At 34.4% G+C, this 72,089-nt stretch overlaps 2 protein-coding genes across 2 annotated transcripts; both read left to right on the plus strand.

Moving 5' to 3' along the window:
- Positions 1 to 26,921: 26,921 nt before the first annotated feature.
- On the plus strand, positions 26,922 to 27,995 carry LOC110673348 (citrate-binding protein-like). The gene is made up of 2 exons (XM_021836452.2): positions 26,922 to 27,305; positions 27,383 to 27,995. Exons 1-2 carry the CDS (start codon positions 27,033 to 27,035, stop codon positions 27,824 to 27,826), a joined length of 717 nt encoding a protein of 238 aa, XP_021692144.1. The 5' UTR covers positions 26,922 to 27,032; the 3' UTR covers positions 27,827 to 27,995.
- Positions 27,996 to 59,255: 31,260 nt separating this feature from the next.
- LOC110673350 (uncharacterized) lies at positions 59,256 to 62,949 on the plus strand. The gene is made up of 8 exons (XM_021836454.2): positions 59,256 to 59,596; positions 59,683 to 59,785; positions 59,876 to 59,983; positions 60,071 to 60,180; positions 60,348 to 60,455; positions 60,540 to 60,585; positions 60,777 to 60,908; positions 62,354 to 62,949. Exons 1-8 carry the CDS (start codon positions 59,388 to 59,390, stop codon positions 62,435 to 62,437), a joined length of 900 nt encoding a protein of 299 aa, XP_021692146.1. The 5' UTR covers positions 59,256 to 59,387; the 3' UTR covers positions 62,438 to 62,949.
- The last annotated feature ends 9,140 nt before the right edge of the window (positions 62,950 to 72,089 follow it).

Here is a 72,089-nt window from a genome sequence, read left to right on the forward strand (position 1 = left end):
CTATAGGTTCATTTGTGATAACCTCATCATGAGGAGTAGGGTCATTAACCTATTCTTGTAGCCTGTTAAAATTGTTCGACAACTGTGGGAACAATAACATGAGTAAAAGATGTGTGTATAGGAATTTCCACACTTACTTCTTGAATTTCAACATTAAATGGTTCCACACTCCCACTAATGTCACCATCTCAATGAACCTAGCATTCCCAGTCTCAACCATTCTAGTACTATGGCTAGGACAACAAAATATATACCCTTTAGACTTTTCTAGATAAACAATGAAAAAACCACTAATTGTCCTTGAATCCACTTTCTTTTCTTATGGATTATATATTCTTACTTCCGTTGGGCATCCCTAAATATGCAGGCGCCGAAAACTAGGTTTCCTTTTCTGTCACACCTTACCCCTCTGTAAGGCATAACATGATCCAGTAGAATACCTAATGAACTATCGAACTTCACCTACTGATAACTCATTAAGTACCCTATAAGAGATTTTAAAACCATTTTCTTACTTTTTGAAAGTAGTGAGCATTTTAGTAGGAATTAAAAACATTTAATTGAAGTTTCAAAACTAGTAAAAATTTTTGTCCTTTTTTTTTGTCCGTAATTTTTGGAAAAATTTCGGCAGAGTGCCATCTGTATTTTGAGAAAACAGTTCTTCAAAAACCTGTAAAAAGCACTTCCAATATTTGTTTTCACAACTCCCAACCACTAAAATAACTTAGTTCATCATAATGCAATTCAAGTCCATAATTCAATCAAAATTTTTCATTTCAAAATATCTCATCAATTCATTCACATTGCATTTAAAATTTAATTTACATATACAGGTCTTAATTTACAAAAAAGAAAATCCAAAATAATATTATTACAATTTACTGTATAACTGGTCAACTTTGCATTAATACTTATGACATTACAATATTTACATCAAAATAACTACAAGGGTATAAATAAATACCCATACCAAAAAGGTCAATGAAGTCCTCTATCTCAATAGCAGCTCACACTGCTGCTTTCTTCTTACCCTTATCTGCGACAGCAAAATAAGCTATCGCTGAGTATAAAAATACTCAGTGGTGTATAATAAAAACTCGAAATGCATTACATAAAATATTCATTGAAAAATCACAATTTAAATATTTCACAAATTATCAAAACTCATTATAGCACAATTTTGGTCAAATAATTTAATAAACACAGTGTTGCCAATTCATATACAACTTAAGCCATGACACAAAATTTTCGACCAATTCCGCGTTGTACACCACAACAAAGCAATCTACAACCCCACTAATCGAAATCAACGAGGGAGGTGGCTAGCTAGCTAATGAGTACTCATCCGATCTACAACCTCAACTGGTAAGCCAGAGAGGGAGAAAAATAAACGATCTCAACCCCATAGATGGAGGAGGAATAATGTGATACTGTCATGCTAAGTGTGAACACAAAATCAATTCAAAATAAAGTACTCAAATAATTTAGAAAAGATCCCAAATAATTTCTAAAGTCATTTTTGCAGTCACAAAATGGCAACACAATTTATAAACAGCACAGCGATTTCATAAAGCATAACAATTCAACTTTTCACTTTGAAAATAATTGCATAAATTTATTGTGCACAAACCTGACGTGAGTCGCCTCTAGGCCTTGACTCAGTCCTTTGTCCCTTCCGGGTCTTTTTTCAGTTGAAACACACAATTGATAGTGTTTCAGTATCTTATCTTACAATGAATCCAATAATTAATTCATATATGCTCAACTCTAGCCCCAATATGCTTAAACTTACATTCTTGAAAATTTTCACATCGGGGTTACTATTCATGGTACTATTCAAGTTAAAATATTGACTTTCTTATGCTTAAAAGGTATGGAAAATCCAATTATACCCACATACCACATTTTGGTTATCAATTTTATTGGTTTTAGTTATTCCTTCAAATTTTAGGTCTCCTAAGTACAAATTTCAAATTTTCAAATTTGATGTCCTGTTTTGTATTGTTCCATTAGTCATGTTGCTGTGAAAATTTAGCTAAGTTTTCTTCATAGAAGTTGTTCCTTATTATCTTAACTTTATTTCCTTTTTGAATTACTCCATTTGGAGTTTTGTAGGCTAAGTTATAGCTATTTGAACATTGCTGGCCGGATTTGATTTTACCCAGAATTCTGGGCATTCACTGGATAATGGCAGTTTTTGTGGGTTGACTGCAGGTGGATTTTCAAACAGGTTATGGTCAAAATTTGGATTTGTTTTCTTCATGAAAGTTGTAGGGTTATGTCTCAGATTTCTATCGGTAAAATTTCAGGTCATTTGGACCTTCCTAGAACAAGTTATGGCCATTTATGTAACTACTGTTCATTTGGTCATTTTTATATAGGTTAGTTTGCCAATTCCGGATTTGGCCTAATTGTTCACTAAGTTATGGTCACTTTCTAGGCATGATTCCTAAATGAAAAATGTGTCATTTTGTGTCTAGTTTCATTCCCAATTAGCCTTACACTAATTGGGTTGGTAAATTTTTAGTTTTGATCCCTGAAAGGGACCTAGGTCAAGCTGCCTATAGATTGACCCTCACCAATCCGAATTGAAACTTGTTTCCAATAATTCATACACACCACAAATGGTCGCAATTGACCATTTCTCAACTCAAATAAGGTCAATAACATCATTTGGCTAATTCTCAAATTTTTCTTCCAAACCCTAAATCAAGAACCCTAATTTTCCAATTAACACCATTCATTCAAATTCACTTCATTAACCATGCTCAACACCTCTTAATACATCACAATTCATTTTTAAACACCATCAAAACCCTAAATACCATGGCTGGCCAAAATTCCATGGTTTACCAAGACATGCATAATTTTTGTAATTCCAAAATTTAAATCCTCATCTTCAAGTTCACTTCCATGCATACATAACTAAATTAACTTAAAAGAAAGTTTACCTCAAATGAAGCTTTTTCTATCTTCTCAAACTCTCCAATTTTCCTTTCTTTTTCACTTTTAATCTTCAAATCAAGACCCAAGGACAAGTTTTAACCAAGGAAACATCAAAATCTATGGCTGAATTTTTAATTTAGAAAGCTTTAAATTAAGCTTTCATGGTGGAAAGATGGAAGAGATGAGAGAAAAAAAAGAGAGAAGAGAATGGGAGCTGGCACGCTTGAAAAAAGAAGAAGAATGGTTTAATTTTTTAATTTTATGTATTTTTAAGTCTTTGAAAATGCTTTTGACTTGGTCAATTTAGGTAGGCAAATTAAAATTGTATTTTGATATCATGATGATGTCATCCAATGAGGTAAGCATGAGGTAATAAACTTTTTCATTTTTTTCTTTTGTATTTATTTTTCCATTAGTTCTTTAATTTAATTCTTGATCCTAAAATTTCCTTTTCTCCAATTTTATTGGACAGTTAGGTCAGGAGTAAGCTCTAGGGGTGAATTGACTAAATCACCCCTCGTTGGTTCAATCCGATTTGCAAGTTATTCGATATTTCTTCCGGATCCCTGACTAAATTATTTGACCTGCTTAATAATTCTTTTCTATGATTTTCTCTTTTCCATTGTGTTCACAATAGTCCTAAGGACCGCAGCGTCACATTTTACGGTTTGAAATTTGAGTTTAGATTGACTTCGTAATCATTCCCGAGAAGGTCACCCATCACTATGACCCCCGACTCATTTAACTTCTTGTGTTCTATTTTTCTTCTTTATACTTAACTATTTGGCAATTACTAATTATTTGTGTTCAGGGTTTAACTAGGTGTCTTAAACATGGTTTTAATTCTCTTAATTGTCTGGACCAACATCAGTCACCGAAACAGTAAAATATACCAGGCTATGCAAATAGGGGTGTTACAATTCTCCTCCCCTTAAAATAAATTTCGTCTCGAAATTTTACCTGGTCTCAATATTTGAACAGCTGTGAGTGCTGTCTCCTCATGTCCTCCTCTTGTTCCCAAGTGGCCTCCTGGCCTAAATGATGGTTCCACAGCACTTTCACTAACGGTATCTGCTTGTTCCGTAGCTGCTTTACCTCATAAGCTAGAATCTCTATGGGTTCTTCTTCATACGTGAGGTCTGGATTCACTTCAATCTCTTCTACTAGTAGTACATGAGATGGGTCAGATCTATACCTTCTCAATGTCGATACATGGAAGACGTTATGTATCTTCTCCAACTCTGGAGGTAGTGCCAAACGATATGCCAAAGGACCCACTCTCTCCAGAACCTCATATGGCCCGATGAAATGAGGACTCAGTTTCCCCTTTCTATCGAATCTCATAATCTTCTTCCAAGGGGAAACCTTGAGGAATACTTTATCACCCACTGCATACTCAATATCCCTTCTCTTCAAATCAATATTGGACTTCTGACGGTCTGATGCAGTCTTAAGTCGATCTCTGATCAATTTGATTTTCTCTTTAGTTTGCTGAACAATTTCTGGCTCAATCATCTTTCTTTCGCCTACGTCATCCCAACACAATGGAGTTCTACATTTTCTGCCATGCAAAGCTTCATATGGAGGCATCCCAATGCTTGATTGTAGCTGTTGTTATAAGCAAACTCAATCAAAGGCAAGTATGTGTCCCAACTGCCTTCAAACTCAATCACTCAAGCCCGTAGCATGTCCTCCAAAATCTGAATTACCCTTTCAGACTAGCCATCTGTCTGTGGATGGAATGCCATGCTAAAGTTCAATCTAGTTCGTAGGGCTCTTTGAAGACTACCCCAGAATCTAGAAGTGAACCTAGGATCTCTGTCTGATACGATGGATACTAGCACTCCATGTAGTCTTACTATCTCATCAATGTACAACTTGGCCAATCTTTCCAGGCTATAGTCCATCCGTACTGGCAGAAAATGAGTAGACTTGGTCAATCTATTAACTATAACCCATACTGCATCATGACTCTTCTGTGTCCTCGGAAGGCCCATCACAAAATCCATCGTTAATATCTCCCATTTCCATTCCGGTACTGGTAATGGATATAACAAACCAGCTGGTACTACTTGTTGACAAGTTAGGCATTTGAAAACAAATTCTGCTATATTTCTTTTCATACCCATCCACCAGTAGTGCTCTTTCATCCCTCTATATATTTTTGTACCACCAAGGTGCATAGTAAAAGGAGATTCATGTGCTTTCTTCATAATGATCTGTCTCAAGTCAACGTCATTAGGAACACACATTCTGCCCTGGTGAAGCAGTAGGCCATCATCTCTCATTGAGAACTCAGGTTTCTTGCCCTGTCTGACTTCTTCTAATAACTTTTGATATCTTTCATCATTCTGAGCTGCCATTCTGAATTGGTCAATTAACACTAGTTGTACATGCCATGCCACTACTGTCTGCTCCTCATCATTAATCTCTAAGCTGGCAAGCAATATTCTCAACTCATGTACCATAGACAAAGGAGTAACCCGTAGACTTGCCATAGTCTTGCGACTTAAGGCTTCAGCCACCACATTAGCTTTCCCTGGTTGATAGTCTATAAGACAATCATAGTCTTTTATCAACTCTAACCATCTCCTCTATCTCAAATTCAACTCCTTCTGAGTACCCAAATCTTCAAACTCTTATGATCTGTGTAAATGTAGCATTTCTCCCCATACAAATAGTGTCTCCAGATCTTAAGAGCGAACACAATAGTTGCTAGCTATAAGTCATGTGTTGGATAATTTCTCTGATGAGGTTTCAGTTGGCATGATGCATATGCAATGACATTCCGATCTTGCATCAGTACATAACCTAACCCATTATGAGAAGCATCACTATATATTGTGTATTCTTTACCCGGAGTAGGTAAAGTTAGGACTGGATCCTCAGTCAAACACCTCTTCAATTCATTAAAACTCTACTGGCATTTATCCGTCCACTGAAATTTCACATCTTTTGTAAGTAGCTTGGTCAGTGGAGATGCCAACATGGAGAATCCTTTCACAAAACGGCGGTAGTATCCAGCTAAACCCAGAAAACTATGAATCTCAGTGATATTTCTGGGTGGTCTCCAATTAAGGACAGCTTCTATCTTACTTGGATCTACCTTGATACCCTCTTCCGATACTATGTGCCCCAAGAAGGATATTTCCTTCTGCCAAAATTCACACTTCGATAATTTGGCGAATAGCTATTTCTCTCTCAAAGTCTACAGTACAATCCGTAGATGTCTATCATGCTCTTCTGCATTCCTCGAATAAACAAATATATCATCTATGAATACCATAACAAACTAGTCGAGATATGGTCTGAAGATAGTATTCATCAGATCCATAAAAGCAGCCGAAGCATTAGTTAACCCGAGTGGCGTGACCAAGAATTCATAATGGCCATAGCGGGTTCTAAAGGCAGTTTTAGGAATGCTTTGCTCTTGCACCTTTAGCTGATAATAACCTAATCTCAGGTCAATTTTGGAGAACACAGCTGCACCCCTCAACTAATAAAAAAAGTCATCAATGCAGGGCAATGGGTATCTATTCTTTATTGTCACCTTATTCAACTGCCAATAATCAATACATAAGTAGAGAGTGCCATCCTTCTTCTTAACAAACAACACTGGCGCTCCCCAAGGTGACACACTAGGGTGGATAAAGCCCTTGTTAAGTAACTCTTGCAACTGCACTTTCAATTCTTTCAATTCTGCTGGTGCCATTCTATATGGCGTTATGGAGATTGGATCCACCTCAGGCATAACATCAATTTCAAACTGTACCTCTCTTTCTGGAGGTAATCCTGGCAATTTATCAGGAAATACATCCGAAAAGTCACATACAATAGGGATGTCCCTCATTACTGGACTCCCCACTTTGGTGTCTATCACATGTGCCAAGTATGCTTCACACCCCTTTCTGATCATCCTTCTGGCTAGTACAGCCGAAATGATGTTTGATGGCAATAACAACCTCTCCCTATGTGTTACCGCATCACTGTACAGAGGGAGACCAAAAGTGACTGTCTTCAGTCTACAGTCAATCATCGCATGATGCCTGGCTAACCAATCCATGCCCAAGATAATATCATAATCTCTGAAGGGCATTTCAATCAGATCAGACAGAAAAGTGTGTCCTTGGATCACCAGAGGATAATCCCTATATATTCTATTTACCCTAACCTCCTGGCCTAATGGACTAATTACTAGCACATCATAGTCCATTTGTACACACTGGATAGCAGTAGAACACAACACACTAGCACTGACATATGAATGTGTGGAGAAAGGATCAAATAATACATATGCTTCTTGGTCAAGGATAGAGAAAATACCAGCTACTACATCTGATGTTTCAGCCTCCTCTCTCTGTCTCATGGTATAGACTCTAGCTGGTGGAACATTTGGTTCTGGCTGGTTAACAGTACTCTGACTTCCAGGAGTGCTACCCCTATCTCTGCCTCTACCTAGAACAGCTGGCTGTGACCCTCTAGGTGTAGAGACTTGGGCTGATCCCTCAGATGTGGTAGGAGGTCCAAATCGGCGTGGACTAGTACAATCCTTAGCAAAATGTCCACTCCCTCCACAGTTGAAACATGCACTGGTGGCCTTGAAACACACCCCACCATGTGTTCTACCACAAGTCTCACACTGTCGAACTGATAAAGCTCCTCGAAATGCCTGCTGGGTCTACTGACCAGACCAAGGTGGTCTTTGGCTAGAGAATCTGCCTCTGCTAGATCTGTGAGAGCTGGATCCCCCAAATTGTTTCCTCTTCCCAGTACCACTCTCAGTAGCCTGGCCTATAGCCTTTTCAGTCTTTTTTTTCTCTTGAGTGCCCTTCTTCACCGCCCCTTCTGATTCTAGCCTTTTCAGTTCCAAGGCTTGTGAAATCAGCTCAGAAAAATTTTGGTGTCTGAATCCCACAACTTGCATTCTTAAGCTAGGTCTCAACCTAGTCTCAAGCCTCTTACACCTATCTATGGGGGTGGAGACTAGCTTCCAGCATAGTGACTTAGCCTTGAAAAGTCCCGCTCATACTCTGCTATTGTTCTGTCCCCTTGCTTCAAGCTCAAGAATTCTTGTAATTTCATATCTACATAAGCATCGGGAACCCATTTCTGCCTGAATTCCCTCAGGAAGTCTGTCCATGTCAGCACAGGTGGCTCAACCAGGCTGTGGGGGATGGTCTTCCACCATTCATATGCATTCGCTTGCAGAAGAGATATTGAATATTCAAATTTTAATTCTTTGGCACACTGCAGTTTTCTGAATACCCTTTCCATCCATTCTAGCCATTGTTCTGCCTCCAGTGGATCCACAGTGCCCTTAAACTCGGTAGCCCCAAATTTCATTAGTTTTTCATATTATCGAGTCAATTTGGTTATTGTACCTGCCAGATCTGAACTTGGGGTGGCACATTTCCCATCATTTGTTGAAAAAATGCAACCATCTGCTGTGCAAACTAAACAAGAAACTGCGGTGCTGGAGTAGGAGCTGGAGTGGCTGATCCACTCATATTCTGAAGTGCTGGGGCTTCTCCTTGGACCTCAGCCTCGACAGATTGCTCCACTGAATGATCTCCCTCTTTCATTCCGTTTTCAAAAATTTTCTACTTCCTGAGATCAAATACAAGGAGGTTGCCCTCCGTTAGAGCATTTTCATGATATAAATATGTCATATGTATCAATTAAAGACACTTGAGCAATTGTACTTATCAAACAAATATTCACAATACGTAGTCAAAATTTATTGTAAAACCTGCTCTGATACCACTAAAACATATCACACCTTACCCCTCTGTAAGGTATAATATGATCCCGTAGAATACCTAATGAACTACCGAACTTCACCTACCGATAACTCATTAAGTACCCTATAAGGGATTCTAAAACCATTTTCTTACTTTTTGGAAGTGGTGAGCATTTTAGTAAGAATTAAAAACATTTAATTGAAGTTTCAAAACTAGTAAAAATTTTTGTCCATTTTTATTTGTCCGCAATTTTTGAAAAAATTTCGACAAAGTGCCGTCTGTATTTTGAGAAAACAGTTCTTTAAAAACCTGTAAAAAGCACTTCCAACATTTGTTTTCATAACTCCCAACCACCAAAATAACTTAGTTCATCATAATGCAATTCAAGTCCACAATTCAATCAAAATTTGTCATTTCAAAATATCTCATCAATTCATTCACATTACATTTAAAATTTAATTTCCATATACAAGTCTTAATTTACAAAAAAGAAAATCCAAAATAATATTATTACAGTTTACTGTACAACTGCTCAACTTTACATTAATACATATGACATTATAATATTTACATCAAAATAACTACAAGAGTATAAATAAATACCTGTACCAAAAAGTTCAATGAAGTCCTCTATCTCAATAGTAACTCACTCTGCTGCTTTCTTCTTGCCCTTATCTGTGACAGCAAAATAAGCTATCGCTGAGTATAAAAATACTCAGTGGTGCACAATAAAAACTCAAAATGCATTACATAAAATATTCATTGAAAAATCACAATTTAAATATTTCACAAATTATCAAAACTCATTATAGCACAATTTTGGTTAAATAATTTAATAAACACAGTATTGTCAATTCATACACAACTTAAACCATAACGCAAAATTTATGATCAATGCCGCGTTATACACCACGACAAAGCAATATATAACCCCACTAATTGAAATCAACGAGGGAGGTGGCTAGCTAGCTAATGAGTACTCATCCGATCTACAACCTCAACTGGTAAGCTAGAGAGGGAGGAAAATAAACGATCTCAACCCCATAGGTGGAGGAGGAATAATGTAATACTGTCATGCTAAGTGTGAACATAAAATCAATTCAAAACAAAGTACTTAAATAATTTAGAAAAGATCCCAAACAATTTCCAGTCATTTTTGCAGTCACAAAATGGCAACATAATTTATAAACAGCACAGCGATTTCATAAAGCATAACAATTCAACTTTTCACTTAGAAAATAATTGCATAAATTTATTATGCACAAATCTGATGTGAGTCGCCTCTACGCCTTGACTTAGTCCTTTATCCCTTCCGGGTCTTTTTCAGTATCAACACATAATTGACAGTGTTTCAGTATCTTACCTTATAATAAATCCAATAATTAATTCATATATGCTCAATTCTAGCCCCAATATGCTTAAACTTACATTCTTGGAAATTTTCATGTCGGGATTACTATTCATGGTACTATTCAAGTCAAAATATTGACTTTCTTATGCTTAAAAGGTATGGGAAATTCAATTATACCCACATACCACATTTTGGTTACCAATTTTATTGGTTTTAGTTGTTTCTTCAAATTTTAGGTCTCCTAAGTACGAATTTCAATTTTCCAGATTTGATGTCCTATTTTGTATTATTCCATTGGTCATGTTGCTGTAGAAATTTGGCCAAGTTTTCTTCATTGAAGTTGTTCCTTATTGTCTTAACTTTATTTCCCTTTTTGAATCACTCCATTTGGAGTTTTGTAGCCTAAGTCATAGCCATTTGAACATGACTGGCCAGATTTGGTTTTACCCAGAATTCTGGGCATTCACTGGATAATGGTAGTTTTTGTAGGTTGATTGTAGGTGGATTTTCAAATAGGTTATGGTCAAAATTTGGGTTTATTTTCTTCATGAAAGTTGTAAGGTTATGTTTCAGCTTTCTATCGGTAAAATTTTAGGTCATTTGGACCTTCCTAGACCAAGTTATGGTCATTTACGTAATTACTGTTCATTTGGTCATTTTTGTACAGGTCAGTTTACCAATTTTGGATTTGGCCTAATTGTTCACTAAGTTATGGTCACTTTGTGGGCATGATTCCCAAATGAAAAATGTGTCATTTTGTGTCTAGTCTCATTCCCAATTAGCCTCACACTAATTGGGTTAGTAAATTTTTAGTTTTGATCCTTGAAAAGGACCTAGGTCAAGCTGCCTGCAGATTGACCCTCACCAATCCGAATTTAAACTTGTTTCCAATAATTCATACACACCACAAATAGTCATAATTGACCATTTCTCAACTCAAATAAGGTCAATAATATTATTTGGCCAATTCTCAAATTTTTCTTCTAAACCCTAAGTCAAGAACCCTAATTTTCTAATTAACACCATTCATTCAAATTCACTTCACTAACCATGCTCAACACCTCTTAACACATCACAATTCATGTTTAATTTAAATAAACACCATCAAAACCCTAAATACCATGGCTGGCCAAAATTCCATGATTTACCAAGACATGCATAATTTTTGTAATTCCTAAATTTAAATCCTCATCTTCAAGTTCACTTCCATGCATACATAACTAAATTAACTTAAAAGAAAGTTTACCTCAAATGAAGCTTTTTCTATCTTTTCAAACTCTCCAATTTTCCTTTCTTTTTCACTTTCAATCTTCAAATCAAGACCCAATGACAAGTTTTAACCAAGAAAACATCAAAATCTATGGCTGAATTTTTGGTTTAGAAAGCTTTAAAATAAGCTTTCATGGTGGAAAGATGGAAGAGATGAGAGAAAAAAGAGAGAGAAGAGAATGAGAGCCAGCACACTTGAAAAAAGAAGAAGAAGAATGGTTTAATTTTTTTAATTTTATGTATTTTTAAGTCTTTGAAAATGCTTTTGACTTAGTCAATTTAGGTAGGCAAATTAAAATTATATTTTGACATAATGATGATGTCATCCAATGAGGTAAGCATGAGGTAATAAACTTTTTCAATTTTCTTTTTCTTTGTATTTATTTTTTCATTAGTTCTTTAATTTAACTCTTGATCTCAAAATTTCTTTTTCTCTGATTTTATTGGACAGTTAGGTCAGGAGTCAGCTCTAGGGGTGAATTGACTAGATCGCCCCTCGCCGGTTGAATCCGGTTTGCAAGTTATTCGATATTTCTTTCGAATCCCTGACCTAATTATTTGACCTGCTTAATAATTCTTTTCTGTGATTTGCTCTTTTTCACTATGTTCACAAAGTCCTAAGGACCGCAGCGTCACATTTTATGATTCAAAATTTGAGTTTAGACTAACCTCGCAGTCATTCCCGAGAAGGTCACCCATCACTGTGACCCTCGGCTCATTTAACTTCTTGTGTTTTATTTTTCTTCTTTATACTTAACTATTTGGCAATTACTAATTATTTGTGTTCAGGGCTTAACTAGGTGTCTTAGACATGGTTCTAATTCTCTTAATTGTCCAGACTGACACCGATCACCGGAGTAGTAAAATATACCAGGCTATGCAAATAGGGGTGTTACATTCTCGTCCACAATTCAAAAGGTGTTTTTGGAACTGCCTTACTAGGAACCTATTTAACAAGTATATGGCAATTTTCAAGGCACACATCCATAAGGATGAGGGTAAAGTTGAATAACTCATCGTACTCCTAACCATTTCCATTAAGATACAGTTTCATCTTTCAGCAACACCATTTTATTGCAGTATACCCGGCATTAAATATTAAGCATAAATGCCATGCTTTTCTAAGAATTTAGCAAATGGACCAAGACATTGTCTCATTTCATTATGCTTTTCATAATATTCACCACCTCTATCAGACCTAATAATTTTCACCTTTCCGTCTAGTTACTTTTCAACCTCATTAATAAACATTTCTAAACCATTTACCAATTGATATTTTTCATGCAACAAATAGACATAACCATAATGTGAAAAATCATTTATAAAGGTAATAAAATATTTTTCACCAACAAAAGATGAAGCATTAAAAGGACCACATATATCAGTGTGTATAATCTCTAGGAGCTGTGTGCTTCTTGTGGTTGATTTCTTAATTGTGAATTTTATTTGTTTTCCTTTAATATAATCCACACAAATGCTAAGATCAGTAAAATCCAATTCTAGTAGAATTTTATTCTTTACTAATCTTTGGATTCTATCCTTGGATATATGGCCTAAGCGTTTATGCCACAAAAAAGATGAATTTTCATTCACCAAACTACGTTTCAAATCAACATTATGATGTAAAAATAACAAGGTCTCAGCAAACAAAGAATCAAGCTTCAACTTATAAAGACCATCACTAAGAACACCAGAACCAATGAGATAATTATGTTTGAATAAATTGTAACATCCATTCCCAAAATGAAAAGTATATCCAAAAGCATCAAGTTTAGACAAAGAAATCAAGTTATGAGAAACGGTAGGTACATAAAGAGTTTCAAACAAATCTAAGTGATGTCCAGTGTCTAAAATCGAATGATAAGTTCCAATGGCTTCCACTGGAGCTTTGTTCCAGTTTCCCATATAGACAAATCTTTCATTTGGTGGGCTTATGGTTTGGGTTAAAAGGAATCCCTGCATCATATTTGAAACATGAGTGGTACAACCAGAGTCAATCCACCAAGTATTATAAGGAACTTCTGTTAAATTTGATTCAAAACATATTGAAGCTCTAGGCTTACCTTTCTTTTTGAACCATGCCTTACATTTCAGGCAATCCCTCTGATAGTGTCCAACTTTATTGCAAAAGTGACACCAGTCTTTGTTATGTTCCTTTTTGTGGATTTGAGCAGATGACTCATTAATCTTTAATGGTCCTTTATTACTCTTATCACTCTTCTTCCATTGTTTCTTTTTTTGCTCCTGACTATCCTATGATATTTACTTAATGAGTTCCTTGTTTCTTAAGCCTTGCCTCTTCTTGAGTGAGCATGCTTTTTAATTTAGTCACATTCATTTTTCTTTTATTGTATTGTAATTGATTTGGAATGGACCATACTCAGGAGGCAAGGAGTTTATGATAAACTGCATAAGGAATCTATCATCCACGGTCATTCCTGTATTTTGTAATCTTGCTGTTATATTAGACATTTCAGTAACATGATCATGCATAGCATGAAAACCATCAAACTTCATGGTGGTTAACGTACCCATTAGTATCCCAGTAAATGATTTGTCAGTATACTTAGATTGAGAGTGCTTCTCAACTAACTTCATAAATTCCTTAGCACTATCAGTTTGAGGAATTATTGCCTTTATGTTACTTGCCACAGTCATCCACATGAACATCAAGCTCAATCTATTCAATCTTTCCTAAGCTTTATAGAAAGATCTTTATTAATTGCGGCTTGAATTAATAAAAGCAGTGGGCTTATCTTCTAAAATTGCCAAATCAAGATCTAAAGCACCTAATGAAACTAAACTTCTTCACTCCATTCAGGATAAGTAAGCCCATTAAACTTAACAATAGATGAAACCTGCGAATGATGAGTAACTAATGCTGCAAGGTATATAAAACTCACATATTAATTCTTCAACCACAAAATTTTGAGTATATAATTCAAATCCAAATATTACTAATTCTAATATTAATTTTGTATTTAAGTTCTTCTTCAGGTGAAACATCAATACATAACAATAAATCATAATTGATGCTTAAAATAAAATTTCACATAATTGGCAGCTATACATAGTCAAGTTACACACGCTTTTTATCTTTGGATAAACTAAAAATGCCTAACCAAGTATAATAATTAACCAATATCATGTTCATGATTATAAAATAACCAATCAACCTTTAGGCGATCCTTAAATATTTCATAATCAATGAACTTGAATTACTCATGATATAACAAATATTCACATCATTATGTCATCTCATTAATATCATCACATACTCATGAGTAATCAAATTTATCTTATTTGATGTCAATAAAACTTTCTAAATTTGGCCACTTTACTGACTAACAAATTTCACATAAATTTGAAGGCATGGAAGCATGGATTTAAGGGCATTAGAGCATTGAATTTTAAAATTATTTCTAAGGTTACATTCAACATACCAAATGATTTATGATGTACCTAGCCAATTTCTAATGCCCTTAGGCATACCAAAACACATTTTAGCATGCATTAGAGGTTCATTTGCCATTAAGAATTGAGGTTTAGAATTTGATCACATTAAATGCTAACTAAAAGAGGGATGGAGTTCAGCCAACCTCCAAGGCACTGAATCAATACTTCTTACTCTCTTGGGTGCTCCTAGGGCTTCAAGTGTTGCCCCTCTAGCTTGTCCACCACAAGCACAACAAGGTTCACCAATGGTAGCCTAAAAACTTCTCTTTGAAGTTTGCCAACCACTTGAAAGATAGGGCTTTGCTTTGGTAAAGATTGTATGGGTGTATAAGAACTAGAAACTTTTTCTAGTAATTTTAATTCAAGAAGAAATCAAGTTTTTCTTCAAGAATTAAAAGAAATCAAAAGAAAGAGAGGGAGTCCATGGCTACTTTCCATGAAGAAAAAGGGAACAAGATGGCTTCTTCTTCTTCCTTTTTCATTTATATACATAAGACAAAATCCTTAATGAAGTGCCACTTGTCAAGCTCCAATTTAATATTACTTTACATTTGTCTCAATTTCATTAAGACAAGTGTCAAAGCTTGATTCAATCATGAAAAAGTTGTCTTCCATTATGGGAAGACAAATGGCACACTCACATAGGTGACACGTCTCATGGTGCCACGTGTCACCATATGCAATTACCATTTTGCCCTTGCTTACAATTTTGAGTTTTCAACCCAAAATTGTAATTTCTCCCTTAAATTAATTTATATCAAATATAAATTAATTAATCTCTATTAATTAATTTCTCCATTTTATTTATATTTAAACTTTTTAAATATAAATATAATTTATATTATGCATCCAACAACCTAGATTTGGTTTCAAGTCATGCTAGGGACTTTGCAATCTTATTGCAAACCAAACCTAATTAATTAATTAATTAATTAAACTCTTTAATTAATCAATTCAATCATAATACACTTGGTGAATTGCTTGTGTAGATGTGTGACTTACTAGGCTCATTATTAATTAGCAATGAGAAGTGATATTACCTCTTAATATCATTAGAACTCTTTCTCACTATAAATGATTTTTCTAAATCATTTTAGGCGTCATAGACTATGGTTGACACCTAGCATAGCATACCATGGCCACCCAATCAATTATAAGGAATGCCTTAAATGAACCTTTAATCATATGTTACCATGCACTAAGATCTCTCCGTTATAAAATCTCAATTCTAGCTGGAGTCATGGTTAATGTCAAACTCTAAATGCTATGAATGTTATGTTCTCTTTTAATTATAATTCTTGATTTTTTAGACTTTCTAGTCAGAAACTTCTTTCTAAATAAGTCTATCTATCTTGGCCAGAAATTTGAATCATCAAGAATAATTAAATGAACATAGAATTTTATCCCTATTTACTTAGGGTAACAGATCCCATCTTCATCAATACCTATTTCCATATATAACTAGTAGGAGCCAACACATGCCCATATACCCATGCACAGTACGAGTATGAAAGTAGTATAAAACTTAAACCACCTATATACAAGATAATTTTGTGTTATCTCAGGTCTAAAGATTATATGCATGGATATGATATATGGCAATGCATTGACAAGAGTAAACTCTACGTGCTTGTCATAAGCATCACTGATTCGGCCTACTTATCATTTATAAGCACCTATCATATTTATTATGTATCATGAGACTCACCACTCTAACTTGTTAATATCTCATTTTAATACTTTGGCAATAAACATGATTACAATCTATCTGGATAAGTCATGTCCTTAGTGAAGCATCATCGATCGTGAACCAATTTATGATACTTTATGCTAGAAATACTGTTACTCATATTTTTAATAACTTAATAATAGAATTTCTAACAAAATATCACACCTTTTCAATTACACATAAATAGATTATGTAAACAGAAATGTGTAATTGCCTTTTATTAATAAAATTATGTATAAAATACATACAAAATGATATGCTCGAGGGCATACTACTAACAATCTCCCTCTAGCACTATAGCCATTCATTACAGTATCTTAGACCCATCTTCTCAAGATATCGGTCTAAATGAGTTTGTGACATAGCCTTCGTGAATGGATCAGCAGGATTTTTGGCTGATGCTATTTTCTGCATGGCTATATCTCCTTGCCTAACTCTCTAACTGATAATGTGATAGCGCCTTTCTATGTATTTGAATTTCTGGTGAAACTGGGGTTTCTTAGTCTGAATGACTGCTTCATTGTTGTCACAGTAGAGAGGAACTACTGACTCAATGGAAGGAAATACTATAAGTTTTGTCACGAACTTCTTTATCCAAACAGCCTCTTTTGCAGCATCTAATGCAGCAATATACTCGACCTCCATAGTGGAGTCAATAGTTTTACTCTATTTGGAACTTTTCCAACTAACTGCACCTCTATTACAAACGAACACAAAGCCAGAGATATACTTTCTATCATCAATATTTGATTAAAAATCAGAATCAGTATAACCATCCAATTGTATGTCGCCACCTCCATAGATCAAGAATAAATCCTTAGTTCTTCTCAAGTACTTAAGAATATTCTTGATAGCTATCCAGTGTTCCAAACCTGAATTGGATTGAAACCTGCTAGTCAAACTAATAGTATATGCGATATTCGACCTAGTACACAATATTGCATACATTAAACTTGCAATAGCCGAAGCATATGGAATCCTAGCCATTTTGTCTCTTTCTTCAGGTGTCTTTGGAGACATCTCCTTAGAAAGATGGATGCCATGTCTTACTGGTAACAATCGTCTCTTGGAATCAAGCATGTTAAACCTTTTTAACACCTTTTCGAAGTATAAACTTTGGGACAAACTAATTATTCTTTTTGCTCTATCTCTATAGATGCGAATTCCAAGAATATATGTTGCTTCCTCTAAGTCTTTTATGGAGAATGTATTTGATAACCATACCTTGACAGTTGTTAACATACCTATGTCATTGCCTATTAATAAAATGTCATCTACATATAAGACAAGAAAAGTGACAGCACTCCCACTAACCTTCTTATAAATACATGGCTCATCCACATTTTTGATAAAATCAAATAATTTAATGGCTTCATCAAAATGGATGTTCCAACTCTTCGAAGCTTGTTTTAACCCATAAATAAATCGTTTTAGCTTGCACACCTTGGAATGATCTTGGGATTCAAATCCCCTAGGTTATTCCATAAAAATGTTTTCATCAATGTTTCTATTGAGAAAAGCTGTTTTGACATCCATATGCCAAATTTCATAATCATAGTATGTAGCTATTGCTAATAAAATCCTAATGGATTTAAGCATGACAACAGGCGAGAAAGTCTCCTCATAGTCGATTCCTTGCCTTTGGCGAAACCCTTTCACAACTAGCCTTGCTTTATAGGTCTCTATCTTTCTATCAGAACTAATTTTCCTCTTGAAAACCCATTTATTACCTATAGATGTAATACCTTCGGGTGGGTCAACAAGATCCCAAACTTGGTTCTTGTACATGGAATCCATTTCAGATTTCATAGCTTCAATCTATTTAGAAGAGTCTATATCTGATATAGCTTCTTCATAGGTTAAAGGATCATCTCCATGATCTATTTCTTCATGAGCAAACAACTCTTGTTCATCTTCATGAAGAAAACCATATCTCTTTGGTGGGTGAGATATTCTGATTGATCTGCGAGGAATTATTGTAGATGTTTCATCAATAGGCATAGGTTGACTAGATGGATCTATATCCATCTGATTTGTTGGTTGGTCAGAATTCTCTAATTCTAACTCTATTTGCCTTCCTTTGCCACTTTTTTGAATAAACTGTTATTTAAGAAATATGGTATCTTTGCTTATCACAACCTTTTGTGATGTGGGCAAATAAAAATAATATCCAAAACTTTCTTTTTGATATCCAACAAATCGACCTTTTTTTGATTTGGTTTTTAATTTATCAGTCTTCAGCTTTTTAATGTAAGCTGGATAACCCCAAATCTTAATATGCTTAAGACTTGGTTTTCTTCTATGCCATATCTCATAAGGTATGAAAGAGACTGACTTTGATGGAATCCTATTCAGAATATGCAAAGCTGATTCTAATGCAAATCCTCAAAAGGAGATTGGCATATCAGTATAGCTCATCATGCTACGTATCATATCTAATAGGGTACGGTTTCTACTTTCAGATACACCATTTAATTGTGGCATTCCTGGAGGAGTTAGCTGGGAAATAATGCCATGCTCTTTCAAGTATTTATCAAATTCAATACTTAAGTATTTACCTCCATGATCTGATCAAAGAATTTTAATACTGAAGTATTTACCTCCATGATCTGATCAAAGAATTTTAATACTTTTTCTCGTTTGATTTTCTACTTCAGATTTAAATTCTTTGAACTTTTCAAAGGATTCATGTTTATATTTCATTAAATACAAATACCCAAACCTTGATTTGTTATCAGTAAAGGTAATAAAGTAATGAAAACCGCCTCTAGCCATTTCCTTAAATGGACCACATACATTGTTATGTATTGGTTCCAAAATATTTTCAGCTCTTAACCCTTGTCTAACAAAAAGTGATCTAGTCATTTTGCCTTGAAAGTAGGATTCACAAGTTGGAGTAGGTTCAGAATCCAATGAAAATAAAATCTCCATTTTCTCTAGCTTTGTAATTCTATGTTCTGCAATGTGACCTAATCTTAAGTGCTAAAGATGTTTTGGACTGGAGTTGATTTTCATTATGGCATTACATTCATTTAAATTGCTTGCATTCAATTTGTATTTATCATTATTATCCAAATAATAAAGTCCATCATACATATAATCCGAGCCAACATATTCATTTCCAAAATAAATATTACAAACATCATTTATGAACTGAAATTCATAACCATTTCTAGTCAAACTAGATACAGAAATGATGTTCTTAAAAGCATTAGGTACAAAAAAATGTTATTTAAATACAAAACATGTCCATACATGTACAAAAATTTAGATTCTATGGCTAAAGCTTCAACAGTTGAGCCATTGCCAATCCGGAGTCTAACATCTCGTGCTTGCAAGCTGCTACTGCTTGCCAGTTCCTGAATATCAAAAGAAATATGAGAACTCGCACCAGTATCTAAAATCCAAACTGTAGATGAACTATGAGTATCGTTAGAATCTAAATAACAAAATATAGACATACCTTCTGAAGGTTTATCTTTCTTGTCCTTTAGAGACGCAAGACACTCTGGGTGGTTCCTTTTCCAGTGCCCATCCTTTTAGTAGTGGAAACACTTTCCTTTGCCTTTGGCAGCTTCAGTCTTGCCTTTCTGTTTGGCTATTTTCCTGGAAGGTCCAGGAACTTGAGGTTTCTTTTTTTATTGCCCTTCTTCTTCTTAAACTTTCTAATAGAAGAAGAAAATGCAACCAAAGCTACCTTTTTTCCTTTATTGCCTGACATATTCTTTTGGGCAATAACCAGCATGTTAAGCAAATCAGCCAAAGTGCATTCTTGCTTAGTCATATGTAAATTTGTCACAAAATTCCCAAATGACTCTGGTAGGGACGGAAGGATCAAATCCGTTTGTGGTTGGAAATCCATGTGAAAATCAAGATGTTCCAACTACTATATAAGCCGAATTATCTTGTGGACATAATCTCCTACATTCTGTCCCTCTGACATCCTCATTCGGAATAACTGTCTAGATATCTCATACCTAGCATTCCTACTATGTTCACCATACAACTCTTGTAGGTAAAGAAGGATCTCATTTGCATTCTGCATATTTTCATGCTACTTCTGTAACTCATTAATCATAGAAGCAAGCATATAACATATGGCTCTCATATCATGCTCCTTCCACTTGTCCAAAGTTTCTAATTCCTCTGGAGTGGCCCCTGGAGGTAAGGGACCAGGAATTTTTGAATCTAGAACATATCCAATATGCTCTAAATTCAAGACAAGTTTCAAATTTCGGAGCCAATCAAAAAGATTAGGTCCTGTCAACCTATTATGATCAAGTATGCCCACAAAAATATTGGATGGTGGTGGTTGTTGTATGCTCATTTTTATCAAAATACGAACTGCAGAAAATAACAAGATTAATTAATAAGTATATCAAGTAATTAACCAAAATGATTATGGTCTTTTAATCAAATTGGTCCTCCCACTAACTTGGTGAATCTTACACTTTCAAAGTAGGAAACAGAAATCCTAGTTGGATGGATTTCTAGTGGGTGATTGAATTCTTATAGTCTTATTGATCACCCTCAGGCACATCAATTATTGGAATCACAATAAACTATAAATGAGCAACTCCTTACCCATCACATCTCATGTGAGGTTGAATTATTTATTTGGCCCCTGATACTCAAAACCTCAGGCACATCCATTATTGGTTTATCTTACATTAGTTAAGTTGATCCCATTGAGCTAGTAAGCATGCAAATAACTTTAATGACCTCAGGCACATCCATTATTGACCACCAAGCATTCACATACTTACAACATCCTATGCTTAACAATTATTCTTAAGAAAGTCTCTTAAACAAATGCATCATTCCCATGTTTTTCATAGCTAATAATGCAAGTGTTTAAAATTTCTTAAAATAATTGCCTCAATGGAGGGTCATGATATAATTACCATAATTATACCATTACCAACTTAATCATTTGTTTGGAAGATTTTATAGTCAGCTTAATTACTATTATGATCTCACTTTGCATATTATCTGATTGTAATGCATATATCACATATTTGCATACATTCATACACATCCCATGCATACATGGATAAACATACAATATGGCATGATCATGGATAGGGGTGAGCAATCGGTTCAAACCGAACCGAACTTAATCGAATAGAATTAAATTATAAAAATCGAACCGTCAATTTTTGAAACCGAACCGAACCGAAATTGGTGAAAAATCGAATCGAACCGAACCGCTTTATTTCGGTTTGGTTCGGTTTTAACCGATCGGTTTGATTTTTGATTATTTTTTAATTTAGACTTGATTTTCAAGTTATTTGGTCTAATTTTAACTTTGGTTTAAACCTAATAACCATTAATTAATGAAATTAAACAATTAATATATATATATAATTAAATATAATTCATAAATTTTCCATAAAAATAAATTAATTCAAAAATTGATTCGGTTCGATTTGACTATATAAATCACTATTCGGTTCGATTTGATTTTACCAATTTTTTTCTCTTCAAAATCGAACCGAACCGAAATAATCGAAATTTTTATAAATTAAAACCGAACCGATTAAATTTTAAAACCGAACCGATTGAACCGAATTGACTCGGTTCGGTTCGATTTTTCAGTTTGAACCGAATTCTGCTCAGCCCTAATCATGGACTTTCTAAGGAATTCAATTCTGAGCCACCATGAATTGAATTAGGGCATTCCTAGGTGTATTTCATCTATATTATTGACAAGAATTCCTGAAGGAGTATATAATCAACATTTTGATCTTGATCTCCTCCCACTGGTCTCACCAATGTTCTTGACCTCCTTGTTCTTCTTACAATCCAATTACATTGTAACCATTGGCATACCAAGATGAATATACAAGAATATGAACTTTAAAGTCCTTGAATAAACGAAATCACATCCTATCTTATCACAACATTTATGATACATGCCACTAAAATAAAATTAATTATTTTATATCCAAAAAAAATAAAAGAAATAAATCTAATCACATTGGCATTTTACTATCCATGATCATCTATCATGCATATTAAAATTTAACAATTAAATAAAATATACATGTTAAAATTAAATTGAATATCACATATTCAATTACGATTGAATTTGAATCTTATTCAAAATAATCTTTAAATTTAGGATCTTTTCCCAAATTTAATTTTATGAAAATAATTTTCAAAATTATTTGTGTGATTGGAAATCCTAATTAAACCATTTAATTAGGTTTAGGCTTAACTTTGGGTTCAAAATTATACAACAATTGCATAAAAAACAAAAAACTAAGCCAAACACGGCCCGTGTAACAATTACACGGCCTGAGGTGCACCAAAAACATGGTCCTTGTAACAATTACATGGCCTGAGGTGTGCACGAACACGAGCTGGGCTATGTAAATGCTACCCGACAGGAGCTGGGGCGCGAGAAAGGACACGGGCCGTGTCGTTCAACGACATGCCCCTGGGTGCGTGTTAACATGGCCGTGTGCTATGAAAACACGCCCTAGGCCGTGTTAAAACCTAGAACACAGTCCAGGCCATGTTTCTTGCTGCAGAATGACATTTCTTATGGTTTTTGATCTGAGCCAACTTCAAATCAACCCAAACTTCATCCAATCACACAATTGAGCTTCAAAATCAATTCTCATGGCAGATATAATAGCTCTGATACCAATTGAAGGCATTGAAGCATGGATTTAAGGGCATTAGAGCGTTGAATTTTAAAATTATTTCTAGGGTTACATTCAACATACCAAATGAGTTATGTACTTAGCCAATTTCTAATGCCCTTAGGCATACCAAAACACATTTTAGCATGCATTAGAGGTTCATTTGCCATCAAGAATTGAGGTTTAGAATTTGATCACATTAAATGCTAATTAAAAGAGGGATGAAGTTTAACCAATCTCTAAGGCACTGAATCAATACTTCTTACTCCCTTTGGGTGCTCATATGGCTCCAATTATTGCCCCTCTAACTTGTCCACCACAAGCACACTAAGTTTCACCAATGGTAGCCTAGAAACTTCTCTTTGAAGTTTGCCAACCACTTGAATGATAGGGCTTTTGCTTTGGTAAAGATTGTATGGGTGTATAAGAACTAGAAACTTTTTCTAGTAATTTTAATTCAAGAAGAAATCAAGTTTTTCTTCAAGAATTAAAAGAAATCAAAAGAACGAGAGGGAGTCCATGGCTACCATCCATGAAGAAAAAGGGAAGAAGATTGCTTCTTCTGCTTCTTCCTTTTTCATTTGTATACATAAGACAAAATTCTTAATGAAGTGCCACTTGTCAAGCTCCAATTTAATATTACTTTACATTTGTCTCAATCTCATTAAGACAAGTGTCAAAGCTTGATTCAATCATGAAAAAGTTATCTTCCATTATGGGAAGACAAATGGCACACTCACATAGGTGCCACGTGTCACCATGTGCAATTACCATTTTGCCGTTGCTTACAATTTTGAGTTTTCAATCCAAAATTGTAATTTCTCTCATAAATTAATTTATATCAAATATAAATTAATTAATTAATTAATCTCCATTAATTAATTTCTCCATTTTATTTATATTTAAACTCTTTAAATATAAATATAATTTATATTATACATCCAACAACCAAGATTTTGTTTCAAGTCATGCTAGGGACTTTGCAATCTTATTGCAAATGAAACCTATTTAATTAATTAATTACACTCTTTAATTAATCAATTAAATAATAATATACTTAGTAAATTGCTTGTGTAGACGTGTGACTTACTAAGCTCATTATTAATTGGCAATAAGAAGTGATATTATCTCTTAATATAATTAGAACTCTTTCTTACCATAAATGATTTCTCTAAATCATTTTAGGCATCTCATACACCATGGTTGACACCTAGCATAGCATGTCATGGCCACCCAATCAGTAATAAGGAATACCTTAAATGAACCTTTAATCATATGTTACCATGCACTAAGATCTCTCCGTTACAAAATCCCAATTTTACATGGAGTCATGATTAATGTCAAACTCCATATGCTATAAATGTTATGTTCTCTTTTAATTCTAATTCTTGATTTGTTAGACTTTCTTGTCAGAAACTCCTTTCTGACTAAGTCTATCTGTCCTGACCAGGAATTGGAATCATCAAAAACAATTAAATAAACATAGGATTTTATCTCTATTTACTTAGGGTAACTGATCCTATCTTGATCAACATCTATCTCCATATATAACTAGTAGGAGCCAACACATGTCCATATACCCTTGCACAGTACGAGTATAAAAGCAGTATCAAACTCAAACCACCTATATACAAGATAACTGTGTTATCTCAGGTCTAAAGATTATATGCACTGATATGATATATGACAATATATTGACAAAAGTAAACTCCACGTACTTGTTATAAGCGTCATTGGTTCGGCCTACTTATCATTTATAAACGCCTATCATGTTTGTTATGTGACATGAAACTCACCACTCTAACTTATTAATATCTCATTTTAATATTTTGGGAACAAACATGATTACAATCTATCTGGATAAGTCATGTCCTTAGTGAAGTTTCCTCGATCGTGAACCAATTTATGATATTTTGTGCTAGAAATACTGTCACTTATATTCTTGCAACAACAATAATTATCAATTTATTAAGCATAAGTTGCCTCCATTATTTTTTTTTATAAACTTGATCTGTAAATATAGCATAATTCAAGAACTAAAAATAAATGAATAAAGAAATAAATATATATAAACCAAATTCCTGTAGGCATTATTAGGCAATTTCTACATTCTGTGCACAAAGAAAAAGACAAAGGAAAAGAGACCCGTTATCAAAGAAAAGACAAATTCATTCTCTTAATTTCTTGAAGTTAAACACGTTTCATGAGCTTTATCTTTCAAAGCCAAATGAATTTGGCCACTTAGAATTTATTTAAACTTTAATTTTTTTACTTTAAGAAAAAACTTGTTCATGCTAGTTTATCATTATGGCTTATCACTAGACGAATTTTTTTTTTTTGTTATTTCCTTTATTATTACTTCATGAAAACTGTACCCAGTTTGCGACTTTCTAAATCTGGGAAACTTGAACTATGATCGGCGATTCTACATCGCATTGAAACAACAATTAATTTTTTTTTAAATGAGAAGATTGATTATTCACAACCAATCTCTGATACCACATGTTAGATTAACGATAAATATGGAAACATCAATACATAATTATTATAGTCCTTCAATTTGATTAAGAACACATAAACTCTAAGGATTTTAACAAATAATCTTCTACGAAATAATAAAATTAGAGTGCATACCTTATTCCATGTTAAATTTCTTTGAATATAAATTTAACTTGATGAAGATCAGAAATTATCTACCTTCTTTAATTTTTCTTTTTTATTTTGGAACAAAATTTCTCTCTGTAACCCTAGAAAACTTTCTGACGTAAGTTTTGATAGTAACTGCTATCCACTTATTGGGAAGAGAGAGAACCGTTCTTATCTGGTTAAATTTTAAACACACCCTATCAAATGTTATGACCAATAGGATTTTAGGATAATTATTATTAAATCTCAAAATACCCCTTCATTAATGATTGTCACGTGAGCCACAAATAAACTTACACGCATTCCCTAATTTTAATATCAATTTTGAATAAAATTTAATCAATATTTTAAAATCTGATTAATTAATTTAAAATTAAAAGAATTAGGTTAAAACACAAAAAGTTTGAATTTTTGAGGTCATTAAGCCTCTATACAAACCTATATTTTCTCTCTTTATTCTTTATCCAAATATATATATATATATATACACACACCCACTTTTTAGTTTTCTCCTTAATCCCTAATGTAACGACTGACTGAATTCATCAATCACTGGCATTCTTGGCATGGGAGAGATCACAAATGGATTTCTTCCTATTTTCCATGATCTAAACATGTGGACATGCAAAGATTGAGGGCAGATAGAAGGAGAATTTCTGCTGGTTAATCCTTTATTTATATGCAAAAAAGAAGGCAGAAAACTGAGGGAACTATTTATTATTATTTTTTTCACAATTTATCTCGGTTATGACTCAAACTCGACACGCCTCACAATTTTAAAAACAACTCCAGCAGCACTAAGTTTCATTGGTGATATTGCAATTCTTTCCATTTTTGTCAAAGGACACAGTATAGCTCTCATATATCCTGACTCACACATTCATTTTATAAGCATCAAAAACCTTCACTTTATCATTATTAATATTTATTTATATGTTGAAGTGGGATGCAACCAACCCCACCAGGACACCATCATCATCTTTCCTTTGTACACCAGTGACAAGGTTTCCACTTCTGTAGTGTTTGCCTACCTTTCATTTTCCACTCTTTAATTCTTTCCTTTTACATACTTGCAAGGACCACAGTGCTATATATCATCAAAAAAAGAGCAAGAGAAACAGTGTGACAAATAAAGGCACATTCATTTTAGCCACAGATTGTGCTCCGTCCATGTTATAAATTGCCTTAGCTAAGCTTCTTTTGCACATCATCTCTTCAATTAGGTCTGCTCTTTCTCTAAAGCAATGATCACTACTGCTACTTTATACAGTACAGGTTTTCTTGTACTAATACTCTTCTATTGTGTGGTTGGCTGCTCTACAGCAGAGGATCCAACTCAAGGCTTCGCAGAACTTCCCTTTAACTCATCTTATTACTATATACAGAAGCCTTATGATTTAGATGTAAGCAAACGATATAGCTTTGTGAATGGAACCCACCAGCTATGGGTCTACTCCACTGACAAGCCTTTGGCCAGAAGTAGTCCCACCAGGCCTCGAACAGAAGTCATAATCAACGTAAACAAACAACTTTTTATATACTCTTTGTTGCTCATTAAATTTCAACGTTAATTAATCCTCTGCTTGTTTTACAGGGATATAATTACACTTCTGGTGTTTGGCAATTCGAAGGAAATGCATACGTACCATCTGGTACATCTGGTGTGTGTATAATGCAAGTGTTTGGAGCTGATCCAAATGCCACCATTACGACAACCTTAATGCTTAGAGTCTACTCTGGCAATTTAACCTACTACACTGATCCAGTGATTGTCCCACAAATCTACGACAGATGGTTCAGAGTTAATGTGATTCATGATATGGATGCCTCCAATGTTAAGGTTTATGTTGATGGGTTTCTGTCATATCAGGGATCTGGGCGTGGAGGAGCTTTCCATTTCTTCAAATTTGGAGTCTATGCACAGAAAAATGATTCTGATTACATGGAGTCTCGTTGGAAAGAAATCAAGATTTTTAAGAAAATTGTTCATGCTTCTCACAAGAAGCATCACTGCAAAAAGAATTTGGAATTCAATTAAAAATTTGGGTTTCAAATGCGAATTCCAATAAATTAGAATAGGCACAACAATAAGTTGAGAAAAGCGTATTATATAGCTCATTCGAGGATATATGTGTGTAAGGACGACGGACTTATTTGAATGAAATTTTTATTAATAAGGACTAAATAAAAACTTTGCAATTCACTCACATGCTAAAGAATCCTCACATGCACTCCACTCACTTACGCACACGGCATCACTCACTTGATCATGTGCTGTACATTCACTCACACTCAGACACTAAGGACATTCTCACACACTCACGCTTGAGTGTTCTCTCAACTCACCCACTTTCACATGCTTACTCTTGCACTTTAACACAGCAAACACATACACCTATTTATATATTGATTTAATGTCGGCAAGCAAAGAAATAATCTCCACAAAGTTAAAAGTCGGTTATGGCAATGGGAAGAAACTTCAAGGTGCTTCCCTCATGTCCGTGTGGAGGGTTCTTGAAGTCGGTGATAAATTTCTAGAATGATGCAACCATAATTTTCTTGCAATCATGAAGGGGTTTCTGGAGATTGAGAGAGGGCGGTGATGATACTTTTCATTAGTATCATCGTTAGCCCTTAAAATTTATTTTTATATTTTTTATTATTTTTTATAAGTAAATAAATTTTATTTAATGTGTCTAAGAAAAACTTAACATGATCATTCATTTAAAATTCTATCATCTGACCACTCTAATACAATCAATGTATTAAGTTCAAGTTTAAATAAAATTAGAAATTTAAATTAAATATAATTCGAAAGTAGAATTAAAATTAAATAAAAAGTGTTTCAAAAAAATTGGAAAAAAATTAATTTTTGTTTTGGAAGAATGCCGCTAGAGTCAAAATTTCGAAGATAAATTTTGCTTGAAGGGCTAATACAATGATTGAGCTATATGCTTTTAAGTGAACAATTAATTCATTTAATTTTATAAAAAATTTTAATTATATAATATATAAAATATTTATAATAATTTTAAATATATTTTTATTAAGATTAATAAATAAATATAAAATAGAGTTAATCATTTTATTTTTTTTATTAATATATGTAAAAAAATTCTAGTAATTATATAATTTATTTTTTAAGAAAATATTTTATTTAATTTTTAAAATATTTTAAATAATCTTCAAAATTTAAGATATAACTAATGAATTTTAATCTCGAGAACTATGAGATATGGACTTTGGGTCTTGATCAAATCCAATTGTAAAAAAAAAAAAAAAAAAAAAAAAAAAAAAAAAAAAAAAAAAAAAAAACTGAGACACACATAAAAGTATTTCATGTTTAAATTCCATTAGGTAGCATAGATAATAAGAAAAAAACTCTTAATTTACACTTATCATTTTAATATTTTAATGTATTAAAATAATTATAAAATGTCTTGATTATTAAAATTAATTTTTTAGTTGCAATTATTTCAAATTGTAATTATTAAAAAATTTTTAATAATCAAGACATTTTATAATTATTTTAACACATTAAAATATTAAATAAATGACTCAACCAAATAAAATTGACGAATTAAATAAATGGCTCAACTAAATAAAATTTTTTACTCATGATAATGTTAAATATAAAATTAATTTAAAATAATTAATTACATTTATTATTTATATATTTTGAAAGAATCAGTGTTTTATATTAAAAAATATCATAATAAAATATAGTTAAATAAAAAAAATTTAAGGATGTCAGTATTATGAAACTTTATTGAATGTATGATAAAATTAAAAAAGAAAATTAAATATTTCACATTATTTTTTATCATAATAAAAAAATAAAATTATCAAAGAGATCAATAATTAAAATAAAATAAAATTAAAAAAAATACATAAAAATATGAGGAAATTTTAGGACGATTGGGGCCGTGGGCCCCCACCAGGCCCCTTCCCTCCACCCGCGGTGTAGACACCACATTTTGGTCGACCCTCAAATGCAAGGTTCTTTTGAAATTGAAACTTTATCATGTTATCCGTTCTCAACTGATGACCTGATCATAGGTAGCTTTTTCGAACTCACCAATGGCTTATCTTCAGAGTAAATCGATCTCACGTTCAAGTTAGATTGCTTTTTGATCTCTTGGCCTTTATCCGATGTGTTCGAATCTATATTGGATCTCCGGACCATTCAATCTTGCATGCTATTGTTTTCCGATATCTCTATGTTCAAATATCTCAAAATTCCATCTGTATAGTGTTGTGATAAGGTATCTCACTCGAGTTGCCCAAACATTCCTCAAACAAAGCTAAGGTCTTATCTCGCTTGATTTGATTTAGTTGCCCGACCATGGGCTGGGATAGTGGTTGAAGGTTCAGGTCGGTCACTCAGTCTGGCCACCTCACGTTCATCTGATGTCCATGAGATATGAACGGAAGGAGGACTAGCAGCTCTCTGACTATCGGTACCGCTCATTTTTAGAGAACAAAAGTGAAATCAATCAGAAAAAGATCAAAACTCTTACCGGAGTATAAATCGGCACCGAAGAACTCTAAAAATCAAGGGAGAGTGTCGAAGTCGCTAGAGGAAGGTTTGAAAATGACATAAGGGAACAAATGGCTAACTCCTCCCTATTTATACCTGCCCGAGCATTAAATGCTCACGAAGCCCCAAGGGACGCATCGGTTAGCGGGACTGGGCCGTTTCAATGACACATCAAAAGAAAGTTCCAGAAACATAATAAAAGTGATGTCCCAAAATATGTCCAAGAGGGGGGTGAATTGGACTTTAAAAACAATTTTCGGTTCTTGCTCAAAACCTTTGAAAATTGCAGCTAGGTTCAACTAAATTAACTAATGTGAAAAATGAACAATATAACTCTATTGACAAGTTGACTCAAGGTTGTCAGATGCAATCAAGATAATCGATATAACAGACTATATAAGCATTCAAGAAATATATCAAGAATCAATACGCTTTTAACACAAAGAATCGAGCAAGATACCGGATATCCTATCCGACAAAGACAACCGATAACTAGCGTAATATATCGATATCAAGAAATTAGCAAGAAAATGATTTAGCAAGAACTGCTTTTTCTCAATCGAGAAGATCAACAAAGATATGATATTAATTTTCATATCAAGAAAAGTATATCAATCATAAAGCTAAATTGCAAAAATGTAAAGAGCAAGGGTTGAGAAAATGAACATCGAATTTTTATAGTGGTTCGGCTTTAACTAGCCTACATCCACTCTCTCAAAGATCCCACTTTGAGTCTTCACTCAACTATTCTTCTCTTTTCAAGGCAAGAGACAAAGCCCTTTACAAATCTTCTCAACAAAGCTTTTACAAGTAGCTTCACACTTCTACCAAGTGTTATCCCAAACACTTATCACAACCAAGCTTCAATAGGTGCTTGAATGACCTCTCACAAATGATAATAATGTGTTTAAAAACTCACTCTCACTCAATTACAACAGAAACTATAAAGAAGAGTTGAGTAAATAAGCCAATGATGAGCAATAAATCACTTTGAGCACTTTGAATGAAAGCTTTAAAGATTTTGAACAGTAGAGGGACTTTCATTGAGTGCAAAATGGCCAAAGGAAGGTGTATTTATAGCTTTGGAACGTTTTTTACCGTTGCAGAACTCATTTGAACGTTACAGATACGAATTTCAAGAAAATAGCCGTTATTTTGTCATTTTCTGCATGTTGTGCAGAGTTGAAATAGTTAGCGTACTTGAGAAAATAGCAAACCAGTTAGCATACTAAAATTAGTACCAAACCAGTTAGCATACTAAAATTAGTAGCAAACCAGTTAGCATACCAGGAAAACTTTTTCTGCATAACTTTTCAAAACTATAAAACTTTACACCAAATCATAGTCAAACACTTTTTAGGCCAATAAGAAAATCTTTTGAGGGATTAAAAATAAGCATCATTGACTTTTACTCCTCAATTCTTTTCACAAGTAATCCTAAGAAATAAAACTAACTCTAATACTATATGTACCTTCAATTCTGATTTTCAATGCAGCCTTGGAAGGTAACCTTTTCTTCTTTTATCTCTTTTGCTTCGTCTTGTGTTATCCTTAGAATGTCATCCTTTCTTCATAAGCACGAATCCATCATGAAATCCTTTTGTCCTTTTTCTTTGAAATACACAACACTTAAAACAATGTTAGTTTGATTCTAGTTGAGTTTTGGTATCATCAAAATCTATGCTCCTTTGAGCTTGTGGGGTCAACAAAAAGGTCAGACAAATGAGATTGGTTAACGAAGATCATCAGACCGAACAGGGTTTTGAACCAATAGATAGGCAAAATGGCGATTCGTCTAAGGATCAGATCGAGCACATTTATCAAAGATCGGAATAATAATCAATGCAATTATAAAAACAGAATATGCGGATCTAAATTTCAATAATAGATTTCATTTCATTTCCAAAAGGTCAGATTACATCATTTGGGCAATCTCTCAAGATCAGATTACATCATTTGGGCGATCTCTCAAAGATCAAATTATATTATTTGGGCGATCTCTCAAAATCAGCACTACATTCTACCTAACTTAGATTACTCCTGAGCCTAAAATGCTGGCCTATGTCAAAGCCTAGTCTTGTGGCTGAATCAAAAGATCTATTTGATCAGAAAGCCAGCAATAAATACTGGACAGATGTACAGCTCAGATGGGGTGACTATGACTCTCATGATATTGAGCGGTGTCATTGTCGATGTCATCGATCAGAACCGAGCTACAATCGAGACCCTCGAGATGGTAAGGAGCCAAATGAACTTCAAGAGGCAATCACTGTTATTAAGATTGAAATTAGCGGTCCTCTTGTCAGAGATCGGTCTGCAAGCCATACCGATGGGCCAATCCGAGATTAGCTCTATAGTCAGCTTCGACCTTGATCGGTCAATTAGTCCAGTTCCCTCACCATCATTAGATGACGCCCTCATGAACCTCTGATTGCCAGAATTGCTCATTTTCAGGAGATGAACAAAGAAAACATTCAAAAAAAGATTAAAGTGGTTATCGTGAGAAGTATTCTTGCCGGAAAAGCCAAGAACTAAGAAATAAAACATTGAAGATTCTCCGGAGAAAGAAAGTTGTGAGTATGCAAAGAAGAATTCATCAGCATATATAGAGGGCCTTGGCATTTATTGTAAGCAAAACTCGAAGCGGACTCATCGGTAACTGAAGAATTTATTGCTTTGACCGATACATGTTGGATTGAGGGGAGAGATCAAAAAATAAAAGAGATTGGGAAGTAAGAAAGGACCAGATGCAAAAGATAGAGATCAGAATAATAACCCTAAAATTAGTCAGTCACAATGGGAAGATCGAAAAAGCGAGGGATGATCTATAGAGATCGGAGAACTCAGGGAGTTGAATAACTTCTAATCATGACCTTTAATTAGCTCCCTTCACCGTCAAATCCAAGTTAGTTAAAGCATTGCAGGTATGATCTAATCCTCGCCACACATCTAGTTTGTAAGGATGCACTCCTAGCTGCCAGATTCCAAATGGTTAAAGCAACCCAGTACATCTCGATCTAAACCGTTGATTATAATTGTAAGGATGGATTTGGAGCCTTTGGATCAAAAGTAGATGACAGATTTGGCGCTTTTTGTTCCTAGCCTTTAGATCCATTTCGTAAGGCAAGACCCTTGAGCGTTGGATTAAGGGATGAAAGGATAGAAATTCTGAATAGAATCCCGACCCTCAATTTTGATTCTCTTTAATTCTCAGACATCAAATTATGTCCTTTTGAATCTAGGCCTTTCGTCTCTTCCTGATAAGATCCTGACCCTTCATTTTGAGCACCCATTCCCTATAAATATCTGCATGCAATACTGTAAAAAAAAAAAAAAAAAAAAAAGAAAAAAAAAGTGGTGATTATCATGGAAAGACTCTGAACTTCGATATAGTCTTATTGCCTGTCATTCGAAGCTCTCAAAGCTTTGAGAAACTTTAGAAACCAGTTTTCTGAAGTATCTCATTTAAAAGAGCTTTAAATCCCGTGATTCTCATTTTCAGCATCTGTGCATTACCCAGCGAGCTCAACCTCACTCCACTTTGTCCCCATCACCTCGGGTCACTCAAGTTTTCCGACCGTCTTAGTCTTCAGCTCCCTAAAATTTGCTGATATTGGTGTTGGCTCACCTGTCGTCCCAACTTTCTACTGGTAAGCGTCTAACCTGTCGTTTGTTGAATATCCTCAGTTCGTTTTCTTAAGTGTTTTTTTTTTTTAAGTATCCAGTCACACTGAGTCTTAGAATAGGTTGTCTTAGCTTGTAATCGTTATCTTTGCTTTTTCTTTATCATTCGTAAATTTCATTTTAATCATCACCTCATTTTTATTTCCCTTGAAAATGAATGTTCGAGTCATCGGCGACTCATAAATACTCTAAAGAGTACAGGTAGAAGTACTAAAATGGTAGTTTTTAGTCCAAATAAATGAAAATAATAGGAAAATGAGTGTAACTCGAGTAGTTATAGAAAGGGTCAGAATAGGCTGGTCGAAATGAGAAAATAAGTTATGAGATAGGGTCTTGGAGTGAGCCTAGATGATAAGACAATGGATCGGAAATCAAGACAAAGTTCGAACCTCAGGCAAATGACCAAAAAGGGACGGAGTCTGAAACCAAAGAGTTCGAATAAAGCAATCATGCAAAAGATCGGCAAGGAGTTTGGCTCAACGCCCGCTATCCAGTTATGAAATCCCATAGACCAAGAAAAGCCTTTCACAGGGGTTTCCTATATCGATAATTCTTTCCAATATGAAAGGGATCGGGAGAGAGCCTTTACCCAAATCCCTAGTTTAGAATTCTAATAAAACACCATTCTTATAAATACGAGAGATCGGGAGAGAGTTCTTACTTGAGTTCTCAGTAAATTTTAATAAAATATATTAAGAGATTGGGAGAGAGTTCTTATCTGAGTTCTCAGCTTAAATTTTTGACAAAATATATTAAGAGTTCGGGAGAGAGTTCTTACCCGAGTTCTCAGTCTAAATTTTAATAAAATATATTAAGAGATAGGGAGAGAGTTTTTACTTGACTTCTCAGCTTGAACTTTAACAAAATATATTAAGAGATCGGGAGAGAGTTCTTTCCTGAATTCTCAACTAAAATTCTAATAAAATGTTTCAGATCAGGAGAGAGTCCTTTCCCTTCTAATCCTAATACTTTTATTACAAAACTCCCTATATGTTCTAAATAACGGGTCTGCGGGAGAGTTCTTCCAAAGTATCCTGAATAATATGTTGAGGCCCAATGGAGAGTCCTCCTCAAGGCACTCATATTTAAAAGGCAAAATTCCCCCTGAAAATACCACAACTTCAGTATTCATATTAATCCTCAAAATACCTATTATACAACACCTATTCACTGAAGGGTTATCTCACGTACTCGTGTTCTTGGGCAACCCGTAATAGTGAAATATTAAACATTCCTTTTATCCAGACAAAGGATTAACATCATCATTCTAACCCCAAATTATCAATTTCAATTTATAAAGAGCACATCATTAAATCTGCTTACCCTCGTTGAGGGACGAGGTGGGGTGCCTAACACCTTCCCCACCCGTGAACGGACTCTGAACCTAGAATCTCTGTCTCAGAAGTGGTTTTTTTGTTTTTAGTAATGGTCTCCTTTAATTTCCCTTAAAATTAAAGTGGCAACTCCTCACTTTTTCCACTTCGGTGAGAATCGTCCGACGATCACAAAGTCCTTGTGATAGCTTGGCGACTCTGCTAGGGAGGAAAACCAAAATAACCCTGGTTTAGAAGTCCAAAAGGCAAATTTAACCCTATGCTCTTATCGATAATTATGGGGGTTGACTCATAGAATTATAAGTTTTAATATTTTAATTATTACTACTCTCTTTAATCATTTTGTTTGTTTTGATTGTTTCATTTAGTGCAGTAATCTTCGCTTAAATTCCCTTGAATAAGGAAAAGGTAAATATGTCCCTTCACACACTGATCACCCATGCAATGTCCTCACACACTTTAGCCCTATACCCGGGCTCTCTTACCCTGTAGGGAGTAGGAGGGGGTCATGTAGTGGTACCCATGGGTTTCTACCCTGTTAGTATCCGTGAAGGCTTCTGCTCAGATTGAAACTTGTTTCACTTATTGTGATAACCGTGGATTTTTCCCGTCATTATCATAATAGTAAAATGAAGCTCTACTGTTTACAATAAGGACAATTTGGGGACTGTGGCTTTAGAAAAGTAGACCTTGAGCTAAACTGTCACATTAGCCAGAGCCTATAATAAGCCATCCTTGAAGGTAGGACCATCTAATTAGATAGTAGCTACTCGGTGTCACGGTTACCCTATTTTAGGACAAAAGGAGATGTACTTGCTTTCACCTCACTCTGTTTATATTTTTAAACTTCTCTTAAATAACATGAGGGTAATTTTGAATCATACTGCCAGGATGATTTAAACACCTTCCTACTTTGATAGGTGTATAGATATTGTCATGCAAGTAGTATAAATTCAAATTTACCTGAATTTATTTTGCTAACTTATTTCCTCCGCGGGTATTATAAATTAATGTCTGCCAAGGGTAAGGAAAACTTCAAAATGGCATCTTTGAGTCAGTCAATTGATAAAATTTATGAATGAGTAGTATAACTCCCATGGGATTTATCCTCGTTAGAGCTATGTGAAAAGGCGTATGTGCCTTATAAACACGTATCATAGCCACGCATACGCCTAGTCATTCATGGTTGGACTATCGAATGATGCGATTATAAAGAAAGATGTAATTTACCATCGGCAGACGCCATTTCGGCAATTACTTGCTGCAGTATCCTTTGATCAGCCAAAACTTCGGTCACAATAAAATTATTTGTAGAAATAAAACTGATAATACACTTACAGGAAACCAATATTGCTCTTAAAGCAAATCCGATCCGACAACCAGTTGTACCAAGAAGAGTTTACTTAACAAGATCTCGAACAAGGAGGATAATGGAAGAGCAAGAACAAGTGCAGAACCTCCAAGGGCAAGTTTCAGAATTAAGGGAACAGATCTCGGAGTTAATGAAGATGATGAGAGAAATGTCCCAAAACAAAGAAACCACCCGGCCAGCATCGGAACAAAACTTACCAGTAATTCCCCCACTCACAACAACAATTGATTCTCATGCCCAAAAGCTTCATAATCAAGCCTCAACTTCTTTTACCTTCCAAACTCCTATCTTTGTCCCAACAATCACCTTCAATCCAACAATCTCAAGAAGTGAATTACCTGTCTCCTACCATCAAGCTGTCCTAAATGTAGAATTTCATCCTTCAGTACCAACCCCTTCAGTTTACCCTATGACCAATCTTCCAACAGGAGGAATAGTTTATGCAATAGAGGGAGAAAACATAGAAGAAGAGAATGGATAATCTCCCTTAGAGTCATCTATCAATGTCTTGCACCTGGATTCCATGTCTGAAATACTGATCTCACCAACTACTGAGGAATAAGAGTTTGACAATTGGGAAGCCGAGGATATCCCTATGCTTTATTTCGAGTAAAGTATATTTTGTTACCATCACTTGATTACTTTGTCCATGGTGTCAAGTGTAATTCTGTAAATGGACCTCTTTTTATGATTAAATAATTAACAAATTAATAGCGCATTTTTCCAAACTCTGTGTCCAATATTTTCTTTTTAAAATGCAATCTTTAATATAATCCATTTTCATTTCTTCAAGACCATTGACCAACCCCTCCATAATAATCCAATCAACTCTGAAATCCCTTATGTTAACTTTGAGAGTCCCATAATTGCCATCGATACAAGTGATGCTAAAGAAGAGCTTGTGAAAGAGTCGGGAGAAGCAAATGAACCCACTCTAGTACCCTATGGAGATGAAATGAATACTTTGAATTTGGGGATAGAGGAAAATAAAAGGGAACTCCAAATCATGAATAATGAAGAGTTAGAAGACATGATCCAACTGCTAAAGGAATTCATTGACATATTCGCTTGGGGCTATGATGACATGCTGGAATTAGATCCTCAGATAGTCACGCATAAGATTCCTTTGATCGCTGGAACAGTCCCAGTTAAACAAAAATTGAGGAGAATGAACCCTGACACACTACTCAAAGTCAGGGATGAAGTTAAAAAGCAATATGATGTTGGATTCCTAGAAGTAGTAAAATACCCAGAATGGGTAGCCAACATTATCCCCGTAATGAAGAAAGATGGTAGAGTGAGGGTATGCGTTGACTATAGGGATCTTAATAAAGCAATTCTGAAAGGTGATTTCCATCTCCCGCATATAGATGTACTGGTAGACAATACTGCAAGATTGGGGAGATGCTCATGCATTGACAAAGCCTCAGGGTATAACCAGATTTTGATGGACAATGATGACAAAGAAAAGACTGTCTTCATCATCCAGTGGGGAGTCTTTTGTTACCGGGTGATGCCCTTTGGGCTAAAAAATGCAGGGGCTACTTACCAGTATGCCATGGTCACGTTATTTCATGACATGATGCATAAAGAAGTAGAAGTGTATGTGGATGACATGATCATTAAATCCAAGGGGACTAAAAGCCATGTACAAGTATTAAGAAAAGTGTTCGAAAGGCTCAGAAAATATCAGCTGAAGCTGAACTCGGCTAAATATGTGTTTGGGGCAAATCAGAAAAGCTGTTGGGATTTATAGTAAGTGAAAAGGGAATAGAGGTGGATCTAGACAAAATTCAAGCCATCCAAGAGATGCCCTCCCCAAAAACAGAAAGAGATGTGCATAGTTTCTTGGGAAAGTTGAACTACATCTCAAGATTCATCTCTAAACTCACTGCCAAGGCTGAACCCATTTTCAAGTTACTTAGAAAGAATTATACTGCCAAGTGGGACCAAGCTTGTCAAGAGGCTTTTCGAAAGGATTAAGTAGTACTTGTCAAATTCGCCAGTACTAGTTCCTCTAGTGATGGGTAGGCCATTAATTCTGTACATAGTAGTTCAGCAGAGCTCGATGGGTTGCATTCTGGGACAGCATGATGATCTTGGAAAGAAAGAAAGAGCCATTTACTATTTGAGTAAGAAATTTAATGACTGCGATTCAAGATACTCATCCCTGAAAAAAAACCTATTGTGCATTGGCTTGGACAGCGAATCGGCTCAAACATTACATGTTGAATCATAAAACATGGCTCATATCCAGGATGGATCTGATCAAGTATGTATTTGAAAGCCCTTTCATACCTAGGAGATTAGCAAAATGGCAGGTCATACTTTCTCAGTACGACATAGTCTATATGACAAGAAAAGTAGTAAAAGGGAGAGTGATAGCTGACCTCTTGGCTGAGAACCCAATTAACGATTACGAAGCCTTGGATTTCAATTCCCAGATGAATATATTAATGCAGTGAGCAATGATGCTGAGGGTCCAAATGATGTATGGGAAATGTATTTTGATGGAGCCGTCAATTTAGCTGGTAATAGGATCGGAGCAGTGCTGGTTGCCCCAAATGGGAGACATTTCCCAATAGCTGTTAAGCTGAGGTTCGACTACACAAATAATGTAGCAGAGTATGAAGCCTGCATAAGTGGTTTACAGGCAGCCATTAAAATGAAGATAAATAAGTTAGAGGTGTATGGGGATTCAACTTTGATCATTTACCAAGTCAAAAGGGAATGGCAGACTAAAGACCCGAAACTGATCCCGTATCAAAAATATCTCCTTGAACTAATCAAGGAATTTGAGGAGATATCTTTCACTCACCTGAGTCAGGACAAGAACCAATTTGCTGATGCCTTAGTTACTCTGGCGGTGATGACTCAGATGGAGGAAGGGCAAATAACATAGTTATTGCAAATCAAAGCAAGAAGTGAGCCGGCATACTGCTTTATGATTGAAGAAGAAACAGATGGCAGCCCTGGTATCATGATGTCCAGGTTTACATAAAAAATAGGGAATATCCTCCTGGGGCAAGCAAAAATGAAAGGAGAATGATCAGAAGATTAGCAATGGGATACTTCCCCAGTGGAGAAATCTTGTACAAGAGAAGCTCCAATGGTGAGTTGTTGAGGTGCGTAAATGCCAAAGAAGCAAGAAGAATTCTATTTGAAACCCATGAGGGGAACTACGCAACTTATAGTAATGGGTATATGATAGCAAAGTAGATCTTAAGGCGGGGTTACTTCTGGACCACCTTGGAAAAGGATTGCATTGAGTACTTTCGAAAGTGTCACAAATGCCAAGTTTATGCTAATCAAATAAATGTCCCACCTCATCAGCTCTACAATCTCACCTCACCATTGCCATTTGCAATGTGGGGTATCGATGTGATTGGTCCTATCGAAAGCATCCAATGGGCATAGATTCATTTTAGTAGCCATCGACTACTTCACTAAATGGGTGGAAGCGACTTCATATGCTCACATCACTAAGAATACATTTCTGATATTCTTTAAGAATAATATTATCTGTCGGTATGGCCTTCCGGGGGAGTCTGTCACTGACAATGCCAAAAATCTAAATGGTCCAAAGATTCAGAAGTTGTATGATCAATACAAGATACGGCATCTCAATTCATCGCCATATTAGCCCTAGATGAATGAAGCTGTAGAAGCTGCCAATAAAAATCTCAAGTGAATAATCGAAAAGATGACAGTCGCCTATAAAGATTGGCATGATATGCTTCCCTTTTTATTTCATACCTACTGAACTACGGTACAAGCATCAACCGGGGTAACTCCATATTCGCTGGTCTATGGGATGGAAGCTATTCTGCCAATTAAGGTAGAAAGTCCTTCTTTAAGGATTCTAAAAGAGGCAGAACTAGATGAGATAGAATGGGTTCAATCAAGGTTAGACCAACTAAATTTGATAGATGAGAAAATACTAACGGCAGTATGCCACGGTCAGCTGTACCAAAGAAGGATGGCCAGAGCATTCGATAAGAATGTATGCCCACGCGAATTCCAATCAGGAGATCTAGTTCTAAAGAAGATCCTCCCAAATCAAAGTGACCCCCGGGTTAAATGGTCACCAACTTATGAAGGGCCTTATGTAGTTAAAAAGGTATTTTTCGATGGTGCACTCATCTTAACTCACATGGATGGGGAAGAATTGCCGAGGCCGGTGAATTCGGATGCCGTGAAAAGATATTATACATAAAAAAAATTAAAAATAAAAAAAGGTAGGGGTGAAAACCCGAAAGGGCGCTCTTAGCAAAATAAGGAAAAGAAGGCGAAAACTTGAAAGGGCTCTTTTTGCAAAATGAGCGAAAGGTGAAAATTTGAAAGGACACCCTGGGGAAAAAAAAAAAAGCTAGGAGTTAAAACCCGAAAGGGGGCTTCTAGTCAGAGACAGTAGAGAAACAAGGAGAGTCTTGAGATCAAGGGATAATAAGTTACACAAAATGCTTTTCAGAAGGTCACTTGGAACACTGGCAATTGAGGGACTTCAAAGTTAACTGAGGGCATTTGTGAGCTTTATCCTTGTAACCTTTTCCATAAAGTTGTACCTTCATACTTTTGATCATAAAACTATAGTATAATTATCTTCTTATACCATGAATAAATTTGTGCATATTTTATCTACTTTGGTTTATGCGCTATTAATTTGTTGGAAGCTTTTTTTTTTTATAAGGAGAATCAAAACACAGGCAACTTTATATACTTTACTTTGAGATTTACAAGAGGGAAAATAATCATCAGGCAACTGGTGCATCTAAGAAGCGAAAACCTGCAAGGACGCTTCCTACAAGAAAAAAAAAAAAAAAAACAAGAGTAGGAGTGAAAACCCAAAAGGGCGCTCCTAACAAAATAAGTTAAAGAAGGCGAAAACGTGAAAGAGTGCTTTCTGCAAAATAAGTGAAGGGTGAAAATCCAAAAGGATGCCCTGGAAAAGGGAGTAAAAAAAAAAAAAAAACTAGGAGTGAAAACCCAAAAGGACACTTTTAGTCAGAATTGGTAAGAAGTAAAAGCCAAAAAGGGTGCTGGAGAAAATCATGGGCCTAGCCTTGTAACTCATCCTGGCCTTTTCCATCAATCGTTTATCTTCGGAATCTTATTAAGTAAACTTTGTTTGGAATAACACCCTGCATCAGATTTTCTTTGCGAGCATTTGAGGTATATACACAAAACTTATTTACGATAGTTAGCTAAATTGGGTTCAAGATCCAAGTTTATTTTAATTTTCAGCATTTAATTTCCTGTCATCAACCTCTGGGTTCAAAATCCAAGTTGATTTTAATTTTCAAAATTTAATTTCCTATTATCAATCTCTGGGTTCAAGATCTAAGTTGATCTTAATTTTCGGCATTTAATTTCCTGTCATCAACCTCTGGGTTCAAGATCCAAGTTGATTTTAATTTTCGATATTTAGTTTCCTGTCATCAACCTATGGGTTTAAGATCCAAGTTGATTTTAATTTTCGGAATTTAATTTCCTATCATCAACCTTTGGGTTCAAGATCCAAGTTGATTTTAATTTTCAACATTTAATTTCCTGTGATAAACCTCTAGGTTTAAGATCCAAGTTGATTTTAATTTTCGGCATTTAATTTCCTGTCATCAACCTCTGGGTTCAAGATCCAAGTGGATTTTAATTTTTGGCATTTAAATTCCTGTCATCAACCTCTGAGTTCAAGATCCAAGTTGATTTTAATTTCCTATCATCAACATCTTGGTTCAAGATTCAAGTTGATTTTAATCTTCGGTATTTAAATTTCTGTCATCAACCTCTGGGTTTAAGATCCAAGTTGATTTTAATTTTCAGCATTTAATTTCCTATCATCAACCTCTGGGTTCAAGATGTAAGTTGATTTTAATTTTCAGCATCTAATTTCCTGTCATCAACCTCTGGGTTCAAGATCTAAGTTGATTTTAATTTTCGGCATTTAAATTCATGTCATCAACCTCTGGGTTCAAGATCCAAGTTGATTTTAATTTCCTGTCATCAACCTCTGGATTCAAGATCCAAGTTGATTTTAATCTTCGGCATTTAAATTCCTGTCATCAACCTCTAGGTTCAAAATCCAAATTGATTTTAATTTTCAGCATTTAATTTCCTGTCATCAACCTCTGGGTTCAAGATCCAAGTTGATTTTAATTTTTGGCATTTAATTTCTTGTCATCAACCTCTGGGTTCAAGATCCAAGTTTATTTTAATTTTCAGTATTTAAATTCCTATCATCAACCTCTGGGTTCAATATCCAAGATGATTTTAATTTTAAACACTTTAATTTCTGGTCATTCGAGATCTGAGTTGATTTCAATTTTCAACCTCTGGATTCTAATATCCCAGTCGCCCAAAATATGGTTCTAAATCTTTACAAGACTCCTATACAAGAAAATTTCATTCTCTTTAATAGAAATTATGTAAAGAGGGACAGCTGTTTTGGTCGACCCTCAAATGCAAGGTTCTTTTTAAATTGAAACTTCATCATGTTATCCATTCTCGACCGATGAATTGATCACAGGTAGCTTTTCTGAACTCACCAATGGCTTGTCTTCAGAGTAAATCTATCTCACATTCAAGTTAGATTGCTTTCCAATCTCTTGGCCTTTATTCGATGTGTTCGAATCGATATTAGATCTCAGGACCATTCAATCTTACATGCTATTGTTTTCCAATCTATCTATGTTCAAATATCTCAAAATTCCATCTGTATAGTGTTGTGATAAGGTATCTCGCTCGAGTTGCCCAAACATTCCTCAAACAAAGCTAAGGTCTTATCCGATCTCTAAATAATGATTTCAGCCCTAATAAGCTCAAGTCATTTTAAAATCTTTACAATTCTATCAAATCACTCTTCAAATGTTTTAAAGTTTCATTCAATATTCGGTCACGGCTCTGTCTGATCTCATGTTCACATGTAATGTTTTTCCGATCTCTTGGAGTGGCTTGATGTTTTATGATTAATAAATGATCTCAGGTTTAATATTCAACTGCATTCAATTGATTAAGTACTCAGGCAATTTGGTTTAGATGTTTTCCAATCTCATCAAGAAATTGAACATGAAAAAGACTTAGATTCATTTCTAAATAAAAATATACAAGTCATTCGGCAGGAGGGTCTCCCCTAACCTACTCTCCAAGTACATTATCAGTTCTATCATTCTCTCTCTCTCTCTCTCTCTCTCTCTCTCTCTCTCAGGCTCCTCCTCGCTCTCCTCTTTACCTCTGGGGATGAGATCCACCATCTAGGAGAAGTCTTCCTCAGGATAGCGCCTCACAAGCTCGGCCAGAAGGTGGCCATGAGCATTCACATAAGCACCAGATTCTCTCGCTTCGGCCTTTTCTTCTTTCACTTTGATCTCCTCGGTAAGGCGTGTGACATCGGCAGATCGGCAGGCTCGAGCATCTTCAAGTTCCTGCTCCAGTTCAGCTATCCTATCCTCGTAAGACTTTGTCCAATCTTCAATTTGGACAATGTGGTCCTGAGTAGACAAAAGTTGGGCTCTGGCAGAAGCTGCATATTGGATTGCCTTCAGAATCTCCTGTCTCAAGAGATGAGCCTTTTCTCTAATTATATGTTGGTTCACAATGCTCTCCAAACCCAAGCTCATCATCTAAGCCAGGAGATCATCAATGCTATCCGGAACCAGTCTATTATGATCTTCCTAAAAACAGATGGTGGCACCCAGGACCTTAGCTAAGTCAGGATTCCCTCGAACTGAGTGATTCTTTTCTAGAGAGTGGATAAGGACTTGAGCACCACGAGAGAGGGTTCTTACAATTGGTCGAGAAGACCTTCTTCCTGCACTTGAAGAAACCGGTGGAGGCGGTGGTTCAGCTTGTCAAGGAGGGAAAGGAGCAATTTTTACTTTTAGGGTTGGCTTTTCTGGAGGTCAGAACGAATAGCTGGACACTTCTATCGAGTCCAGCCTCAGCGTCTGGGAGGCAGCAGCAGCTTTCATTTCTTGCACTTTTCGGGTGACCTCCCTTTTTTGCTTACGGCTCTCCTTCGTGCTCTCGTCTCCTGCCATACCTGCACAGAGAACAAGTTAGTGAGATTACCAAAGTTAGGAGACAAAAGATTTACGTTATACTGATCTCAGGTCCAAGGTCAGAGAGCTACAGCTCATAGTCCTCATGGGCGATCATTTGCATTAACCACCACTTCAGTTCGGCCATAACCGCATCCAAACATGAATACTTGTGAGTGGCCGCTTGATCCTTCAATTTCTTTACCATGGCATCCTCGTCTTTATTTAGGGTGATATTCTTTGGAATTGAAGGATCCAGATACTGCCAACTATGCGGGATACCCTCAAAGCCATTTGGGTCCTTACTCCTCAATATGAAGAACTGATTCTTCCAATTCTTCAACGAAGAAGGGAAATCGGTGAAAAGCCCACAGTTTGGCTTGGCTTAGAAAAACCAATACTCATCATCCTTCCACCGAGCGAGCCTATGCAACTCAGTAAAAACCTTTGCTGTAGGCTCGAGCTTTTTAGCTTAGCATAAACCTCTGAAAGCCACCAGGGTCCGCTAGGAGTTTGGGTGCACTTGAGCTACACAGACATGATGGAACTTCAGAACGGCTCTAAAGAATTCATTTAGGGGAAACCGAAGCCTGGCCTTCAATTGTTCTTCATATACCATGATCAGGTCATTTTCTTCAAAGAAATGATTGGCTCGGAGATCGCCATGACATCTGATAAGCTCGAAGGAGTCAGTTCGAAGGTTGTACTCTTGGCTAATGGACTGGAGATTGGTCTCCTTGAGAACTGACGGTAACTCATCCACAGGTAAGTTCTCTTTCCTTGAAGAAGACGCTTGTTTTGATTTAGTTGCCCGACCATGAGCTGGGAGAGTGGTTGAAAGTTCGGGTCTCTCACTCGGTTTGGCCACCTCACCTTCGTCTGATGTCCATGAGATATGAACGGAAGGAGGACTAGTAGCTCTCTGACCGTCAGTACTGCTCGTTTTCAGAGAACAAAAGTGAAATCAATTAGAAAAAGATCAAAACTTTTACCAAAGTATAAATTGGCACCAAAAAACTCTAGAAAACAAGGGAGAGTGTCAAAGTTGTTAGAGGAAGGTCTGAAAATGACATAAGGGAACAAATGGCTAACCTCCTCCCTATTTATACTCGCTTGAGCATTAAATGCTCACGAAGCCCCAAGGGACGTATCGGTTAGCGAGACCGGGCTGTTTCAATAACACGTCAAAAGAAGGTTCCAGAAACATAGTAAAAGGTCGAACAAATGAGATCGGTTAACGAAGATCATCAGACCGAACAGGGTTCCAAACTAATAGATTGGCAAAATGGCGATTTGTTTAAGGATCAGATCGGGCACATTTATCAGAAATTGGAACAATAATCAATGCAATAATAAAAACAGAATATGCAGATCCAAATTTCAATAATAGATTTCATTTCATTTCCAAAAGGTTAGATTACATCATTTGGGCGATCTCTCAAAATTAGATTACATCATTTGGGCAATCTCTCAAAGATCAGATTACATCATTTGGGCAATCTCTCAAAATCAACACTACATTCTACCTAACTTAGACTACTCCTGAGCCTAGAATGCTAGCCTATGTCAAAGCTTAGTTTTGTGGTTGAATCAAAAGATGTGTTTGATTAGAAAGCCAGCAATAAATACTGGACAGATGTACAGCTCAGATGGGGTGACTATGACTCTGATGATATTGAGCAGTGTCATTGTCGATGTCATCGACTAGAACCGAGCTGCAATCGGGACCCTCTAGATGGTGAGGAGTCAAATGAACTTCAAGAGGCAGTCACCGATATTAAGATTGAAATTAGTGGTCCACTTGTCAGAGATCGATTTGCAAGCTATACAGATGGGCCGATATGAGATTGGCGCGATAATCAGCTTCGACCTTGATTGGTCAATTAGTCCAGTTCCCTTACCATCATCAGACAATGCCCTCATGAACCTCTGATCTCCGGAATTGCTCATTTTCAGGAGATGAACAAAGAAAACATTCGGAAAAAGATTAAAGTGGTTGTCGTGAAAAGGATTCTTGTCGAAAAAGCCAAGAACTAAGAAATAAAACATTGAAGATTCACCGGAGAAAGAAAGTTGTGATTATGTGAAGAAGAATTCGTCAGCATATATATAGGGCCTTGGCATTTATTGTAATCAGAACTCGAAGCGGACTCATCGATAACTGAAGAATTTATAGCTTTGATCGATACAGGTCGGAATGAGGGGAGAGATCAGAAAATAAAAGAGATTGAGAAGTAAGAAAGGACCAAATGTAAAAGATAGAGATCAGAATAATAACCCTAAAATTAGTCAGTCACAATAGGAAGATCGAAAAAGCTAGGGATGACCTATAGAGATCGGAGAACTAAGGGAATTGAATAACTTCTAATCATGACCTTTAATTAGTTCCCTTCACCATCAAATCTGAGTTAGTTAAAGCATTGCAGGCATGATCTAATCCTCGCCACACATCTCATTTGTAATGACGCACTCTTAGCCGCCAAATTCCAAACAGTTAAAGCAGCCCAGTACATCTCGATCTACACCGTTGATTATAATTGTAAGGATGAATTTGGAGCCTTCGGATCAAAAGCAAATGACAGATTCGGTGCTTTTTGTTCCCAGCATTTGGATCCATTTTGTAAGGCAAGACCCTTGACCATTGGATTAAGGGATGAAAGGACAGAAATTCTAAACGGAATCCTGACCCTCAATTTTGATTCTCTTTAATTCCGAGACATCATATTATGTCTTTTTGAATCTAGGCCTTCCGTCTCCTCCTGATAAGATCCTGACTCTCCATTTTGAGCACCCATTCCTTATAAATACCTACATGCAATACTGTCGAAAAAAAAGGTGGTGATTATCGTGGAAAGACTCTGAACTTTGATATAGTCTTATTGCCTATCATTCGAAGCTCTCAAAGCTTTGAGAAACTTTAGAAACCAATTTTCTGAAGTATCTCATTTAAAAGAGCTTTAAATCCTGTGATTCTCATTTTCAGTATCTATGCATTACCCAGCGAGCTCAACTTCACTCCACTTCATCCCCATCACCTCGGGTCAGCTCAAGTTTTCCAGCCATCTCAGTCTTCAGCTCCCTAAGATTTGCTAATACTGGTGTTGGCTCACCCGTTGTCCCAACTTTCTACAGGTAAGCATCTAACCTGTCATTTGTTGAATATCCTCGATTCATTTTCTTAAGTGTTTTTTTTAAGTATCTAGTCATACTGAGTCTTAGAATAGGTTATCTTAGCTCGTAATCTTTGTCTGTGCTTTTTCTTTATCATTTGTAAATTTCATTTTAATTGTCACCTCATTTTTATTTCCCTCAAAAATGAATGTTCGAGTCATCGGCGACTTGTAAATACTCTGAAGAGTACATGTAGAAGTACTAACACGATAGTTTTTAGTCCAAATAAATGAAAACAATAGGAAAATGAGTGTAACTCGAGTAGTTATAGAAAGGGTCAGAATTGGCTGAAGGGGTCGAAATGAGAAAATAAGTTTCGAGATAGGGTCCTAGAGCGAGCCCAGACGATAAGACAATGGATCAAAAATTAAGACAAAGTTCGGTCCTTGGGCAAGCGACAAAAAAGGGACGGAGTCTGAAACCAAAGAGTTCAGATAAAGCAATCATGCAGAAGATCGGCAAGGAGTTCGGCTCAATGCCCGCCATCCAGTTATAAAATCCCATAGACCAGAAAAAGCCTTTCACAGGGGTTTCCTGTGTCTTTGGTAAATCTTTCCAATATGAAAGGGATCGAGAGAGAAACCTTACCCGAATCCCTAGTTTAGAATTCTAATAAAACACCGTTCTTATAAATACAGGAGAGCGGGAGAGAGTTCTTACCCGAGTTCTCAGTAAATTTTAATAAAATATATTAAGAGATTGGGAGAGAGTTCTTACCCAAGTTCTCAGCATAAATTTTTAACAAAATATATTAAGAGTTCAAGAGAGAGTTCTTACCTGAGTTCTCAGTCTAAATTTTAATAAAATATATGAAGAGATCGGGAGAGAATTCTTACCCGATTTCTCAACTTGAACTTTAACAAAATATATTAAGAGATCGAAAGAGAGTCCTTTCCTGAATTCTCAACTAAAATTCTAATAAAATGTTTCAGATCAGGAGAGAGTCCTTTCCCTTCTAATCCCAATACTTTTATTACAAAACTCCCTATACGTTCTAAACAATGGGTCTGCGGAAGAGTTCTTCCAAAGTATCCTAAATAATATGTTGAGGCCCGATGGAGAGTCCTCCTCAAGGCACTCATTTTTAAAAGCCAAAATTACCCCTGAAAATACCACAACTTCAATATTCATATTAATCCTCAAAATACCTATTATACAATACCTATTCACTGAAGGGTCATCTCATGTACTCGTGTTCTTGGGTAACCCATAATAGTGAAATATTAAACATTCTTTTTATCCATACAAAGGATTAACATCATCATTCTAACCCCAAATTATCAATTTTAATTTATAAAGAGCACATCATTAAATCTGCTTACTCTCGTTGAGGGACGAGATGGGGTGTCTAACACCTTCCCTACCCATGAACGGACTCCGAATCTAGAATCTCTATTTCGGAAGTGGTTTTTTTATTTTCAGTAATGGTTTCCTTTAATTTCCCTTAAAATCAAAATGGCCACTCCTCACTTTTTTTCACTTCGGTGAGATTTGTCCGGCGACCGCAAAGTCCTTAATTTTGATTATTGCTTTTAATTTGAGGATATAGTTTGATGCAGTGAATCAAAAGTTTGAGAGATTTGGCTATAGATTTTTGTAAGGGTTTAGTGTTGAATTTGTGAATGAGTGAAAGAAATAATTAGTGGTTGTAGATTATTTGCGATGTAAGCTTTTATTGAATTAATTTAAATTTTGTGCTCCTTATTTGTTGTAGGGTTATTTTTATAACAAGTATTATTAGAGTTACATTTGAGATATTGAAGTTGATAAGCACAAAATTTAAAGGGGAGTAGTTCAATAGGAAAATAATTTTACTTTGTGGCTAAGTGGTAAGTAATATGAAAGATTGTCTTGTACAATAAGGATTAATTAAAAGTATTAGATACAAGGTAACCATCCATAATGATAGAGAAGAGTTTTAACAAAAGGGAATAAGTACGATTTGATTGACATTAACTCTTACTATGTAGTACAATATTTTAGAAAAAATCTCGCTGGTTGTCATGGGGAAGAAATTAGAAAATTTATACATGTTAAAATACTCACAAATTGCATATATTTAAAGAAAGTTGCGCCAACTAAGAATAGCAAAAGGTATTAATATGAGAGATTAGTACTGTTAACATATTAATTACTCAACAACCTTGCATTGGTGTGGGTTAATAATGAAAACAAAACTCTCTTACTTTTAACCTCTCTCCAAATATCTTATAATGAGATGTTGAATAAGGAGGAAATTATTGAAGTAATCTTGAATGATGAAAAGTTCAAGAAATTATAAAAGTGGAGTTTTTACTGCTAATTTTAGTAATAATAAAAGTAATTCATGTGAAAATACTTATAAAAAAATATAGATCAATTTGTAAAAAAATATAAATCGAGTTTAGGTCGATGAATAGAATATGTAATAGGAATTCTACTACTATCATGAGATGGATGATATATAATATGTATTCATGTAAAAAGATAAAGAAAGGTTTTAAGAGTTAAAACAATTTAAGAAAAGCTATGAAAAAGAAAGTAAAGTTACAATTACAACTGATAAATATATTGAATGTACATTAAATTGAATGTCAACCTAATGTCAATATAATGACATCCCTCTAAATTAAATGTGTGTGTAAATGCAATAGGTTTAATATTTTTTTTTACTAAAATTATGAAATAGTTTACATATTTTTTATTTCTTAAAAAAAATATTTTAAAAATCATTTTACATGCCAAGTGAGAGCAATTTAATAGCTCCATCTTTTTTTCTAAAGAAGAAAAAATGGTTACTCACTATTTCTCTCTCTCTCTCTCATTTTTTTTTTCTAATAAGCATATGTATCTTGAGCTAGGGGTGGCCACGATTCAAGAACCACCGATTACGATTCTTGAATTGCCGGTTTAGGTTCAGAGAAATATTGAACCTGAATCGAATCGCTAAGGGACAGTTTGAGGGGTGGTTCGTAAACTGCGGGTTTCGGTTCGAGCCCCGGTTTGAAACCGTTTAATAGGCAAATTAGGGTTGAGCGGTTTGAAGCGGTTCAAGAGATGGTTTTGGGCGGTTCGAGGGACAGTTTAGGGAGGTTTGATCAAAAAAATGGGAGAAAAAATTAGTAAAATAAATATTTCAGAAAAATAAGGAAGGAAGAAAATGATATTATTCGTGTTTGTAATAAAAATTAATAAAAAATATGTAGACTTAATTTGAAAAAATTATATAAATGAAAAGAGATTAAATTAATTTTAGTTAAAAAAAAAAGGGCTTGAACTTAATTTTGTAGAAATTAAGTTACCTGTGTATCCTCTTGGGGTTTAGAGGAATCAAAGCCCACGTAGTTCTCTTACCTTCTATTTAGAGTTAGATAACCCCCTTACCCTAACCACTTCCACAATTGCTTGATCCCGTTATTGTTTCATCGGTTCCTATGTCATATAAATCTTCATCTTCTTTACGCGTGATCTCTTGTTGCCTTAAGGCTGCCCTAATCCAATTATGCAGACATGTTTGAGCTTCTAATGATTCAAGAACCATTTTGGATCGTGTCTCATCTAATATACTACCACCTGCACTAAAAGCTTGTTCAACTATAACTATAGAGACTGGTACTGCTAAAATTTGTTTAGCAATTAGTGCAAAGGTAGGGAAAGTATTTGTGTGTCGACACCACCAATCAAGTATTGGAAATTCTTTACCTGCACTACTATCACCAAACTCGAAAATAGTGGTTAGATAAATATCAAATTTAGAATTAGTACCAAGGAATCCTCTATGCCTTTTTTGCCTTTGTAATAAAGCACTGTGACACCCCTTACCCGTGTACAGTATACCCGAGTAAGCAATGTCACACGGTGTACCAGCACACTCTAATATACCTTAATTAATTTTTATCATAGTTTTGAATATAACTTGTGAAATATGGTTCATTTAAGTCATTTATTGAAATTGAAATTTATTTGAGGTTCCGAAAATTTTAAAGAAAATCCGGCAGAGTACCGGCTAAAAATGGAGAAAACAGTTCTTCGGAACCTGTGAAAAACACTTCCAATAAATGTATTCAATCATCTCAAACTCCAATATTCAAATCTCAATATGATTCTCAACAACTTTTTCATTTCTCAAATATTCATTTCTCATAATACTCATATACAAACAATAAATAAATGCTCAAATTTTGCATTCATAACCATAACTTTCATTAATTACATGAACATCAAAATCCATTACATAAATCCAAATACATATGAGAAAATAAAAATTTAGTTACAAAATGACAAAATGACACCTAGTGTCCTACCAATGCACTGCAGAAGTTGAGGTGACATGGACACTGTGCAGAACTGCAGAATGGACTCACCCAATCTGCGGTCTACTGGGCTCACGATCTGTATCTCCAGTACCTACGCGTGGCAAAAGCAACGCGCTAAGCAATAATGCTTAGTGGTGCAATAATAAAATAAAAGAAATAGCAAGAAAATAAATATGTAGTGAATGTATATGTTTTATTTGTTTTGAATTTATATATTATTAACTTTGTCCACTTTTATTCATTTGGTTGCCCCAAGTAACCTACACTAGACGACTGGACTGGATAAACGGGTAAACTGGCACTGGGTATCTAGTACCTCGGGCCGTCACACCATCGGTCACATATGCATCTCCGTGTGTACCTTGAGCGACTAACTAGTGTAAATACATCGAGCACAAGGCCAAATTTCAATACAAGGTCGAATGGCTAAAAGCCATAAAATCACGAATGGCATATTGCCATATGCGATCGCTAATCGAACCCTATTGGCATGCCAAACTATCCAAACCAATCTTGTTAGGTATACTAGGGCATTTGATACTTTAAAATTCTTCAGTCTTTAAATTTCAAGTTTCGGTGTCACTATTCACCTCTTTAGTCAACTAAAATATTGACTTTTAGGTAGAAATTAGGTACATTGGTTTTGGCACTCCCAACATACCACATTTTGCATTTAAAACTTGTTGGAATTGGTCACCATTACCATTTCTAACTTAAAACCAAGAGGGCAGAAATTTCAGTTTTTGAGGCCTAAGTTTACTGTTCCATTAAGCACTGTTGCAGTGGGAATTTGAAGAAATGGCAAACATGAAAGTTGTTCCTTATTTTGTCTAGTTGAATTTCCTTTTTTGAATCACTCCATTTAGAGTTTTGTAGCTCCAGATATGGTCCAAAAACCATAGCTTGCCGGATTGCCAAAACTGCAAAGTTACCAAATCTACAGTACCATGAACAGTGACTGCCACTGCTTGGTTGGATAGGTTCTGGTCATAATTTGGGGTAGGTTTCTTCATGAAAGTTGTTTGTCTATGTCTCAAATTGTTGCTGTAAACATTTCAGATCAATTGACCATTTCTACAGTGAGTTATGGCCAAATGAATAGTTACTATTCATTTGGTCATTTCTGCAGGTGCTGTTGCAGGGTATCCGGATTGGGGCCAACTTTTGGTCCACTTGCTTTGGTCTTTTGGGCATGGTTTCTTCAGAAAAAATGTGCCATTATAAGTCTAGTTTCATGTCTAATTGGCCAAACACCAATTGGACCTACACAGCCAAAGTTATGGCTATCTAAGTGGGCTGGAATCTCAGCCACCCTTGCTGCTGTCCCTAGGCAGCATACCCATTCACTTTGCCTTGCTATATTTCAGTCCCAATTATGGTCAAATTTCCTCAAATGGTCACTAATTGACCATTAGAATGTTCTTTAACAATTTCATAAGTTAAGTCTACATTTTTCTCCTAAAACCCTAGCTTCACATTATGATTTCTACAAGATGCCTTAGTTAGCATACCAATTCATTATCTATGTAGATATATATCTTAAACATCATTTCTAGTCCACTCTAAGTCCAACAAAACAATCAAAATCATTCCTTCATTAGGGCTGCCGAATTCTATGGTGGACATACACATGAATTTGTTTCATTTATTTCACAATTTCTTACCTATTACAAGTCTCAATCATGGAATTAATGAGTTTTAAATACATATATGCACTAACCTCTTGTAAGCAGATTTTTCCCAAGCTCAAAACTTCACTTCCTTTCCTTTTCTTGGCTGCCAAAAGGTTATGCAAGGTGCAAGGATAAATTTTAGTGAAAGTGACTTAGGGTTTTGGGGTGAGGTTTGAGAGATTTGCAAGCTTGATTGATGAAGAAAATGGAGGGTTTTCTCTTGGCTATGGTGCGGCTGAAATGAGGAACAAGATGGCTGTTTACTTTTTGATTTTCTTTAGTCTCAATTATCTCTTTTATTGGTTATTTAAATGGTTGTTTAATTTTGATTGGTGGAAGCTTTTAAATGACATCATAAAGATGTCATTATTTGCATTATTTTGGATTTTTCTTTTCTTTTCTTTTCTACTTACTTTAAATTAATTTTTCATCACCCTTAATTCATATTTTATGTTATAATAATTATTTACTCAACTGGACAAGTCGGCCAAAAATCACCTCTGAAGGCGAAATGACCAAAATGCCCTCCGTTTGGCTTAACGGGTCAAAATTGTCTGTGCCGATTGAAAATTTTTTCTAGGTATTTTCTTGGCATTCTAATGCCATGGGAACCTCAATAACCCTTCTCTGGAGTCCCAAAAATTATTTTATAATTTTTCCCCCGGGTCTAGGGCTCCTAGTTGCGAGAACCGCAACTTCCCTCTGGGTTACCCATCGCTAGGGCACCGGCTTGTTTAATTTGGTTGTATTTTATTTCTAAAATTTTTACTAAATTTTTCTTATCAATATTTGAGTTGATTATGGTTCTTCACTTTAGTTTAAATATTTTTCCGGATATTTTAGCTGTCCGGACCGACACTGGTCACCGGAACAGCAGGATGTACGGAGTAGTTACCGGGAGGGTGTTACAAGCACGATCACCCATACTTATTATGGATGATGGCTCATTCTGAACTTGACTAGAAGGCTGAGATTGAGAAACTAACTATTGGCTAGAAGAATAAAATTCACTATATAAATCTAAAATTAATTTTCTAGTTTCAACAATTATTGTATGAACATCAAAATCAATCTCATCATCAAGATTTAAACATGAATAATAAAGAGACAAATAATCATTTAAACCATCTAATTTACATCTAGGATAAAAAACACAAGCAACAAGATAAAGTGGAGGAATATTTTTGAAATAATTCAACCATTTTTTTTTCATATTAGAAATGCAATCTCTTAAATTAACATCATTTTCATGGTCTTGCAATGCACCAACAATATTAAGACATTCAATCATAAATAAATGAGATATAGGATAATAAACACAACTCAATGTATATGTAGCATCATTAAAAACTTTTAAAATATCCAAAAGTTTTGTATAAATATCCCAATTTTGTGGATATAGTTGAACTTGTGCCACATTATTGCTAATAAATGTGCACAATAAATCTCTATATCCAAATGACTCGTTTATTAATTCATATGTTGAATTCCAACGAGTGGGAATATCTCTTGAAAATCTTTTTTGTTTTCTATTATTTATTTTTACAAAATCTAGTCCATTCTTTCATAATTTGTGGATGTCCCCATAAAAATGAAATTACTTTTTTGATGAGAGAAATAAATTCATCAAGGGTTCTTAAACCATCTTGCACACATAAATTTAAAACATGACATGTATACCTAATATGAAAAAATTTTCCCCCAAAACTGGGTTGGCAAATTTTCTTAAGGTTATTAATTGATGCAAAATTTGCAGCATCATTATCAAAACCAATTGAAAAAATTTTATAAACTAATCTATATTTTTCTAAAATATTTTTAATCATTCTATAAATATTATCAGTAGTATGTCTCTCATAAAAAACACGAAATGCAATTATTCTTTTTTGCATGATCCAATCATCACTAATCCAATGACATGTTACACCCATATATGAATGTATTTGCCAATGTTCACTCCATATATCACTACAAATAAAAACTCGTGCACTTATATTTAAAACAATTTCTTGTAATTCTTTTTTTCCTTTTCGAAATAAAGAAAAAACATTGCGTTTTGAAGTATTTCTAAGAATGCATTTTGCATTAGGATTTAAAGCATTTTGACAATAATTAATAAAACCAAGTTTTTTACCAAAATTAAATGATAAATGCTCAATACAAATCATTTTTGCTAATTCCTCAATATTTTTCTGATCAGAATATTGAAATAAAAATTGAGATTTAGAATTTACATACTCGGATATTTGAGTTTGAGACTTATCATATCCAATTTTAGTCGGATGCTTTTGCTTCAAATGCCTCTTGAATGTGCCATATCCATCTCCTATTTTGAACTTGTAAACTTGGCTACACTAGTTGCAAATTACATCAAATGTATTTTCGGATTTTCGTTTTTCTGTAAAGTGGACTTTGAAAATATTAGATGTGAGTGCTTTTTTTGCCTTGTCTTTTTCAGCTTGTTGATTTTGGCTTTATTCAGTGTATTAGAATAACTTTTGAACTTTAGCATCATTATCATCATCCTCAATTTGCTCCATTATGTTGTCTAAATCAACTGCAGTAAACTCATTTGGATTTGGGTATATTGATTCACCAACCTTACTTTTCCCCTTACTACTTGATGAACTTCCAAATCCACTACTTGCCATTTTCTCAAAAAAAAAAAAAAAATAGTATGATGAAATTTGAAAATTAAAAAAAAAATAGTGTAGAAGATAACAAAAATAGAAGGTACTAGAAATTTTAAAAAAAGTGTAGAAGATATAAAAAAAAAGATACTAGAAATTTGAAAATAAAAAAAAATTAGTGTAGAATATTAAAAAAAATAGAGGTAGTAGAAATTTTTGTGTGGATATAAAAAACTAGTGTAATAGAGAAAATATTAAATTTTAATAATAGTATAAAAAATAATAATAAAGTTATTGAGTATAATAATGAAGTATTAGAAATTTTTATGAGTGTATAAAAAAATAAAATATAGAAATTTAGAGAATATTAAGAATTAAAGAGAGATTTGAGAATAATGGTGTAGAGAATTTGAGAAATTTTATAGAATTTAAGAATTATGTGAATGAATTAAGGGAATGAGTTGGGGTATTTGTAGAGATTTTATAAATTTTTATTTCCAAAATTATCCCCAAAAATTATTTTTTTTTACTATTTAAGGGACTAAAAAGTAATTTTATAATAAAAAAGTAATTTTATAATAAAAATTTTAAAAAAATTATAACGGTAACAATTTTTACTGTTTGAAATTAAAAAAAATTAAAAAAATGTAAACATTACAATTTTTACCGTTGAAATTAAAAAAAAAAGATTAAGATTTTTTTTAATAGGGAAATGACCCATGAATTGACAGAGTGCGGGGTTTCTTCTTTGAAATTTGTTGGTGCACACATTAGGTCGATCTAGCTGCAGTGCAACCTTGCGATGTGATGATGTATGCGATTTAAATCAAACCGCTGATTCGATTCTATTCGATTCTAAATCAACTGTTTTAAACCGAATCGAACTGATAGTTCAACGGTTTCATAATATATTGAACCTGAACCAAACCATGGAGAAACGATTTAGGTTCGGTTTAATAACGATTTCGGTTTTGATTAGTTTTAGTCCTGGTTTGACCTGTCCAATTTCGGTTTGATTTCGGTTCCAAACCGGACCGTGGCCACCCCTATCTTGAGCGATATGATTAATATTTTTAAATAAGTTAGGTAAATTATAATTTAGTTTATAAGATTTAACAAAACTTATAATTTAGTCCCTATATTTTTAAAATTAAGTAATTTCATTCCTGAAATTTGACAAAATTTATAACTTAATCTCTGTCATTAGAATTTCGTTAAGTTACCATTAATTTTATCAAAAATACCGAAATGCTCTAATCTTTATTTTTAATATGAAAATAATTTAATTTCTAAGGTTTTATTTTCTTAATAATTTAGTCCCTGAAGTTTTATTTTATTAATAATTTAGTCTTTTTATTTTAAAATGTGGGTCCCATTAAATTAAAAAATTTTAAATTTGAATAATTAAAATATTGATTAATAACTTTTAGGTCCTTAAAAATATTGTTTAATTACAAAATCATTTATATATTTTACAAATTGATTCTTAAATATTAAAGCTATTTAAAATAAGCCTTTATAATTTTATAAAAAAAATGAATATGAACACAAATTGTTGTTAAAATAAAACTTTAAGGGCTAAATTGTTTTTATATTTAAAATAGAATTAAAAGCAATTTGGCATTTTTACTAAATTTAATGAAGAATTAACCTTAATTCTAATGGTAGAGATTAATTTGTAGGTTTATTAAAATATCAATGACTAAAAATTACTTAGTTTTAAAATTACGAGGACTAATTTATAGGTTTAACGAAATCTTAGAGATTAAATTGCTAATAAAATAAAATTTTAGAGACTAAATTATTTTTAGATAAAAAATATAGTTAAAGGCAATTTGATCATTTTCGCTAAATTCTAACAGTAAAGATTAACCTGTAGATTTTGCCAAATGTCATGCGCTAAATTATTTAGTTTTAAAAATATAGAGACTAAATTATACATTTTGTCAAATTTTAATAACTAAATTGTAGTTTATTCAATAAGTTAATTAATAAATGTTAACTTAATGATATTAAAACTTAATGATATTAAAAATATTTTTAAATTATAAAATGAAATTGGATTTGACGCAAAAAATATATGCTCACTAAGTTCCTATTTATTTTGTAGAAAATATATTTTTTAAAAAATATTTTTATATTTTCTAATATTTTGGTCACTTAGAATTAAGTTAATAAAAATAATTTTTTGAATAAAAAATTAAATTACTTTCAAGAAAAATGACTATTTTTTTTTTAAAAAAAATTATTTTTTGAATTTTAATAATCTTATTAAAATGTAAAAATATTTATGCATAATGACATAGATACATATTAATAGTTTAAATTGCAAGAAAATATTTTTTGAAAAATAATATTTATATAAAATATTTTTATATATAAATTATTTTTTATAAAATAAATAAAAATTTCAAAATTTGTAACTAAATAAACTTATCATATGGGGCGGTGGGTTTTGCTTTCTATTTTAGAGAGAAAGTAAAATAAAATTAAGTTTTTCAAAATAAAAATTTTAATAATTTTTAAATATTCATAAAGATTTAATTATTTAAGAGTATGAAAAAGTTTTTATAAAATATTTAAAAGTTCTACAGATAAAATTTTTATATATGAATTTTTTAATATAAATATAAAATTTTAAAATCTTGAAAATCTTTCTATTACTTTAAAAAATTACGAGTAAGAAAAATCCAGAACTAATAAACCATCAAGTTAAGCAGTGGGCCAATTAAGCAATTTCGACTTCGAAACTCAAATTGGGCCTCAAAAGCCCCAATCCTACCAGTCTAATCTACCAACCCGCATTTCCTCGGCGACCAGTGGCTGTTCCCGCCTGAAAAACCAAGAATCCTCGGACGCATACAGAGATGAGCGTTTCCGATCTACCAAGGAACGAGTCGACGGTGCTGAGAGGCCACGAAGGCGCAGTTTTAGCCGCTAGATTCAACGGAGACGGCAATTATTGTCTGAGCTGCGGCAAGGACCGCACAATTCGTCTATGGAATCCGCACCGTGGAATCCATATCAAGACCTATAAATCTCACGGCCGCGAAGTCCGAGACGTCCATGTCACTTCGTATGCACCTTCTCCTCCCTCCTCTTTCTTCACAGGTCTTCTTATGACTTGTATTAACACATAAAGAAAAAATATAATCTTTGTAGGGACAATTCCAAGTTAATTTCTTGCGGTGGTGACCGGCAAATCTTTTATTGGGATGTGGCAACTGGTCGTGTTATTCGAAAATTCCGTGGCCACGATAGCGAGGTAGAGTATGTTTCTTTACACGATTAACAATTTGCTTGTAATGATTTTGCCATTTCTTTTGATATGTTCATGCCCATTTTTCTTATATAGGTGAACGCTGTGAAGTTTAATGAGTATTCTTCTGCTGTAGTATCAGCTGGTTATGACCAGTCTTTGCGTGCTTGGGATTGTAGATCCCACAGTACTGAGCCAATTCAGGTTCTTTTCTTTCTTTTCTTTTCTCAAGATTTCTTTAAATTTTGTTGATGCTGTTTTACATTCTCTCAATTTTTTGATAATGTACAGATCATTGATACTTTTTCGGACAGTGTAATGTCTGTTTGCCTGACTAAAACTGAAATGATTGCGGGAAGTGTTGATGGTACTGTTAGAACATTTGATATCCGTATGGGTAGGTATGTAGCACATTGATGGAACCCATTTTTGCTGTCTTATTAGATATTTAATTTGTGTATAAAAGTTGGTTATTGTTGAATTTTTCATTTATGCCATACCAAGCCTCTGTCTAAAATCTGGTTATGGGTGTCTTTTAATTGATTTTGGCTTCTGCATTATCATGTAGAGAAATAGTCGATGACTTGGGGCAACCTGTCAACTGTATTTCCATGTCAAATGATGGCAACTGTATCTTAGCAAGTTGCCTAGATTCTACCTTGCGCCTTATGGACAGGTGAAATTTCTATACTGATATGAATTTTTAACATGGATTAAATTGTTGGATTTTCTGCCAATTTTTACCATTTTCATATGACAGATCAACAGGTGAACTCTTGCAAGAATATAAAGGACACACTTGTAAGGTTAGTTTATTGATGCTTCATCTGGCTTTGTACTTGGTCTGATGCCTCTTTCTTTTATCTAATTCAGAAATTTGTTGTTTTAATTGCAATTCTTGGTTTAAAGTTCATAGGTTGCTATATAATTTTTCTTCACCCTTTAAGTTCAAATTCTCCATTGTCCATTATTTATTCTTTTGGCTGGTTTGTTTCAGTCATATAAATTGGATTGCTGCCTCACCAACACTGATGCTCATGTGACTGGTGGATCTGAGGATGGCTACATTTACTTTTGGGATCTTGTGGATGCAACTGCGGTGTCAAGTTTTCGTGCTCATGCCTCAGTGGTAAATACATTTTAGTTTTCTTGATTATTGTATATCATTTAATTGCATCACTTGTTAAGTTGCTGCTGGTCATCACAATTGTAATATTCTCAAATAAATTTCCGTTTGTTTAGCTTTTCAATGACCTTTTGGCAATCAGCTTATATATAGTCCTAGATGCACATATTGTTCTGTCAATAGAAGAGTTGTACATGTCCTGTTTGGGAAAAGGAGTGCATCAGTTGTTTTGGGTCGGTGTCTGAAATTTATCAAAATTGAAATAACTGAATTTCCTCAAGTCTAGAACCAAACTGATGTCAAGAAGGAACTAATCTGTTTGGTTCTGTTCTTTGGTTTTGAGTTATTTTTTGGGAGTAAAGGAGACTTTCAAAAAGAAATATACCATGGCAACTTCCTGAGTTCCTTTGCACTTTGCAGTCAATGGAGCTGGCTTTCTGTATATTGCCCTTAATTGCCATCCTTGAGCTTCCACCATATATAATTCTGCCATGTCCTGAACGCTTGGTGCGGCTCCTTTAGATTCTTCTCCATCTCCTCCGCAACATCATGGATTGCTTTATATCTCCTCCACAACATTGTGCCTCTCCTTCCTCTTATATGTAGCATCTAGAATGCTTCCCCTGCCTTGCTCTCAGATAACTTTATGGAGAAAAGTCGTGTCTCTCACCTGCAACACCAATCGACAGTGGAGAGAGGAAGGCAACAACCACGGACAGATGAGAGGCTGGAAAAAGGGAGGTGGCAGATGAGAGAGGGACAGCAAGGGGAGGGGTTTCAATTTCATCACTACAATTTTTTTTATGCTAGACCTATAAACGAGTCAAACAATTTTTTTATTTTTTATTTTTAATTTTTTGGAAGGGGGAGGGGGGGCGGCGGGCGGTGCTTAGACTTACCATTGCAATTTGGTACTGGTATGATAAAAGCCTAAAATGACACTGAATGATCCATGACTTCCTACTATTTACTAAGAGGATAGGCACATATAGAGTATAGTCTGTAGATGACACTATGAGCTGAATGAATCTTGGTGCGGTGCTAGTCATATTGGTTGCCCAAAAATCCTTGACTGGCCTACCTTTTGAACAGGCCTAGTTTATTACGCTCTCTTAGTTTATTTGACTCTTTATCATGTATCTTCATGCATGTTCTCTACCATTTGAAATATAGAGTTTGATTGGATCCTGGCCTTATTTGTAATGTCACTTGAATTTGATCTTCATCAATTACCATTGGTTATATGTTGCATATCTCAATTAGGATTATAGTGGTTTTTTTTTTCTTTTTTTTTTCTTCGATAAGCAATTAGGATTATAGTTATGTGCATGTTCTATACTTTTTATTGTAAGTTGGTGGAGTGAATTTGTATTTTCCAAGTTCATTGTGGTAAACGTTATGATAACTGCTACTACTACTATTATTACTATTATTATTATTATTGGCAGGTAACAAGTGTGAGTTACCACCCAAAGGACAATTGCATGATAACAGCCTCGGTTGATGGCACCATTAGGGTTTGGAAGAATTAGTGATCGTTTAGAGTTGCCCCAGCATTTTGGCCCTTGTGGATTGTGCACGGCATCACACTGTGGGGTCATACAGACTTTTAAGAACAAAAGCAAACAAGCCTTCATCATGTCTACATGCAATTATGAAAATGGAAGGTCCAGTTTACCAGTTCAAGGCAACAACTGCATAAATTCACTTGCTGCTGTGTATGTTAATGAGAAGTTTTTATTTTCCAGCATGCAAATGCTGACAAACATTTTAAGGGCATTGAGAGTTTCACTCTACTGCATTTTAAATGCCCTTTTTCTGCGAATTTTAATCTCACTGAGGGGAAAAAAGAGAGAGGAAGAGAATTTGATTTGGACATTTCGTTCATATCTTTGTAACTGTCCAGTCTGATGCCTGCTGAGGTAAGGGATGCCAGCATGCTGCTGTGGTATTGGCGCTTGTACTAGTATTTACAAGATTTTAAAAAATTAGCACCCAAAATCTTGAAGCACTTTTAAGAATAAAGCCTTTATCATTAAATTAATAGTTCAATGGTTTTATTGTCTGCTTAAATGCCGGGGTCTAGGTTTGGCCACCCGTCTTGGTTGGTTTTGGACAGGAATCGGCGGTTCAAAGGCTTGGCTAGGGATGAATTGGAGCCGGAATTTTTGGTCACGGTTTTAGCTGATTTTGGTTCTCGGACAGTTCTAGTTTGATTTGGGTCTGATTTGGATTTAAATTTTTCACGGTTTCAATTCTGGTTAAAAATGGTTTGATCCAAATGACGTCCTCTAAAATTGCCAAGAAATAGCAGTTCGAAGTGCTGGTCTAGTTCAGGGATTGGAGAGGGGACCAAAATCAACCTCCGTAGCCAGTCCAGTTTTGGTTCACGCTCTTGAAATATTTACTCAAGTGAATACCAAATCTGATCCAGACAAAGCTTGAACCTTAGTTATAATTACAAGCTTAAAATTGTCTATTCATCAATTTAATTACACTTAAAATAAAAAATCATCATATCAAACTACTCGTAGTAAATACGTTAGTTAATTCATTTCATTCTCCTTCGAGGAAGACAAAATATATCTAATTCAATTAGTAGATCTGGTATTAGTTCGAAACTCCAAACAAATGCTTCTATGCATGAATCCCATTCTGCTTCCCTTTTTATGGAAGGCAGCCCCAGTCTCTTACGCATTCTACACTTTCTCCACTAGGAACAATGAAAAAAAGCATGGCCACTAATTCCCTATCTATACAATAAAAGCTAGATCAAAACCTCTTTATTCCAATAATCATGATAAAGAGACATAACTTAATATATATATATATATATATATATATATATATATATATATATATATATATCCACGTTGAGATCTTCATGGTGTCATAGCATCCATTGCTCATATAGTTAAAACATGTCTTCGTCGCAGGCCATAGTCTCGGCCTCTAGCCCATCTTCAATTTCTACTAATTTTCTCTCTCAAATTGACATCCCAAAATTTTTTATCATGGCAAGCTTAGATTAAGCCCTTGTTACATAGCAATAATATAGCTTCCCACATTGATGATTCTTCTGTTCCTCCATCAAAGACGCTAAACAATGGAGATCCGAATCCTGCTTATGAGATATGGATTTAGCAAGACCAACCTATTCTTAACTGGTTCTTTTGTTTAATATCTGAACCTCTTCTCCCTCTGACAGTTGGCCTACAGACTGCAAGAGGAGTTTGGTGAAAGTTAAACACCATCTTCTCCTTTAGAACACGTACTCAAGTTCAACAGTTACGGAAATAGTTGAAGCAGCTCAAGAAGGGTACCGATTCTATTGAAGCCTACGTGCCAAAGGCTAAGTCCATCTTTGATAAGTTGGCTATTTTACAGTCTCTTATTTCTGAAGACACTCTAGTTAGTGATATTTTAGAGGGTCTTGGATAAATACAAACCATTTACATAGGTAATTGAAGCCTGCAATAGTTCCATTCTCTATGATGATCTATTTACTTTGCTATTGAGTAAGGAAGTTCAATTGAAGCTTTAGGTATAATTGATAGAAAGTAATGTTCCTCCCACTGCTCATCTTGCTGCAAACGTACAAAGGTCACGAGCTTCTACCTCCAGTGGTAGTCGTGGTAGAAGTGGTGGTCGTTTCTCCACTTTCACTTCCCTTTCCTCAAATTCCAACACCATTTGTTATAATTGCCGAGGATATGGCCACATCTCTAAACAATGCCCCTCACCCATTCCATACCCAAATTTAGCACCTGTCCTATCTAATTCCAATTTTACATTGTCCAATAATAAGCCTATGCAACAGTAGATGATGGATTTAAGAGCAAATTATCACCTCGCTTTTGATTTTGGGAACACTGACACATTCCAGTCCCTATTCTGGCATAGACTCTATGGTCATTACAAATGGTTATTTTGTTCCTATTACTCATAAAGGTTCTTCTCTCATGTGTTCTCATGATGCTTCTTTTAAATTTCATAATGTCTTGGTACTCCATTTATTCATCGTAATTTTATAATGTCTTTTAACAATAATAATGTTTTTGTTGAATTTTTTTCTATCTCATTTGGAAATCAAGCATATCCACAAAATACGGATCCCTTACCATGGCAAAACTAAGAATGGTCTCTACAATATCGCTCTTAGTCCTGCTTCTTCACCTATTGCTAATTCTGCTAAATTCTCTACATGGCTTGCTCGGCTCGCACATGCCAATCATAGATTGGTTTCTTATGTCTTGTCTTCTAATAATTTGTCTTATCATAATAGGAACATAGATGCTAATCCTTGCAATTCTTGTAATATTAGCAAAAGTCATAAACTTTCCATCAAGTACATACAAAATATGATTTAAAAATAAAACATGTTCTTTTAGATACAAAGAATGGCTAATGCTACAACACCTGCTCCATTGGCAATCCAAAGTCCAACATCTTGTGCCTTCAAGCTGTCATTACTTGCTAGTTCCTGCATATTGAAACATATGTGAGAACTTGGACTAGTATCTAAAACCCAAGCTATAAATAAACTATGAGTATTATCAGAGTCTAAATAACAAGATATGAACATACCTTCAGAAGTTTTATCTTTCTTACTCTTCAGAGACGCCAAATACTCTGAACAATTCCTTTTCTAATGCTCATCCTTCTGACAATGGAAACATTTTCTCTTGTCTGCAACAACTTCAGCCTTCTTATTCTTCTTAGATTGGTTTTTAGCAATTCTACTAGATGGACCTAGGGTGGAAGTTTTCTTCTTTTTGTTACCTTTCTTATTTTTTGACTTTCCAAAAGAAGATGCAACTAAAGCAACTTCCTTCCCCTTACCGTCAGACATATTATTTTATGCAATGAAGCAGATTTAACTACCTAGCATGTGTGCATTCAATCTTAGTCATATATAAGTTTGTGATAAAATATCCGACTAACTCAGGAAGGGATTATAAGATCAAATCTGTCTGAAGTGAGAAGTCTATTGAAAACTCAAGTGCCTCAAGTTGCTCAATGAGCCTAATTATCTTGTGTATATGGGCTCCCACATCCATCCATTCAGTCATCTTAATCCTAAATAGTTGCTTAGATATCTCATATCTAGTATTCCTGCTATGTTCACCATACTATTGCAGGTGATCCAGGATTTTAGATGTTGTATGCATCTTCTCATGTTGCTTCTGTAATACATTAGTCGTAGAAGCAAGCATGTGACACCTTGCTTGGATGTCATCATCCTTCCACTTAATTAAAGTGTCATATTCCTCTTGAGAAGCCCCTTTAGGTAAGGGACCAAGAACTTTTGAGTCCAAAACGTATCCAATACGTTCTAAGTTCAAGACAATCTTGAGATTTCTTAACCAATCTGAGAAGTTATGCCTAGTTAACCAATTATTATCAAGTATGCCAGTGAGAACATTTGATGGTTTTGATGTCATTTTATCATATTTAACTGCAGAAAATAACAAGATTCTAATTAGTATATTGTACTAAGTAATTAACCAAAATGATTATGGTCTTTAAATCAAATTGATTCTACCACTAATTTGGTAAATCCTACACTTTCAAAGTTGAAAATAGAAATTCTAGTTGGAACGGATTTCTAGTGGGTGATTGAATTCGTATAAATTGTTAACCATCCTTAAGTACATTTATTGTTGGATTCATAACAATTTATAAGTGAGAAACATTTGACTCTTTGCATCTCATGTGAGGTTCAATCAATTATTTAGCTCACAATGCTCAAAATCTCAGGTACATCCATTATTGGTTTGTCTTGCATTAGTTAAGTTAAGCCCACTAAGTCAATAAGTACGCAAATTTGAACCTTAATAGTCTCAGGTACATCCATTCTTGGTCATTAAAGTACTTACATACTTGCAACATGCCATGTTTAACAATTACTTTAAAAAGATCTCTTAAACCAAATACATTATTCCTATGTTACGATAGCCAACAATATAAATGTTCAAAACTTGTTAAATAATTGCCTTAATGGAAAGCCATGATGAAATTTCCAAAATCACACCATTACTAACTTCATCATTTGATTGGAAGATTTGTTGGCTAAATTAGTTACTATAATGTCTCATTTTGCACATTAACCATTTTCATGCATATCTCATATACATTCATGAGCATATGCATATCTTATATACATTCATGAACATACATTTCATATATATACATACATTCATTAATAGTAATGTAAAAAGCATGATCATGGACTATTCTATGGGAATCTAATCCTAGACACAAGGATTAGATTTTAGGACATCCTAGGTTAACATTCATCTATTAAAGCAAAGCATGAAAATCTTTAGCTCTTGAAGTCTTGTACACCCAATGATCTCCATTAATGATATGACCTCTTTTCTTCTTGTAATTTCTACCAAAGCCAATTATATTAAGTATCCTTGGCATACCAAGGCAAAATTACAAAAAAATGAGCACGCAGGCCCAAATAAATGAATTTATAACCTATAATAATTATAACAATTTATTAATACAACCTTTGTATAAAATACAATTAATTATTACATTCCCTAAAAATAAAGGAAATAAACTAATCACATAGGTCTCCTAAGTCCATGATCACATATCATGCATAAACATTCACTCAACATTTGAATAAATAAAAAAAATTTTAAATATCTTGTGACGCTCCTTACCCGTCTACAGTATAGCCGAGCAAGGTATGCCACATTCAATGCCGGAGCACCCTATCTTGTCTTGTCATTTAAATCATTAATTTAAATTCTACTTATTCATATGATCCCATGTGTTGAATTTTTTTTATCATAATTTATTTTTGTGGAGACCCAGACAGAGTCTCCTTTGTTATATTAGTGTATAACGGGTTCCATTATTTACCTGTTAAAAACAATTCATATCCATTTCACATTTCCATATGTCATATAATGTCATCATAATTCTCGTTACATCATTGTTCACAATCATTTCAAGTAAAATAAATACTTCATTTCATTCATATAAACTTCATATGCAATAATTTATAATTTATTTACAATCTCAACATGATTTACATCATTTACTTATTTATAATGATCAAAATGCAAAATCTAAATATACATGGGCCCTACCAAAATGGACTGCTGAGGTAACAACCACACAATGGCAGATCTGATCCAAAATCCTATGTAGGCACTGCTGCTGCTGCTGTTGGTCTCCTGTACCTATGCATGGTAAAACCAACGTGCTAGGCGAATTTATTAGTGGTGCATAAATTGAAGAAGTAAAAATAACTAAATAGTTGAAAGTAATTAGTCCACGTATAACTTTATAAAGAAATATAGATTTTTATGAATTTGAAGTCATTTACACATTTATTGAACTTTGGGAATAATTAAGTTTATCAGGATCTTTTCTGTTCACTTATTTTATATTCAGTCTTATTAAATCCATATCAGTTATCTCTTCATGTAATTATTTAATTTTTAAAGCTTATTACTCATATCTGTGCCCGGTAACCTATGACAGACTATAAAGACTGGATACACGGAAGTATATTAGTTAGACATCCGTATATCTATCATGTATACATCGGTCATGTCAGGCACAAGGCCAGCGGGCACGCGTAAAGTCAGAAATCATAATAGGCATAATGGCCAACGGGCAGGCATAAAGCCTGTAGAATAATCATATCAGATATATATTGTCTATCAATGATTATTCCTATGGGAAATACTGCAATCTGTAGTCCCTAGTTGGTGTACCAATCGATCCATGCTATATACATAAGTCTAGGTATACTTTGGGCAAAGTAGTATTATTAAGTACTTATAATTTCATTATTTCATGTTATGTACTATTTGTGTTTCATGGCATTTTCATATTACTTATGATGGGAAACATAAGTCCCACATACAAATTCATGTCACTTTTATGTTTAGCAAATCATATTAGTGAATTCCATATTATATGACAAGTCATTTTATGAATCTTTCTCAAGGTCCAGATTTGGTGTCTTAAATTCACCTAGCAAAGTAGTTAAGATGTAGCCATTGTTTGGCCACACTTCCTTTATGGAAGTTGTTCCTCTATGTTTTATCTTTGTTTTCATTTTTGAATCATGTCATTTGGAGTTTTAGAACTCAAGTTATGATCAATTACCAAAACTGGTTCATTAACTCTTTATGGTTCCAGAACCAGGCGGATTCTGGAATCCCAATTTTGTCCAACCATTTAGATATGTTATAGTCATATTTATGCCTAATGACCTTCATATGAGTTATTCTCCTATGTCTTAGGGTTACTCAGGTTTAAGAATCATAATTTTTTAGGTTATGTAGGGTGAGTTATGGCTAATTAATTGACCTAGACTCATGAACCCTGTGCCTTCAGGATTTCAGGTCTAGGTCAGTGTTTTTTATTCCCATTTTAGGGTTCTTACACTCAAAATTTGAGAAAAGTTCTTGTTGGAGTCCTGTTTCTTAGGTTTCCAGAACAGTTTGGCTCATCCCAATTGGAGTTTTCTAGTGGGAGATATGATCTAAATACTATTCTGGGGTCAAGTGGTTATTTAGTTCAATTTCGGGGTTTGGGATGCTGATTTGTTCTAACCATTTGGCTAAGTTCCATTAGGTTCTAGGTTTGGTCAAAACACCAAAATTGTGGTTCTAGGTCTTATAAAAATTTTGGCTTTGGTCTCACTGCATTTGTAGCTTTGTGGACCAAGTTATGGCATTTTTGCAAAAACTGGTCGGGTAGGTACAAGTCCGGAATATCAAGGCAGTTTAGGTTCTTATTAGAATTGTTGACCTAACTTATTCTAGCAATTTGGTTAGGTTAGGGTCAGAACTGGATTTTATGTTCTTCATGAAAAATGTACTCCTATGTCTAACCTTTCTAATGGTTTAAAAATCATGTCATCTGACGTTTCTAGAGTGAGTTATGGCTATTTGAACATTTACTGTTCACATGATCATTTTTCCAGGTCCAGCATATGGTTACCCGGATTCAAGCCAATTTTAGGTTATATTAGGTTCAATATTTGGGTAGGGTCTCTTCATGAAAAATGTGGCAAATTATCCTAGGTTTCATCTTCAATTGGCTTTACACCAATTAAAGCGACATAACTCTACTTATGGCCATGAAAGTACACTAGACTCAAGGTCCAAAATTCCTACATGAAAACAACACTCCCAATTTCTCAATTCCACCCAACTCCCAAACTTCAATTATATTCATGGCACTTCAAATAGTCAAAAATCAACCCCAACAACATCAATTTCAAGCCACAGCACAAAATCCACAATTTAGGTCAAAAACTCTAACTTCAAATTTTCAATTCATACATAACACTTGTAATTCATGATCTAACTTAATTTTACTAATCACATGCCATCACTAATAAGTTTGGAATAATTAAAATCATCAAATTCTCCCTATTCCCATGGCTGTCGAAGTTAGGGTTCCCAACTATTCATGATATTCCTTTAATTTCATAAAATTCTAACTTAGTTTAACATGCAAATCATGCTTAGAGAAGAAGGGAAGTATAGATAGTGCACTAACCTTGATGGACCACTTCTTTGACTTGCTAAACTTTAATTTTTTCTTTAATTCTTGGCTTCCAATAGGTTTCTCAAAGTGTATGGGTAAATTTTAGTGAAGGGAAGTATGAGTTTTAGGGTGAAAAAGGTAGGGAAATCAAGCTTTGAAGCTTGAAAATGGAGAGATCCTTTTTTTTTCCTAGGTGGTTCGGCCATGGTGAATTCAAGAGGAAGAAGATGAGCTTTTTTGACTAATTAAGTGAATTTGTTTCATATATATATAGTTGTTTAATTTCCATTGGTTATATTTTTAATTACATCATCCCTATGTCATGCTTATGTCATTCATTTGTATTTTTATTTCATTCTTTTCCTTTTCTTTTCCCTTTTCCATTACATATTTTATGATTTTAATTTATTTTTAATGTTTTATTCTCTCTCATTTTGATTGATATTTAGGTTAAAATTTAACACTGAGGGTGAAATGACCAAAATGCCCCTTGATGGGTTCATCAAGTTATAATTGTCTTTATCGATTGACTAAATTTTCTTATATTTTTCTTGGCATTTTTATTGTCATCTAAACCTCATAAATCCTTCAATTAGGTCCCAATATTTATCTTACAGGTTTCCCTATGAGTCTGGAGTTAGCGATTGTCTTCACAGTCACTTCTCGTTAGGGTCACCCATTGCCATGACTTCTGGCTCCTTTAACCTATCTACACTTCATTTCTTTTATTTTTTCTTAACTTTACTTAGTCTTTATTCAGTCAATTTATGTCTCTTTACTCTAGTTTAAGTGTAGTTCCAGACATCCTGGCTGTCCGAACAGACGTTAGTCATTGGAACAGTAAAATATATAGACTACCTAAAGTGAGGGCTTTACATATCTCATATTCAAAAAATGATTATTTTCTTTTTGAATCTCATCCAAAAACATGTTATTTTAGTTGAAAATGTAGTTAAACACTTTAACTATCAGAGAAAAAAAATAAAAAATAAAAAATAAAAAATAAAAAATAAAAAATAAAAAATAGAAAAACATGCCTTTTTAGCACAACACTTCAAAATCAATTTTTTTTTCAATTCCCATCTAACATACACCATGAAATTAAGTTTCTAATGGTAAAATAGGGTGGCTCTGATACCAATTAAAAGGAAAATACCATCAAGGATGCAAAAAAAAAACAATTTTAAATTTTAATCCCTAAGTTTTTCATGCATCTCGTGCAACTTGATTTTCTATTGCAAAAATCACATATTTTGTTACAAATCTTGTAACTCAATTGCTATTAGCCTATTTGCCATTAAGAAATTAAAACCATATCAAATATTAAAATTTTAGGGATTTTACTTGAATAGGCACATAATCAATTCTAACACCATATTCGAGAAGCAAAGACCTCAAAATGTCGGTCCTCTAGTCCGTCCACATGAACAACTTGATCATGCTTTAACTCCCTCTCTTGGTTTGGCCAACAACTTGCACAAGAAGAAAATTCAGGCTTCTTTATTTTTAACTTTATGGAAGAGTAGAGAAACAATTCTTTATCTTTAATTCAAGAGTAATAACTTCTAATTTCTCTTGAATTAAACACAAGAAGGAAGGAAAAAAGTGTTTGGATTGAGAGAAAAAGAAGAAAGAAGAAAATGAAATCTCCAA

The sequence above is a fragment of the Hevea brasiliensis genome, chromosome 10 (genome assembly GCF_030052815.1).
Source record: "Hevea brasiliensis isolate MT/VB/25A 57/8 chromosome 10, ASM3005281v1, whole genome shotgun sequence".
NCBI lineage: Eukaryota > Viridiplantae > Streptophyta > Magnoliopsida > Malpighiales > Euphorbiaceae > Hevea > Hevea brasiliensis.

Bases quoted from the DNA above. Each gene is read 5' to 3' on its own strand.
- LOC110673348 (XM_021836452.2), top strand. From the start codon at position 27,033: ATGATCACTACTGCTACTTTATACAGTACAGGTTTTCTTGTACTAATA. The intron at 27,306-27,382 runs GTAAACAAACAA...CTTGTTTTACAG, and splicing joins GAACAGAAGTCATAATCAAC to GGATATAATTACACTTCTGG.
- LOC110673350 (XM_021836454.2), top strand. From the start codon at position 59,388: ATGAGCGTTTCCGATCTACCAAGGAACGAGTCGACGGTGCTGAGAGGC. The intron at 59,597-59,682 runs GTATGCACCTTC...TAATCTTTGTAG, and splicing joins CGAGACGTCCATGTCACTTC to GGACAATTCCAAGTTAATTT. The intron at 60,456-60,539 runs GTGAAATTTCTA...TTCATATGACAG, and splicing joins ACCTTGCGCCTTATGGACAG to ATCAACAGGTGAACTCTTGC.